Below are 59818 nucleotides of genomic sequence, written 5' to 3' on the forward strand. Positions count from 1 at the left end.
GGTTAAAGCAGTACCCACCCTGATATCGCATCGTCTTGACTACAGGGACTGAAATCAGAATTTTAAAAAATGTTACAAATTTCATCAAAATTGGATGACAATTAACTGAATTCACGGAAGATTCGAATTTGTAATAATTTGTGAAGTAGGGTGTGAATTGAAATGACCAATGCCATTAGCTGATTTAATTCCTGTCTATTACGCAGTCTTCAATGAATTCATGGACAGCAATTGGCATAAAAAATAACAAAAAATGACAAAAACGTGATAAGTACATAAAAAAGATAAGCAGAACATTTTTTACATTTTAATAGGAGAACAAACAAAAAAACAGATACAAAAAGACGGAAATTCGGATAACTTGAATATTCATTCTTTGGGGGTCAATTTCATAATTTAAGCGGATTTATTTTAGAACTCCAGGATATCCCTTTAAAGTATTGCCTAAGATTGATTCGAGTGGTAAGGTCTCATTTGGCACTGTGTCTCTGACCTGAAGTTAAATTTAAAATTGAATGTCTAGTACACTTGATGACTATACTTTATTTCTCAAAAGAATGAAAAGCTAAGTGACCAGATAAACCAACCAAAGTTTACACCATATTCTAACTTTGTTAACATTAGAGTTCTCAGTAAAAGAAATCGATTATTCAGTCATAGATTTCTGAACATTTGTGCATGAATTATACATCTATTTGGTTTTGTTTTCATTGAAGGAGGTTTCCTTTTTATCCAGAGAACAAACAACACATACAAAATTCACGATTTCTTTTTTAAAGACCTTCCTAACATTTTTTTGTTTGGGGGTGGTTTGGTTTTATTTACCGTATAAAAATCACAATAAAATACATTGCACAAGATATGATATCAAATATAAATATATAAACATGCACATAAAATATACGGATGGATCACTCTATTCAGAGCCATTGATATAATGGCTCTGTTCTTCCTAGATGTTTACTGTCAACCGAATGAATGTCTTTAATTTTATTTTGATTCATTGCTATTCATCTAGGACACATGAACACCACTGGGATTACCGAGAGGTTTCACACAGCAAGCTCTCCTCGATGACTGCCATGACAGCAGACGTCATCAATACCTTAAGCCTATGTTCATGACATCGATCTCACCATTATTTGTAGAATCAGCTTAGAGAGAAATAAAAAGTATGATCAAGCAGTCATTCATAACGAGATCTTGTTTGCTGTCTGGAGAAAGATCAAGTAAACTATTTCATTTGGCGTAGATTAAATGCTTTAGAAATATCATTTCATGAAAAGGCTTATACGATGTTGGAAGCATATATTTGTGGATAATAAACAGGGGCTGCGGAACGGTTTTCAAAGTGGGGGGAGGGGCTGACCATGCAAAAAATCACAATCATGTGGTCATTTTTACGTTTTTGTACACGGTTTTTAAAAAGTGGGGGCTGAAGCCAACCCCCCCCCCCCGCTTCCGCGGCCCCCTGATAAAAAGGCATTCACGTGCTGGACATGTGCCCATCCTGCTGACTATATGCCCATAACGCAGTACAGAAAGGAATAGAAACATTTCAAAGAGAAGTAACAGTTCGATGTCACCGACCCATTTTGCCCAATATGCATATTCGGTTTTATTTTCAGAATGGTAATCCAGAGAGCATAATGAGTGGGATCAATTCGTCATAGGGCATTCAGAAATCCTGATTTAGACGTTTGTGAGCACTGGTGTATTCCTTTCAGCGGGTACTAAACGACCCCCTCCCACACGCACACAAACGCACAAAAGTTTTACGACCAACAAAAAAATAAAACATGGACAAAGAAGAAGAGACGAAAGGTATTATGATATTGTTTTTTTAATATCATATGAAAACGTTTGGCAACATTCTGCACTACGCCCCATGTAGTGCAATCTTAATATATTTTGCTCATAACGTCACTGAATATTGACCAGTATGGCTATCTCTAGCAAGGGTCAATCACTCAGGATATCATTGAAGTCAATTAGGAAATGAACGATTTGTGTCGTCATAATTTCCTATTAATATGCAACTCAAAGAAATATTTGCTGGACATTGATAGACGAAATAGAAGAGTTGTGTTAATCGCTCGCCCTCTTTTACAATTTTAATCAAAATAATCTCAACTTTACATATATTTCTTTGATTAAATGTTGGATGTATAAATTAGGCTTCCAGATTATCTCCAGCAAGTCTATAGTGCCTTATACTGCCTACATTAGATCCCTCGGAGAGGATATCCTAAGCCGTTGGTCTTTTGGTAGCTTAATAACCTGTTTCCCAGCACTAACTACTACCAGTTCACTAAGTTGACGGAGGCGGATCTAGGAGTTTTTTTCACTCCGTGAAACTGAACTCTTCAAATCGTCTGTCAAAACTCAGCAGAGGCGTCGTAATTAGCTTCATTGGATGAGCCTGCGCCTATATGTTTTGAACAGAAATATGGCGCATTATATAAATGCTGTGGATCATTATCATAGTCAGTTTTAAATATTTGACAAAAAATGTGGCTCATCACCCCCAAAAGAAGGAATCTTGTTGCTCGTGTTATTGTTCTTCTTCTATTTCGGCTGCAATGTAATATGTCGTAACCCCTAGCCCTCACCCAGCAGTTATTACTCTCACATTCAAAATTCAATATGGCTGCGATCAATTGATCATGACGCTGGTTACCTCCAATATGTATGCTAGTTCAATCCATAACATCTAATACATTGATCTGAAAACAACATTTTCTTGCCAGAGGACTACCTGACATATCCGTGTGTATTTTTTTTTACTTAGAAAAGAATGTTTTAAAGACGGTTGTGGGCTATTATAGTTAATATTGGCCAACCTTTTTTTAATTATAATCTTGGTCGTATTGTACGTAGAAATTGACACATGTATATTGTTTTTTTTTCAATATGCACGGGCCAAACGACATATTTTGTAACCGTTCGAAATGGAAATAAAGGAGATGAGATTAAATCGAATGAAAACCATCCATTATTTGGAACACCTACCAGGACCTGCTGTAATAGGAACAAACCCGGCTGTATTTAGAGTGGCCGCACGGCCATTAATCCGTGCGATGCAGCCTCCTGTTGGGTCTCTAATGCTGTAAACCAAGAGGCATTGTTTTTACTTGCACGGTGCACAATCACTTTTTATAATAAACGTGAAATTTCAAATTTAATACTTCACCATGGCACCTCGCACTGATGCACATAGTGGTTTCATTCCGGGATAGCTTTGAAGCTGCTGAAAGGGATTACTCTTCAAGGTTCAAGGATAAAATGGTTCTACTTGAAAACAAAAGATCTTAAATAAAATCTCTTTCTCTCTTGACATGACACATTCTTTTCAAATCAAAAGTGGACGTTCCATGAAGAGGTTCGCAATTTATGCACAATTTTACACATGACTGAAACATGTTCTTTGGCCCTAAGTCAGCTACATGTATATCATTTATCACAAAGAACAGGACACCATTCGTGCTTATATTAAATTACGAATAGCTTCATAAAACAGCCCACGAGTCAACTTTTTGCAACTTAAAGTCAGTTTACTGTCATCTTGAAGTCTGAACTCTGATCGATTTATTATTTATCTGTCACAAGTCTACGATTGAGATTTGCAATCGATTTCAGATAAGTAGGCTATAATTGTATAACCCCTAATCATCCCACCAGAAACCCGCTAAAATATATTGGTAAAAGTTCTCGATGAATGACGATAAACTGCTTGACATGAGAATTGAACCAATGGCCTCTTGCTCGGAACCTTCAACAACCTACCACAGCCCGCGAATCGCGGATGGTGCTCGAAAAAGACAAAAGAACGAAATTGAATTTTCCATCATTCCCAATTTTTCGCCTGCAGATGAAAGGTAATATGATGATGTCCGTATGCCCTAATTTGATTCAGTTATCAAGCCATCTCCTCTGTATACTGTCCGTTAAGTGGCGCTTGACCTTCGATGGTGTTCTGGGGGCGCTGTACTTTTTTATAGGGATTATCCACGCATGCCGTGGGATCAAGGGTTGGTGAGATCAATGCCGAGGTTTATTGATTTAATTGATCGATGCCATTGTAACACAATTAGGATTTGATAAAAAAAGAAAAACTCGTGCATATAGTCGAACCATTCAAATTCAATCATTTGTTGTTAACAGGGAAAAAATTATAAACGTTTTGAGTAATATCAGTCGTCAGTGGTCCTATTTCATGAAAATAATTAGGCCTGCGTACATTTATTCGAACGGATTGAACACATTGACCAATATTGCAATGTTTAACAAGGTAGGATGACAAGACGTCCTACCCATATTATCCGGACAGTTCCGCATTATTTCCCCATGCTTCGTGTAAATGCTCCCCATCCCATTTGACTCAATAAAAAAGGTTATTTATGAAAATACTTTATAAAAATAACAATGTCGAATGGAACACATCGAAATACTAAAGCCATTTTCACTGCAATTCTTCTGATTCTTAATTGATGACTTTAAAGGCCCACGTACGATTCTGGAATTATACGGCGTGTGTGTGATTTCAAAATCGCCACCACTTTCACTTAAGCTAAGTGCCCCCCCCCCCTTATTCGAATTTGGCATTTATTGTTTTTTTTAATATAATCGTAACAAATGCGCTTTAATCTTTAGTTTGATCGATTGATAAAATAATTATGAAATAATGATACAAAACAATAACAGACGAGGGCTGGCGCAAGAGAAAAGCATCACCTCATACACTTGACACCAAAGTTTAGGGATTTTCTTGTTGACCTACCTGTTTGAAATCCTCTATGTGCACTGTAAAGGAGAAGGGTGTCTGGATATTAATGGAATTGTTCCCATCCAACTGATATTACTTATCCGCCACAGGACCACCACCAGTGCCTTGATATAATGGCGGGAGTTTCCGGGAGACGAAGATGCCACCAAAATGCTGTCAGGTCGGCAAGTCGTCTGGTGCCGCTTTGGATGTGTGTCGATGCACCGACAGGGAAAATATTTGATATATGTTTGTCGAATCAATATCACGCACTTAGTTCAAATCGGTGTCGAGTCTTGAGTTTCCCCCCAGCCTCTCGCACTTTGTTTCTTATTATTAACTGTCCAGTGTTCGGCGTGGAAGAGGGATGCGAACGGAACGCGTTGTCAAAAGGACAAAATGAAAAGGGGGATTTAGGGTTAAGCCCTCTCTTTCTCCATTCGCGTAATATTACGTGAACAGGCGTTTGACTCCGATGATTTCGAAAATTGAAAATTTCGTTTTCATGGTAGGTTAACGATCGCCAACACTGATCGCCAGACATACAGGTAGTTTTATTTCATTCCAGGCTGACTTGGAACTGTGAGGCAAAAGCTAAGCGGTCTGCAAAGTTGGGGTGGCGGAAACGCGTGATATCCAGTGCGGTATAGTGGCTTGGCGATCTATGTTAGATTGAGAACTACTAATGGAAGGAATTACATTCGGCAAACTCGCTTAGACATGACAGAGAATGAGGTGACGAAAGGGAGTTGGGGGTGTAGATGGAAATAATTCCTATGCGCGCGTTGACGTCCAAATGATTAGGAGTGGGAGGGGTGCTGCGTTCGGGTAACGGATTTGCAAGCAAATGGGTAGATTTAGATTGGGAATTAAAATGAAATGCAATATTTGAAGTATTGATGTTTGAGCCCATTTTATCATTCGATTCGGAAATATATTTTCAATCGGAATGTGAGAAGACAAAACCGGAGCAAACACGTAGATAATAGGAAACAGAGAACAAGAAACGTATTAACTAAAGGGAAGAAGTCCGAAGAAGGAGGAAGAGAAAAAGAAGAAGAAGAAGAAAAGAAGAAGAATGAGGAGAAGAAGAAGGGGAAGGAGAATGAGAAGAAGAAAAGAAGAATGAGCAGAAAGAGAAGAAGAAAAAGAAGAAGAAGGAGAAGAAGAAGGAAAAAATAAGGAGGAGGAGGAGAAGGAGTGAGTTGAGAATGAAGCACAACAACAAGAACAGGGAGAAGAACAAGGAGAATACTAGTGAGAGGTAGGAGAAGGGCAGGAGAAGGAAATAAGAAAGTTCAACCTGCGCCAGATAAAATTTGGCACATGACCATATCCATGATGGTGAACATGATGAATGTTAAATGTCAAATCGTGATTAGGTGTCAAGAAAGAGATGCAACATTATTTTCATTCGCACCATGAGAAGATTGTCCAATGTCTGGCTGAAATTATGTAATTCATAATTCATTTTTATGTTTCGACACGACATTTCCACACAAGAATGTTACAATCATGCACGCACAGCCGTGGCGTAGGAACGTGTCTTACAGCAATTTAAACGCAACATGAAGCCTGGATTTCACACAAAATCTGATATTTAATCTGTCATAAGGGGGCGGTGTTATATGGATCTCTTTCACACGAAATCTTGTTTGGCGATCATTTCGATAAATAATATACATTCACAACAGAACGACACGATGCAGTCCCACACAATAAATCCATATATGTAGTGTGGAAAGTCTGCAAAAAAAATTAAAGGTAAAGATCTCACGAAGGAATTTATTTTGTACGGGTTTCTTAACCTACAGTATATCTTTTGAGCACCAAAGTTTTTAAGCATCCGTTGCCAAAATCTGTCGGACACACCCATATTTCTATCAACAGATTCGAGAAGTCGAATCTAATCGAATACACTTAAAGCATACACTTATGGAACTTGCCTTGTAACAAGCTTTGCTTTTTTTGCATGTATCCCCCATATCCAAATCTGTTCATTATTATTATATGCTTTATCGTTCAGTAATGTATGAGTTATATTATATACTTTGTGATATCATGGATATGGAAATAAATGAAATGAAATGAAGCGTGTAAGAACACTACCGAGGTCAGTCTGCCTGTTTTTCCTGACATGATTTTTTTTTAAGTTGGTTCCGTGAACAGGACGATTCTGAGATGTACAACATTGAAGAATACCCCCAAACCCTTGAAATATAATTATAGCGACTCCTCAATGTTCGAGATAACCCAGTGTCTCTGTGTGTCCAAAGTGTATTCGCTATGTGAAAGATGTGAGCCATACGATTAAAATTCTCAAAAATTAGCAGTGTAGATATAGACTCCACAATGTTGACATTAATTTCTTGAGGCAGGCAACAATGAATATAGAGTAGTTTAGATGACGTCACAATGGAAGGCATAACAACGGGAAACTAAATGTATTCATTATGACCATAAAACAATGATTTATCATGGATTGCTGCACAGGTTTTTATACTGTTTGTCCTCCAACATGTCTTCTTCTGAGAACGCTCATTGCTTTCATGAAGAACAGCCATTGGGGTGTTTCATAAACATATTCGTAAGTTAAGAGCGACTTAAAGAACGACTGGTGAACCTTCCCTGTGGTAAATGGTTTATTCATTGGCGATGGTTTAGCGCGTAAGAAAGGATCACCAGTCGTTCTTAAAGTCGCCTTAACTTACGAACAGTTTTATGAAACTGCCCCCAGGGCCACGCCTTCCAAATAGTTGCGATTGATCTAATAAATTTCAACTGTATGGGAATCCATCCATACCATTATTGGTTGTTGTTTTTACAGGTGGGTGTTTCATATTAAAAGCTGTTCGTAAGATACGAATGACTTTACGTACAACTGTGATCCTTTCTGATTGTGTTAGGTGATATCCCCATGTAATTGAGTTATGACCTAAGAACATGTTCCAGTCGTGCATAAAGTCGTTCTTAACTTTACGAACAGTTTTATGAAACACCCACCAGGAAATTTGCACAATCTCCTTAGTAAAGCAAAAAGAATCAGGCTGAATCTTCAATAGAATGGTGAATGTATGAATATACATTATCTAGAAAATATTTTGAACAATTTTGCATTTTAGATGTTGACGTTGCTGGCCGTTCATAGTTGTGATTGATCATATCAATCTTAACTCTTTGTTAGACGAGGCCCAGATAACTATCTTCTGATATTTACGCACATAATCAGGGCACTCATGATTGCTAATGAATCGAAAGTAGGGGATAAACCAATGATAATGATCACCTTCTCTCGTTTTTAAAGGTCAGATGAATATTCTACATCCGTTTAATGGCTTATTTGGGTGACCATCCTCTTTGCTTAAAAAAAATAGTACACAAGTCATTATTCAAATCATCGTGTATTTTTTCAAGTTTTGCTAACACATTTCCTCATCCATCCTTTTCAGATTTGAAATGACGCAAACATTTAGATTATGAAGATTTAAGAGATCAAATTTGTTTTAATGCATGCATTATTGGTGGCGATCTCGAGGGCGGGGGGGGGGCAGGGAGCATGTACCCTAAACTCTTTCTCCTATCGTTTATTGAAGATTTCTCATTTCTTTGAATTTGCTATACTTGTAGTTGAAGGCATAATTATGCTTGATCATTTGTTATGCCAGTTATTTTTTAACCATTCAACATTTTGCTACGATCATTACGACAGCCAAGACTGATCTGATAAAGTATGATACGACCTAACAAAATAACTTTGATCACTTCACGATTAATTGCACAGTAATAGTCGTGGCGCAATTAATGTATTACCATGATTACGATAGACTCAAACTTTTACATCTTAACACAGTTCGTGTCCACATGATCAATGAACAAGCGAAGGGGCTCGTTGACAAACAACACGGGCTTTGGGACTTGAACCCATGATTTTTGGTTTGACAGGCAGACGCTTAAAGACAGGGCCAGTTCGGTCCCTTCTTTTTTATCCTAAGAAAATAAATGAATCGAGGTAAAATAAATTTCTACGCGTACTGAATACAAGATTTCACAAATTTACTTTTTCAGCATTATTTTGAGAACTAATCAATTTTGTTTATTATGTATTACAGTATCGCAGTCATTTAAACCAGAAATCTAACATGTCTTCTACCACTTTGAATTCATCTCTTTTATGTTTCACTCATAATCGTTTTCTAGATGATCATTTCATTTCGTCCTGTTGACTGGCATTAAGAAAAGTTCGGAGTCGTTAAACCATTCTACGAGACATGTAGGCCCAAATTACTCGAAATAACAGCACTAAGACATTCCAAGAAGAAATACCCATTACAAACCTTAATGACAATTTATATATCCCATTACATTCCAATATTACATCCTTGAACTCTGGCATGAAGATACCTCGAGATATAAGACGGAACTTGAAGGGCGAAGGTAGATGCTACAGGCTTGAATATTAATGTTCTGCTCAGTACCAGCGAAAAAATGAAAATGCCGAGGTGGAGTGATGACGTCACAATGCACAGGGTACATTTTCGGACCGCTGACAGTCGGCGTATCACCATCTGAAGGGGTGTAACCAAGTGGAAGGTTAATGTTTTGACTGTCAATTCCGTTTGAATCATCACGAAACCAAGCAGAATGAGGTGGATAGAACAACATGGATATTAAAGTTAAACAAACAGAGGAGGAAAAAATGCAGGGTTTACTAGCGTGGATGAAAAATGGATGGACAAATGCAGAAGATAATTGAGCTAAGTCAAGGAAATGTGGTAATTTGGGTGGAAATTGAATATGGGGTAATAACCTCAAGACAAAAAGGTTAGAGAAAAGAAAATGTACTTTTTTAAAAAAAAGTTATGTCTAAGAATTTGCCAAATCCTGGATTCCTTATTCGGCATGTATTATTTTTTGTATATTTGTTCATTTGTTTATTCATTTATTTAATTTATTTATTATTATTTTGGGGGGTGGGGCTGGGAAGCAAATGGTGTCCAAATGTCTTTTAATAGTGATTTAAGTAGGCCTATATGAGAGACTAAATGCCTTTAAATCTAACAATACAATATTGCGGGCGAGAGTAGTGAGCGAGCCTTTAACAATCTGCTTACTGTCGTAAAACAATCGCGTAAATGCATGTAAGAGGAAACTAATTTTAAAGGGGAGGGGGGTGAACTGTGCATGGTCTCTCATTGACTGTGTGTTATAAATACAGTCTTAAAATACACGTTTTCAGATATCTACTAATATACTACAGAGAATAAATTGACCTATGATTGTATTTATATAGAGAAACTAAAATGTTTTGAGAGGAAAGGTAATTGCTTTGCTACTTGGTAACATAATAATAGCGGTATAAATGTGTTGAGTAGTCAATTTGCATGTTATCATTCAAGTGGGTCTATATTACTACACTACACTATAGTATTATTGGTCAGGAAATTGGCCAGGTATGAGTAGTTGTGGATTTGAGATGGCGCTATTGGCTCGTATCTGCTTTAACAATTATACTGATGATTTAAAGGATATATTCCTTGAAACGTGCAAACCATTCCCCCTCTCCAAACAGTGGTGATGGGTACATCAACCATATATCCCCCCCCCCCCAGTTGATTCTTCTCCTTTATTCCTTCAGAAAGGTGTAAAAAGATACAAATTAAATCCAATATCAATTTATCGAAACGAAATTAAAGGAAATAAGAATTGTTTAATTTTAACCACATCGTCAACGTTAATTAAAAGGCAAGATAAAGAAAATTTCAAAAACAAGTCATCTCCAATGAAAATTAGGCGATACCACAAAATGTAACCGCTCACTCACATAAAATGTTACTATTTCCTTGCAATTTGCAAAACCCGAAATACGTCATCGACATAATAATGGCGCGCTGGCCGTTTCTGGGTTGAACTGCAAAATACCACATCGACTTGAAAGTACACTCCTAATTCAATCCGAATTGCATGATAATGTGAAAGGCGAAATTCCATCATGATATCCATTATTGATTTGAATTAGAGTTTGTTTATAATTAACTCATTTTGAACTCGTCCGGCTGCGTGGCCGTAGAGAAATGGATTCTAAAAATGCGTTATGGATTTCCCTGCTTGAAGTCACCCTCGCGAGATTCATGCAGGGGGCGTTGACTTGCCGTCAAAAGTTGAATGGCCACCTTCAAAATTGGAAAACTAAGTTCTGAGGGTTGTTTTCTTATTGATTTACATGATGATGTGGTAGGCTTGGATACTGTCCTTGTCTGCAAGCTAGATATTTTCCCTCCTATTTCGTCTGGCATTATTTTGATGCCTCACGCAATGCAAGATCAAGATGCAGTATAAAATTAAGATCGATGTATATGTTCACACAGTACCCCTTAGCAGAACTTGTTCTACCCCCAAACTATATGACGATAAACATAAAATTATCACTCCTCCCCTCCAAAATTTTTTTTTTAAAGTCTCAAACCCCGGGCTCAAATTATTCAAATTTGAATTAATGTCTATCAGAGAAATAACGAAAATCTAGCTTAGACAACGATACGGATTTAATGAATTTAAAAATCACATTTTATTGAACTTCACCCGAATTCTAGTAATTCTGGTCAATATACAATATAACCTATTTTGGTGGACAACATAAGTGTCTGTTCGATATGGCATGTATTTGAATTTAATTTGAGAGTGTAGGAAAGGGTTCAGTTTGTTTCAAAGACGTTAACTAGACGCATACCACTTTTCAGTTTGGGCGATTTAACCGCACCAAGTGTGAACGGAGCTCACAATCGTGAATACACGACTTACGGTGGATGATATTCATGTGCATGTCTTGCATGTCTTGGGGACAACTGAATATTACCATGTTGTGGTTCATGTTAGCAACCCAACAAAATACTTCAGACTATATGATCTTAATAAAGATTGGTAAAAGGTATGAGGGTAATAAGTAAAATAGATTTAGGGGTCAGCCATAGCGTTCTGGTCTGTTTTAATAAAAAAAATGAAAATTTTGAGATGGATTTTAAAATATTCAGAAATTAATATCATACTTCACCCTTTCCCTATCATTTTCTTTTTCTTTCTTTTTTTTGGGGGGCGTGAACATTTTGGGGTCCATGAATATTGCAAATAACAACATGTTGGTAAATCTGACTCGATCCCCCAAAATTGTTAAATTTCACCAAAATCGTTAGTTGGTATTCACTTAAAATTTGATGTCTCTGTGATGTGCCGGACGCATATTCACTGAGAAGTTGGTTATTTTGACCAATCCTTTTTTTAATGATGATTTTTAAACTAAAGTGATACCTTTAGAATGGAATGAGGGTCACATATAAGAATTGGTTGTCAGCGCGAATTCATTCAAAATTTCTTGTACGAGCGGGGGAGGAGAGGGGACAATGTGTTGCATTGGCATTCGGGACCTTATTTTGGGGACTAATTTTCGCATTGATCATGTTCGTAGGTTTTTTTTTCAACAGTCTTTATGGAAGTACTAGTACGTATCGTCCCTCATCGACTTCCAGATTTGTAAAAAAAAAATGTGAAGTTTTGATTTAAAAAATCAAATTGAAATGTTGTGGGTCTTGATCTGAATTATTATAGAGTCATTCTTTCAACGGGTTCAGGATCAATTTCACTCAATTTTTTTGTGCCCAGCTTACCAATTCCCTCCTTTTAAATTTTTGGTTTTCGCATGAAGAATTTTCCCACCGATTGTTCAATAGCATTGCGCTAAACCAAATAACCCTGATCCCGATATCATGCCTTGTATTTCATGTAGAAATATTTTGAATAATATTGGTCTTGATTACATATATTTCGTATTTGTTGCATATATATTTCTTCTTGAACATAAATAATATTTTCTGCAATGGCCTGCTACTTGACACAGGAGATGGACCGTTTGCTCGCAAAATGCATGGACCGTCTGTCTAATCTCCACCGGTGTCGTATCTCAGAGAATAGCATAATAATGATAACTTGGCAAAATCGGTAAGGCCTCATTTTTTTTAGACGGGAGTTTTGCACAGAATTAGAGAAGACGCCAAGTTTAAGTGACAAAATCATAAAATGAATTTCACCCCGATATAGCATCATGTGACTGTTATGATCAGGTACGACGATGTTATGTAGGCCAATGTACTCTTAAGGGTCAAAAGAAATACTTAGATTAATAAATTGAAGGTAAAATGGGTACACTATTTTTGGACATTTGCAAATTTGAAATATTTGTGTTAGATAAGGAAAAATCATAGAACGGAAGGGCAAAATCAGGCCAGCTAATTTAAATTCTTCACAAAAAGGCGAATACAATTCGGGCCGTGCAAACTAGGGGTTCGACGGAGGTGCCCCCCCCCCTGCCCACCCCTTGGAAAGGGAATTACCAAAAAATAAGAAATATTTGCATCATTTTTGTAGTCGATAATCATTGTGAAAATTAGAGTAAACCCCTCTGGAAGCATGAGCGAACATGCATCAAGTTTATCACACGGAAATAAGTCTCGATTACACAAAGAAGGAAGAATCAATCAACGAAATCGACCTATCTGCTTTTCACCTTAAAAAATCAAGTCATGAAAAATTGATGATAATTACTCAGACATGTAAGTTTGTCTAAAAAATGACACTTTTGATGAATTGAAACTGCAATTCCTCTTCAAACGATTTAACTTTGTGAAACACACGCTCGCATCTTGACCGGGCACAGCTAGGTCAAATTTGCACCCCTTCAACTCCGGTTAAAGTTAGCTATAAAATCATGAACTTCCGACTTTTACTCTTGATATCTTCTTCACTTTTTATGAGAATATTTTTTAGGGGATTACTTTTTGTTCATATTGTTATTTTTCAACAGGTTGACTTTAACTTTACCTCCTAACTTTTGACATCTTTTAAATTACCTTTCACGCGACCCCCTGTACATGTAAGGGGCGCATGCCACAACCCCCCCCCCCCCCCCCCCCCCCCTCCTCCCGCAAGCCGCTTGCACACTTTCATTATCGAGTTATTTCTTTTCACATTTTCCTAACATAACATTCCATTCTTTGATCATGGATCACATAAAAATGGACAATAACGAACGCCGATTCAAAGCGTAGGGAGCAAAGACCTCGACTGTGACGTCACAGAATTAAAATGTTAGAATTCATAGCTCTGCTTGCCTTTGCTGTCTTTTTTTCCAAACTTACATTAATGTGTTTCTCTCATTTTCTGTTGTTTTTTTTTCAAAACAACTCGACATTTACAGTCACATCAACGAACGGACCCCAAACCGATCGATAGTACGCCATTGCTGATCGATATGGAGCAGGTTTCGTCGGTGTAAATGCGGTACACCCTAAAAAATAAAAAGTTAAATCAACATTTGAAAACATTTGAAGAGTAACACCCTTTCTTAAAGGACAAGTCCACCCAAACAAAAAGTTGATTTGAATAAAAAGAGAAAAATCCAACGAGCATAACACTATATGTCATCAAAATCGGATGTAAAATAAGAAAGTTATGACATTTTAAACTTTCGCTTAATTTCACAAAACAGTTATTTATGCACATCCTGGTCGGTATGCAAATCAGGAGACTGATGACGTCATCCACTCACTATTTCTTTTGTATTTTATTGTATGAAATATGAAATATTTCAATTTTCTCCTCATTGTCAAGTGGAACAACGATTAATTTCTCCTTGAACATGTGAAGCATTGTTTAATACTATATGGTTCAGGCAACTTGGTCCTTAGTGTCAAATCTTTAAAAATGAAATATTGATAATTCAAACAATAAAATACAAAAGAAATGGTGAGTGATTGACATCATCGACTGACTCATTCGCATGACATGAGTTCTTCATATCACTGTTGTTTTTTTTGAAAAATAAGCGAAACTTTAAAATGCCATAACTTTCTTATTTTACATCCGATTTAGATGAAATTTTCAGCGTTATGCTGGTTTGATTTTTACTCTATTTATTCAAATCAACATATTTCTGGGGTGGACTCGACCTTTTATTGTCGTATTTTATCACTTTAAATAGTTCGACCCAACGCTTAAAATGTTGGATTCAGCTTTTATACATGGTTAGATAACATTTGGAAAAGGCTGCACTCTTAAAAATATTGGGTAAAAATGCTCCATGATGGTAATTATGTATCCAACCAACATTGGGCATTTCTTTTGGGCATTACTATTTATCCAGTGTGATGAAAATTTGCCCATTCTAAAGTAATTTCTGCTTATTTTTTAACCTTACTGGATAATATGCTTCCCGCATGGTGTAAAATACTGCCCAAAATTGGTTGGATACATAATTACCCTCGTGCTGGTTAAAATTTTGCCCAATATTTTTTACAGTGTGTCATTCCTCAAACTTTTCAAATGTCGATTTAACATTTCATTTTTTTTAAAGTGCATTAATCATGCAGGCAAAAGCTAATAAGCCTTTTATTCCTATAACCTGATAAAAAAATGTGATCAATCTTTGCACTCAAGATGAAATCAACAGCGAATATCATGTTCGATATTAGACAAAAAGGACATACTGCAAATGTATATTTTAGCCCCGAGACACAGCATTCTATCATGTATAATTCATATATTTTGGCGAAAGACATCCGAAATGCTTGAGGGGGTAATCACAATGTTCTTTTGCAAAGGCATCAGAGTAAAAGTCACTGGAAAAATAGTCACGTGGAATAATATCGCAGAATACAAATAGTCATCGGGCCTATATTCATGAAGATGGCGCTAATTAATAATAATAGTTTTTTTATCAAGCATGTATCCATTGAACAGAGTGCAAGGTGCTAGCCTTCTCGTTATCCTTTTTGTCTCACCTGCATAGCAGAGTGAGACTACAGGCGCCGCTTTTCCGACGGCGGCGGCGGCGACGGCGGCGTCAACATCAAATCTTAACCTGAGGTTAAGTTTTTGAAATGACATAATAACTTAGAAAGTATATGGACCTAGTTCATGAAACTTGGCCATAAAGTTAATCAAGTATTACTAAACATCCTATTAGAGTTTCATGTCACATGACCAAGGTCAAAGGTCATTTAGGGTCAATGAACTTAGACCATGTTGGAGGAATCAACATCAAAATCTTAACCTGAGGTTAAGTTTTTGAAAAGTCATCATAACTTAGAAAATATATGGACCTAGTTCATTAAACTTGGACATAAGGTTAATCAAGTATCACCAAATATCCTGCATGAGTTTCACGTCACATGACCAAGGTCAAAGGTCATTTAGGGTCAATGAACTTTGGCCGAATTGGGGGTATCTGTTGAATTCCCATCATAACTTTCAAAGTTTATGGATCTGATTCATGAAACTTGGACATAAGAGTAATCAAGTATCACTGAACATCCTGTGCGCATTTCAGGTCACATGACCAAGGTCAAAGGTCAATGAACTTTGGCCGAATTGGGTGTATCTGTTGAATTACCATCATAACTTTGAAAGTTTATGGATCTGATTCATGAAACTTGGACATAAGAGTAATCAAGTATCACTGAACATCCTGTGCGAGTTTCAGGTCACATGATGAAGGTCAAAGATCATGTAAGGTCAATGAACTTTGGCCATGTTGGGGTTTTTTGTTGAATAACCATCATATCTCTGTAAGTTTATTGGTCTAGTTCATAAAAAGTGGACATAAGAGTAACCATGTACCACTGAACATCTTGTGCGAGTTAGAGTAGTTTTCAAAGTCAGCACTGCTGCTATATTGAACCGCGTGATGCAGGTGAGACGGCCAGAGGCATTCCTCTTGTTTATAATCTTGCAACCCGGCGCACAAGCATTTTAAAGGATAACAATTTCCTGCCAGTTCTACCATTTACTGTAATATACACTTTCAAAACCGCGGGTCACAATGGTCAACTCGAAAATCAGTTCCTTTGTGCCAAAATTTCGTTTGGTCCGATGTGACAAACAAACAAGGACAAAATATGTCCCAGAGATTGTTACATTTACAACCCCATTGCAGATCATTTTGACCTTGAACTGCGTATGACCCCAAACTGACTAATTTCAGAGTCAAATCTGACCTGGGATATTTTATAGTATACAACTGGTTAAAGTGCAGTGAAATATGGATGAATTTCTTGCTAAAGAAAAAAATGTATTAAAAAAAAATCATGCAACAGTTCATATCCAAACCAAGATCCCAGGTGCTTTCTGATTCCTTCTGATTAAGATAAAGGTCACAATGACTGATGACAAATGAGTATGATTGCACCCAGCAAGTGAACGGAACCCATTGTTACGCTCGAGATGAGAGATGGGCATTAATATTGGAAGAAGTCTTTGAATACGGTAAACTTCATAGTTATCTCAGGAATATTATAACTTAAGGCAAGGCAACAGGGGGAGGGGGCAGGACAGGGGCACCACCTTCTAATTTTCCAAGTGTAGTTGGGAATGATCTAAATGAGAATTTAAAAAAAGGATTTGGTTCGTGTAACTCTGTATAAACACAATCATGCAATAAAAAAATATACACATTTGGTTTATCTTGCCCCCCCCCCCCTCATCAAAACATTCTAAGGTCGTCCCTGTATTAAATATCAGTTTTCATATTCTCTTGAGGCCCTTGCTCATTATTTTGACATTGATGATATCATACTATCTAAAAGACGTCACTCCTTTTCTAACGTTTACCTGCATATTTTGGGGACATGGAATAAATACACCTCGTAAAATATCAGGATCTATAAATCAATATCATTTGTTTCACCTTATGTAAATTAAACCCGAGCGTGCGTAGCAGTTCGTTCATGCGATTTCTCATTACGCCGGCCTATCAATCTTCTCTACTGAAGATTTCCTTCCAAATTTCATCCCCACAGTAATACCCAGCATGCATAGCGTCTCGGGGGGGGGCAGTCATGCCTGGTGACGTAGTTCTTGGATGCCATCAAGGGGCGTAGGGGCTCCACGCTAGCGTATTATGAAAAGATCATAATTTCATTTTATTGCTCTTGAAAAGTTGTCAGATATTTCTTACGGGAATGTTTTTTTGTTCGAGAATGATGGTGATCATAATTTTTATCATTATTGTATTTATCGTTATATGTTTAACTTTCTGTATTTATTTCATATCATAATATGAATGAATAGATAAATGAATGTATAAAACTTTATAATTGTGTTGCCTCATCGCGTCATTTTCATAGAGAGCATTTTCTGGGTAGACGGGTAAAGGATTATTATTACCACTCCCTTACACTTAAAATAGGCCTAACCAAATACAACTATGTTTTCCCCAAAAACAAATTTAAATAAATTTTTATTTTTCTTTGCTTTTTTGCAAGTCTGGTCGAGTCGATTTTTTATGCGGAATACATGAACATTTGTAGAAACTGCGAGTTTGAGGCCGGGCACTCTCGCGTCAATCGCTCGCAAATTTTAAGAAAAGTTGAATTCTCTCTCCCTCCTCATCCTACCCCCCCCCCCCCCTTCTCTCTCCCCACCCACCCCACCCCCCCCCCCCCCCTCCGGTGCCATTAACTGCAATCATGATTATTTTTTTCCTCACAATGACTATAATACAACACAGAAAGAATTAACGATTTTGTTTTACATATTTATAGTGGAAGAAATCAGCCTTATGTTATGCCCCAAATAATTAGGCCTTTATCCTGTGCCAAGCCACAGGTAAAAAGCCTCATAACAAACAAAACTAATCCAGTAATGATTGCATCCACTCCGCTGTTTAATAATTTGCGTTTTGTCATGAGAGTATTGTTATTAAAATGCATGGACTACGAACCAATGACCATGACAAACAAACTTGATTGAGTGAAAAGGTCAATGGAATTGATTCCGTAATCAGTTTTCCATTTCAATTATTGGTATATTAGCGATATGATCTACCCTAATATTATTACTGACCTACCCCCCCCCCCCCCCCCCCCGTCCGTCCGCCACCACCGCCAACGCAAACACAATATCATTTTCATCTCAATAATTGAGATGGTTTTTCAGTAATCATAAAACATAATGATGCTTTGTGGCTTTGTGCATGCATTACAATGACGCTGCATCGGTAATAAATTCGCCACTAATTTCGTTCTCATTTTTCCCACCAGGCATGGCACTGCGTTCGAGCTTACCAAATGAATATGATGGTTAACCGTTAAAAAAAACCGAGGTGGGTGTTTCACAGAGCTGATCGTACATCGTACAACTTTACGCATGACTGGAACCAGAGGAGTTAATCCGGGGGGAGCAGGTGATTAGCCCCCCCCCCCCTCCCCATGAAAATATAGGGGAGCAAATATATCGATTTGCAACCCTAGTAATTTTGATAACTTAACAAACATGACAGATTAAACAAAATTGATGGTAACAGGCATTACAAGTTCTATGAAGCATAACAGTCACATTAAAAAAACAGGGCATTTTATTCTTTACACCCCCCCCCCCCCCCTCTTTCCCCTCTTATCCGGTACATGGATCGACGCCCCTGACTTGAACATGTTCAAAGGGAAAAAGTCAGCTACATGATTCAGGGCCAGTATTCCAAACATTGTTTAATATTTCACTTCCTTATTGTAATTATATTAATTTCAAAGGCGATGTGTTAAATTGTGGAAACTTACGACCAACATGGACCAAAACACGCAAGTCAAAACCGGAAAAGAGCATGATGTTAAGCCATGAAAATGACACAGCTCATTTCTGATAAAGTATGATAAATAGAAATGAGATATAAGTTAAAATAAATTCCACAATACCGGCCCCGGCTATAGACCAGTTCGTAGTTACTTCATGGACAATTTTGGTCAAAATGACCATTCATTTCTTTCATTATGATAGGCAGATATCAAAGCAAGATATTACGTAAGCATGCCTTACATAGCAGGATGAAGAAATTGAATGGATTAGGTCACTATAATAGCACACCAAAGAACACTTTATGAAGGTATTGTTGCATTCCTACCCCGAATTCCTACTTTGAATACATATCAAAGCATAAAAATTATGTTGCACAATGCACTTGGCAAACTGTGAAATACCAGTCGTTCGTGGACGCATTGTTGTTGTTTTTTGTGGATGTAAATGAAAACCACAATTCAAAAGAATATATGAATAATCAAGACATCAATGTTGGTGCTTATCTCATTAGATTTTAAACCACCATGTCACTATATTACAAATAACCTTCCTCTGATCATGCGTAGAATCGTTCTTTGATCATGCGCAGAAAGGAACTACGAACTGGCTTATTGGTATAAATTTCATAAAATAGATTTAACATCGATCTATCGCTCACCACTACAAATGATATTTATAAAGATAGATACTCGAATGTCAAACTCAAAAGCCATAATTGGGGCCACAATATCCTTTACGATAATAGGTTTGGCACAAACAATATCCTTTACGATAATAGGTTTGGCATAAACGCATTCGAATGCGAATACATTTCATGATTGGAATCTTTGTAATTTATAGTCCATGCTGCCTAATGGCTAGATATCTTTCTCTCCTTTTTTTTAGGTAGATATTCTGCATTTAATAGTCTCATGAAAAAGCCCTTTGCTGTAAATCTTATATTTGTGTACTTATTAGATTATTTTTAGCAACTAATTTATGAGGCATAATCATAACTGCAGGCAATATTATTCTTGATTTCATGCTTGGCATATTATGCATTGAAATTGCGAAATGTGATTCTTGCAGAGATAACCAAATGCAGTAGTTCATTAAAATTGGCAGAATTGTTCGGAAGAGGGAGCCCTACCTAACTCACTTGAAGTACAGCATAGAATACAGACCAGCAGAAGAATCCCTTTGGGAAGGCTGTTCAATGTCCCAATATTATTAAGGACTATTTCCAAGAAGTGAGGTAAAGTATTGAGAGTGCGATCGGAGGGTAAATAGTTGTATTATTTTATGCAAATAATCGAATAAAGTTTTACTATCTCTAAGAACTAACAGAATATCATTACAAAGATAGTGCAAAATTAATGTTTGATAAAAATTCTTTTGGCATGCAAACTTCTTTATCCGAATCGCTGATCAAAATGATGTTCAGTCAATAAACCGCATATGGACCACGGTTGGAGGTCAATGAACCTACAAAGTGTATTCATAAATATACAATATGACATCACGATGACGCAATAAAAACGGATCCAATCGGGTATAACACATTGCAAATACCGCCCTTTCACACGGTGAAAAATTGTAATTTGAATGATTCCAGTGAAAAAGAAGGCTGATGACGAATTTTAAGCACGTGTGAAACCAAACTAGAACATGATTAGAATCACGAACGCTAATCACAATTATGAATTCAAATTCTACTCCGGAGGTGAATTCCAGTTAAGTTTCACTTAGATTACGGTAAGAATTTTGCGTGTGAAAAGTTTGACCTCCAAAACATCTTTTGGGGCGGAGCTTACGTGACCTTTCAAGCACTTCCGTAGATATTATTGCCATACACTCAATGCATTGCTTTGATTGACAAGTCACCGAGGACACATAACAACTTCGCTCGGAAATCGAATTCAAATCAGTTTTCGGAAGAGCGTGTGAAAGGTCCGATGATTCTAATGACGAATTGCAATCATTATTACGATGATGATTCAAGATTCACATGTGGAAAAAGGTCTATAGTGTGGGTCATAGGGTGATCAGTTTAGATTATCAATAAGTTCCACTTTTCTGGCATTTTTAAGGATCAATCTCGTTTGACGTGACTGGTAAATAATGAATTTTCTCACTCTTAAAAAAAGTGATTTGTATCCCTCCTAACCGAGAGAAATACCCGTTCATTTTATCAGCTTTTTATACCAATCAAACTCTTTTCAGCCTCAAGAGAATGTGATTTCTCTCTAAAATTTATCATAGGTCGTGCGAATTGCTTAGCAAAGTGGAATGAGCGTGACTGCCTAATAGTTTTATAATAGAGCATTCAGCCACCAACACATAATTGGAAGTCGTTATCATTTCTTCGTAAGTAGTTTTAATTGCTTTTGTCTGCTTTCTCGATAAATATAATTAACACATATCATAAATTTCTATTGCTTTTTAATTATGAAATCTTGGAAATTATGCCACATATATCATTATCAATGACTTCGAATTAATGTCGAGTTCTTTTACTATGTGTAAGGACCTTATTTGACCTTGCATTCATTAACATTAATGTAGGCCTACCTATAACACAAATAGGATTATATTTTACCCCCATCCAACGATTGTAACTTAATTTGAGTTTATGGAGAAATTCCTTGTTGGGATAGAAATTTGAGACGTCGTTTGTAATGGTAAATTGCCAATTCGACTACTGCCAACTCGTCCACTCACCACATGGTCTACCTTCATTTAGTCTAATGCCATTCTGTCCATGAACATTTCATCTAACAACCATTTGGTCCAATCATCACTTCGTCTAATCACCATTTTGTCTCATTTCGTCTCATTTCGTTTCATAACCAGTTAGTCTAATATCCATTAAATAAACTCATTTTGCTCAATTAACACTTACTAAATTATAGACCAAGTGGTATATCGACTAAATCGCTATTGGGCCCACTAGTTATTAGACGCAATGGTGAGTGGACGAATCGGCAATTAGGTCATGTGGATTGTGGACGAACTGATGGTAGATCAAATGATAGCATACGAGTTCGGGCAATTGGAAGAATCACCATTAGATGAATTGGAAATAAACAGTTGGTAATATGCACTATTGTGTGAAAATTATTTTCCCTTCTCAATGCTAGGCACAAAGTTGGTTCGAAATATATTTTTATAAAATTCTAGTGTTCCAATGAATTATTGTATTATTTTTTAATGGTAAAATAAAAACACTATTTCAGAATTAAGACAAAAATTACAATGTGTTTTCTCAATTTTGCACAGTCAGAAAGTTGTCAAAAGTTAAAAATAGCTCATTCGTTATTAATGTGAAGAACATTACAAATATTTATATATCGTATTAATCATTGTGTATATACGTTGGTTGAATTTCAGTTTGTAGCACTCGGTAATGTTAATCTTTTTTAAATCTTTAACAATGAGTGAAATGATTGATACCGAAAATCCCGGCGAGGCAACAAAGCGACCAAGTGGAAAAATACTATAGTGATCAAAGGTGTAGGGTCCACCATACAAGGGGGGGCACTGACAACGGGATCTCTATACATGTATTTACCGATGTATTTTAATGAATTTCAATCTCTAGTCGATGAAATGAAAATATGGTATATATAATGTATTTGGAGGAGTCTATGGGGAGCATTTCATGAAAGGACGTTTAATCCGATAGACAAGTCCCGTTTTATCCGACAGTTACCATAGCAACAGTGCTTTCCAGCCAATCAAAATCAGGGAAAGGGACAAATATGCTCTGGTATTTTATAATGAACATCGTAAAAATAAATAAATCATGTATGTTGTTTTTCTGCATATCATGTAGGCCATTGTTGTACTTTGCAACATCGCTTCCGATTTCTTTATATTTTTTTTCATTCTTACTTTTTCTTCAATCCTATCCGTATGATGGAGGGGGGGGGCAAAGCTAGCGGGCAAACATTTTCATGAAGACAAATATTTTTGATGGAAAATACACTCAATTTTGTCTACCAATTTATTGACATCCCGGCAGTATTGTGTACAAAAGATCTACGATATATGACAAAACAAAACATGTTTAATTTCATGACAGAATAAAGTAGTTGCCTATAGCGTGAACATTTATAATATTTATAAAATAGTGTAAAAATGAACTCACCAGAGATGAATGCCAAAGAAACTCAGTTCATCATAATATAAAGGACTTCCCAGTGTGTATCAGACTTCTTTATTTTCTCACATATATCGTAGGAGATTCAGTTGCACGCCGAAATTCACGAAAAATTCCCCTCGAAAAGGCTTAGCAGGAAATGGTACAAAAACAAGTTCGTTTCATTCCTTGGGTCCAAATGATGCTAAAACACGACCGGCAACTAACTGCAGAAAAAAAGTGTGTAGACATTGGCAGTTGAACTTTGTACTTAGTATCGTGTTGGACAAGACGAGGGAAAGTATATATGGGCTACATAATTTGGAAGGGACTCCTGATACAAATTAGACTAGAACGGCTAGATTGCACTCCAGTGAAAACCGGGAATAAAGTCATGCTCTGTTTCAATCGAAGAATGATTAATCATACAAGCACTGTTTGTTTTATCAGGGAAGCTATTGAAATACCAGCGGTTTCATATTTATATACAATTCTATAGAAATTATGCTATAATGACGACCGCACCGAGACACGTTGAGGTTCTGTTTTCCATAGAAGTCATGAATGTTCTGGGCAATAAAATGAAGATGACCCGTTTATTATCCTATTCATTTGCTTATGTCGTGTCTTACGTTAAATATTCTACTCTGAAAAATAAAATAATTGGAATGAAGGCCTATATGTTTCAACATGTTCAAAGAGAACGTTTGTACTGTTCTATACAGTGTATAAAACAAAAGAATTACTATAAAAATTAGGAAAATTCTAGGGTAAACTTAAAAAGAAAATGAGGTTATCATTGATGGTGATCAAGACTGTGGCTACGGGGGACAGAAAATGGAGTTGGGACCTGAGAGCTCAAGCCCACGTGAAAATAAGAAGAAAATTGGGTTAATGTAAATAACAGAGTAAGATACAGGACCCTGCAAAAATGAGAATAACAAAAATAAACGTCTCATCGTTTTAATCCTGAACTATTATTGTTCGTAATTGGGGAGAATATACGACTCGATTGTAAATTGTTAAAGTAGAAAAATGTCAAAGTACGCAAGATTTATTGATTTCTTAATTAAGAATGACTAAATTTACATACACCCCTCAACTTTGCTCTTTCCCCTCATTTGTATTTCTTATTTATTGTTCGTATGTCTTTATTTTTCCTTCTTCTTCTCCCTAGTCACTACATGAAGTAGGTTTCGAAGGCAGAAGATAAAAGTTATCTCAACTTATTATCAGCATTACGCACTTTTGTAAATAGACCTCCCCCTCCCCCTTTTTTTTTTACTTTGGAATTTCAGTGCTGGTTTGTTTTATCGAGGTTGCGTGGGAGCCAGGGTGTAACTTTATAAGGTTTCGTTCGAACCCACTAGTCTTGAAAAACTCTTCGAATGTGACTTGGGAAAGTATGGAAATGAAAGACATCGCGGGGTGGGGACGGCAGGGGAAATGGAAGAAAGGAGAAAGAAGGTTATTTACAACAAATTGTTCTTAACAGAGAAACAAATTAAATGACCATTACATTGTCGCTCCCCCACATCAAAAATACGAAGAAAAAAAATTGATGCCTCACCTAGAGAAGGAAGAAATTCTAATATTATCTAATTTTCCGAACCACGAATAATGTCGTGCATAATTTTTTTTTTATGAAAAATAAAGAAAGAAACTTGAAAGAAAGGCATATCACTGACGATGGGCAATGGGGTCTCGCATAGGCGCATACATTTGCATCACTTCCATGGGCCTCAAAAAAAAGGCAAAAGTAGAATAATGGAAAACTTGAAAAACTGCATGATTACCAAATAAACCGTTGACGACGATAAATTATGATGACAAGTCATACTGATGGTGTTCATATTCGTGAGAATAAGCGAAAGTTTTCAGTGGTTGCCCCAGTCCCTGTTATTTCGTATAGGGCAAGCACGCAAGGCAAAGGCCCGGGGCAAAGAGATAACTACTACATGCTTTTAAAAGGTGTCGGTATAAGGATAACAATTTTTTAAAAATCGCTTATCAACGTCTCTAATGAATTCAAATTGTGAAGACATACGTCTTTTTGTTTCAAGCAATTCGTATACTTGGACATCATGGAATCATGGATATGCAGAGAAGTGGACCTAAATTCGCCACAAAAAAGTGGTGCCATTTGTTTAGATAGACCCCACGTTTTATTTTGAGGGAAGGGGGGGGCATTTCTGTGACATATATCTTGCATCATATGTGATTTGCTTGGCCCATTCTATGGTATAGAATCTGTATTATGTGCGAGATGAATTAACATGAATTATTATTGACCCCAGTGCCGCGTCTTTTTTTTATTTCCTTTCCCAAAATCTCATTTTTGGAGGGGTGGGGATCCCTTAAACCCTTTTAGACCTTCCCCGTAAGTTGTCGGTGACGGCCTCGCGATTGTATTTCAGGACCGGAGGATGTACTCTATGAAAAATGGTATCATGTTTAGTTGCTCTCGTTTAGTGGAATGTATAATTGGGTCTCTTGCCCATCACTGCCTCATTTTTTATGGCTCTCCCTCTCCGTCTAAGACGTAATAACAATCCATTCTTTTTCACTTTCTCTCCTCTGTCTACTCCCCCTTTCTCCTCCCCCCTCCTCTCCTTTCTTTCTCTACCTCCCTCCCCTCCATCCATCCCTCCTTCCCCCTCTCTCTCTCCCCCCCCCTCTCTCTCTCTTCTAACCTTCTCTATTTCTCACCCTCCCCCCTTGTTCTCAGCAACCACCCTGCCTGTGGGGAATCTAGATCAATGCGGTATACATGGTATACAACACAAATTTAAAAAAGTATCATTAAAATACCAATTTCGTAACACTCATTTCCATACAATTGCAATTTAGTTTTCATTTGGAACTTGGGGATCATTAATTCTGTATTCACCATAGCGCTCAAAAACTTGAATTTTGGGCATATTTTTGTGTAGGCCCTCTATTGGTGGAAAGTCAAATTTTAAGAAAACGGTTTTCATTAATCTCTATCTTTAATCATAACATCATATTGGTCATTGAATGATTTCTCCCCTCCCCCCCCCTCTCTTTCTTTATTTTTCCCCCCTTCCATCTTCTAGCTTCCCCATCGCTGATGATACAGATTTTCCCTCCATGCAGATCAACGCCCCCCCCCCCCCCCCAATCATGATTATTCCCTCTTTCAGTCTGAAAGGACATAATTGCAATCATGAATGATTCTCCTTGACAATATTGCCAATATACATAACGAAATCCGAGACTAATTTAAAGTATCGCATCGACATTCACGATTCGGTGCCAGTCAATAAAATGTTGTTTGTTTGTTTGTTTCTTTGTTTTTCAATCTAAATAGGTGAGGGGAAATGTCTGATGATTGATTTCAAAGAAGGCATACAAATATGAGATTTGAATAAGGAAAATATTAATTTACCTGCAATGCATGAAGACATCGCAAGATGTTGCCGGCAGACATCAGCGCAAATCTAGAAGACAACAGGTAGGCTACAGCATGTACAGATTCCATTTTTATAAAAGATTGTAACTGATTCCTCAGATTCAATCTTGAAAAGGATTCAGAAGAACCATTCCCTCTTCAGGCACAACGTGCACCATTCGGCGCTTATGCTACATACAGTCACGACAGTCACACCCGCCAAACTAACTGCAATCGGCCAACGTCTGTCATTGGAAATTACGTTGTCGATCTGGACTCGTTTTCAACGGTGTGACAGGCAGAGGCCCCCAATTATTTCAAAATGACCATGTTCGGTGACAAAGAAATCACTCAGCCGAGGCGCCGCGAGGAAGTTCATCAAAGAGGATCTATACTCGAAAAACATGCAAAGAATGGAATTCGTGCCTATTATCTTTTGTAGCAATTCATCGAAAGAAGAATTCATCCCTCCATGCGCGTAGAAAATTTACTGAAAGCTGTTCATGTTCACACGTCACCGGTTAAAATGGCGGTTCAAGGTGGTTTTCCCTCTATACACTAGCGTACCTACGGGGGGGCAGTCTGCCCCCCTGACGAGCCACAACCCATGCAAAGGACGTATCCCTGCCCCCCCCCCCCCCGATGAGCTTGAAGACCTTTATTGCCCCCCCCTGACGAGCTTGAAGACCTTTTTTTCTGTTTGTCAATTTTTTTTCTGGTACGAAATCCTTTATTTGTGATTAAAGACCTTTTTTTTGCTTGCTTGTCAAATTTTTGGCGGACGTTTTTGCCCCCCCCCCCCCGTGGAAAATCCTAGGTACGCCACTAGTGGCAGCTGCCTCTATAGTTTGGTGCATTCAGAGCCCTTTCTTAAGAGTTTGGCAAATTCGCTACGGTGGGTTACAAAAGGGGTGGCAACGTTTCGTAACTGTGCTTTCCCAACATATCAATGCACACCTTCTTGTAAACCCTCCCAATTGGATGATAGAGTCCACCACCCCCATCCCCCGTTTCTCTCCTCTTCCCTTCCATTTTCGCTGTTATGAAAATCCATGCGAGCGGGTGCATCCCCTATCTTCGTCCATTGCCTTTTAATATTAATTGCTTTAATCATGTTAATATGCAAATAGCTCATCCACTCCCCCCCCCCCCCACCATATTTGCTGTCTGCACCTAAGCGGGACCACAGGTGACCTGTAGTCTGCAGGCACAGACCCTGATTGAAACTTTCATCAACAAATTGGTCTCCATGCAAAGACTAGCACATACCAAACTTGCATTTTCAATTCAACCCTGAGCGAGAGGGCCTTCAGTACACAAGGCATGCAGGCTGCGCATTCAGACCCTTAACCATGTTGACTATAGTTTGCACAGCAGACTACCTGCTATATTCGGATTAAAGGAATAATGATTGTTGTGACTAGACAGCTGCATGCATAGGCTTTGAAAGAGGAAAATCTAATTAGCATTCATAATTATCATTGATGTCTTATTATTTCCTGCCAGGTGCTTAAATGAATCCGAATAAAAACATCGAGTATCCTGTTTTGTTTTGTTCCTACTTTTGAACTGATGGGTTTTTCATAAATATGAAATATTATAAAGTTACTCTCGTAAGTTATATACGACTTTAGTAACTGATGCCCCCTTTCCATGGGTCCACAGCAAAAACTGTGGTGTTATCCGGTGTACATAGAGGACCATACCAGTTATTTTACACCGAAGTTAAATTGGTGGGGTTAGTTTTACACCTACATGTGTTATTACAACACCTATGGTTGTTACATTTACACTCTTTGGTGTTATGTTCAATCTTTAGGGTGTTATTTTAACACCTCAGGGTGTGGTCCTCTATTAACACCAATTGATGTCAGTTTTAACACGACAGTTTTTACAGTCTCCCCGATTTGCCACATGATGGGAATTTACTATACCCTTATCATTTTTTTGCTTATGTCATTCAGATGTTTATTAAAAACGAGAATTTTAATCCACAAAAAACTAATTTCAACTTCGCGGAATGGAAATCAAGCTCATTGATAATCTTATTGTTGTCAGGATCGTGCGTAACTGACGAAAAGGTTCTTTGAAATACCGTATGCATGGGACCTTTTTTAAATGGTTAAAACAATGAGAAAGATTACATTTCCACATTTGTTGGTTAAATCTAAAACTAAGATATTTATTATGTTATATAAGTTTGAATTCCATTCTAATAGAAAACTTTATGAAGCGCCACAGAGATAATTAAAATGTGTTTTGTTTTTAGATTATACACCACAAATGAAATGGTTTTTATACTCGGTCAAAGTTATTTATGTGCATCACGATTACACTATTTGAAATTTCATTGTATTTAGCCCCCCCCCCCCCCCCCCAGTCGTGTTGAACTTACCTCAAAACAACGGCATCATTTGATGATTGAGGGTACCATTGCTCAAAATCTCAGCAAAAACATGTTGGAAATTAATTACGTAGTACGTTTTTATGTCCCGCTCTCCTAAAAATAACTGCATACTAGAAAATAGTATGATATCAGTAGCCAATAAAAATCAAGGATTTCGTACAAGTTTCTCTTGGTTGGAAAAATCACCAAATTTGTTTATCTAGAAATAATAATTATGGAACTGATCCAAGGGTGGAAAAATTTTTGCCAGGAAAAAAAATAAAATAAAGTTGCAAAACTCACCTAAAATAAATGATACCATGAAACGCAAAAGTGGAACCTCTGTTCTTTTAAATAAAACCAGCCTGCACCATGCATGTGCACGAATCATCAGTATAGCTTTCTTGATTGCAATATCGGGCTAACACCATATACACTCCATGGACATTCATCATGTGACGTCACGAAAATAATACAGTTACATCCATGGATCCACTGATCAGAAGAACAAGAAAGTGTTCAGTAGTATTGTTTGTATATTATTTTGACGTGAAGAAAATTATGCAACAATACGGCAGCCGCTTTCCCGACACCTCTCTCGTCTCTCGTACCTTTTATCGCAGACAGGGTATAACTCTAGAGTTTAGATTTCGATGATGCTACGTCGGGCAAACGGATTCTTTTGAAAATATATGTTAAACATTCACGGTTCAAAGTGGAACAACTACTAAACTTATAGAATTTAGTTGGACAGTATCTGAGCTCGCTTGAGCCTTTTATACTTATTATTTATCCCACAACTGAAATAAAACCTGTTCATAAGTATTTGCATTAAGTCCTGGTAAGATAAAGGCATACTATTATTGCACACTTCATACAGTGTTTGCTGATTGGTTATTAATGTTAACCGATAGTTGCATAATAGTGCATCGATCTCGATTGGCTATAAGAGTAATTTCCCGAATTGCCTATGTCAGTTATGTCTTCTTTAAACCAGCATGCGTCTTGTGCCAAGCTTTGCGTTTATATTTATCTGTTTATAACCCAGACATGTTGCCAAATATACTGACAAGGTCGCACCCATGACTTGACAATGGGTTCAATGGAGTATAGGCTTAACCAGGAACAGACTTTATATATAGTTCGTTCTTGTATCCAGATCAAAAATAGCGTTATTGAATAACTATATGATATATATAGGGGAGATGCTGCAACCATGGATCTAATGGCTCCATGCTGCCACTAAACGATAAACCATCGGAAGGGGAAAGGTTATTGGTTTGTTTGGTTTGGTTTAATTTTATTCACGATTGTAAAAAAAAAATTATATCGCAGGGATAAACCCGTTTCAGATTGACTACCGGGCCGCTCTCTGGTGTGCGTAAAAACGAGAAAGATAAGAAAAGAGAAAGATCATAAAGAAATAATAGCTTTCTAATACGCGTTGTATGCGATATCAAAGCTCGCAAGAGATATCTTAAAAACTATATTAATCTATTATTCGATGTAAACTTCTTGGTCTATTGATTTTATAAATGATCATGATGATATACAATACCAACGTAAAAATACAAAAAATAGGTACATTATCATGATTGAAAGGAGGTTTTTGCAATTACGTTGAATGTCAGAAAGTGATTTTGCGGAGGGGGGGGGTATTTTATTATATACATATTTTTTGGTTGCTGGACTTAATACAATTCCAATTCATCTTATCTATTAATTTACAAGTCATTCTTCCTATTTTATCTAATGATTATCTTCTTTTAATGGAGACTGATTATTCACACTCAATGCCTTTTTATGACGGCATAATTAAGTCACATAATCAAAGAGGAGCAAGTTAACCCCAAATTTTAAGTTCCATTAAAATGATGTAAAATAATTAGTTTTCGTTTCATTGTCTCTTCTTCTTTTTATTATCACAAAAAAATATCATTAAAGGTCGCTGGCCAATACTTCCCTACAGCATAACACTTGATTATTTTTCAAAATATTTTACTGAAAGCACCCAAATGTGGATGTGGCCCCATCGGTGCACCCCCACTCCCATTATTAATCTTACAATGGTTTAGGATGCTGATTCGAATCCCCGGTTCAAATCAAAAGTATAAAAAGTTCGAGGACGAAATCTTATCTTGATGTAATTAAAGGCATGCCTCGAATAAATCGGACAGTTATAATGAGATTGGGGAATTTCTCATTTCTCTTCCAAGTCTTTCCTCCCGCCTTCGCTAGGATGATTGATCATGATTCGAATTAAATATTTCAGCCCATAGGGGCATGGCGATGGCGACTGGGGGAAGCATTCTTCTACCCTATAAAAAATATTGATGCGACTTGGTTTCCGCTAATTGCGTTTTTATGTGAGTTTCATCATTTTCCGCTCCTAAATCCATTGTTGAATAATTATAGCTATAATCCTTTATAGGATAATGTGCAGGCCCTTCGTAATTTGGAATTTTATTTCCTCAGGTGACTGAATAAAGCCCATGAGATAAAATATGATATGAATGTGATTATGAGCATGTCGGGAGATGGAATATTTGTAATGTGCATTTTAGAAAGAGAGAGAAAGGGAAGGAAGAATGAATCTATATATATATATATAAGAAAATCGAGTCGTACAATTGGGAAGACAAATATCACGTTCAATTTAGCCCCCCCCCCCTCAGAAATCCCGGCGCAGCTCATGACTTGTGTCCTAAGAATTTTAGAGTGATGGTTGTTCTAGTAGTTGGTCCTTTAACAATCAAACGTACAGATTAATACATGCAAATAAGAAACAATAAAAAAATACAATTTTGTGATACTTTTTTTCCTCCAAAGTTGGTTTATGCCTCATCGATAAAAGGTAAGGTATCTGTAAATCGGATCTTTTAAGATATCGCGTCAAAATTTCGCGTTATTGTTGTTTTTGCTTCTTTGTTTTTTTTTCGTCTGTTTATTTGATTCTCTCTCTGTCGATCACTCCCATAGTTTATCAGGATAGGGGTTGGGTAACTTGGGTTAAGTGTGGCTGAGTTTGTGTTTTCTTTTGTGTGTGTGTGTGTTTTTTTTTATTATTATAATACTTCCAAAAATTATTTGATTCAATGGTATCATTAAGAGGGGAAATCATGTCGAACTCGAGATTTATCTATAGATTAAGAGAATGTTTGTGTTTTATAATTACATTTAGAGAGAATCTAGAACATGTAGAAGGTTTTATTTTGTATTACTATTCCATTTGTGATTATAAATTGTTAAATAAATATGTACAGATTGATTTTAAATTTACTGACTTTTGGAATAATCCATTTAGATGCTAATGCAGTTGTGTTAATAATTCCATGTTATTCATTATTTTCACATACATAAAATGAGGAAGAAATGAAACTAAAGACCTTAAACAGAGTAGGAGCTGGAGTGTTGTAAAAGTTTCGTGGATACGTGATTTGCTGATTTTTTTAATAAAAGGGGGATTAATTCGTGTTTTTATTTCACCTTGTAATCAATTTTGTTAGTTTTATTATCCTAAGTTATTTTGCTGCGTGAAAGACAAAAATCGTACAATTTACATACATAAATGAATAATCAAATAATGATAATAAGTCATTAATTAGTTAGGGAGTGCCCCCCCCCCGGCCCCCCGCCCCTCAAGGTCCTTTTCGTACGTGTTACTCAGTAGGCCGGGCAAGTGCCCCTCATGCGAAAAAAAACCGACTTCAAATCAAACTTAAATTCAGAGCTCTTCATCTGAAAAAGGGGATGTGCCATGGAAACTGAACTGAGTATGAAGATGATTTTATTTTAATAGCCAATAGGCATTTGGCCCTTTTTTTCTTTTTTGAGGGGGGGTGAAATGCGATTTACTTTATTTAGGTTATGTACATTTTCGAGCATAATCAAGCTATGTAATCCCTTGTATACTTTTGTTATCGAAATGGGGGCTTGCCAAAAATGTTCAATCAAAATATGGACGAAACAGTCAATAAGTCTTATTCTGCATTAGTGAGCAACCATATGACAATATCGAATTAGTAGGGCCGAACTTTAGTGTAGACGAATTGCGTCCAACCGACTTTTTCGTACATTAAAAATCGACGATTTGATAACGCCGAAGACAAAGTTTTGAGAGTTGGATAAATATCCTCTAATCACGTTTTTATTTCAATTTATTCACACAAGCTTTTATCATTCCAAGTACGTTTCTTCATCAAGAGATAGACTTTCACCATGAGGACATAATTCCGGTGAGTAATGTTTTACCGTTCAGTCAATGTAGTGCTAACAAAAATCTTAGATTGTTGACAAATCTATCGGGCCTCCCTGCCAGCTGTGCCCGCATCGCGACGGGGACAGTGCGGGTCGGCACGCGATGGCGCAACGCGAGCGATGGCGCCCTAGGCCTAGACCAAAAGCTTCGGTCTCTGTTTTGTTGGTTGTTCAGCTGAACTTCGTTGGCTTCACTCACCAAATACAGAGACCGAAGTTCTAGCGCGATCTGTACAGGGTCAGGGGACTCAATGGCCATATGTTTATGTACTTAAGATCGGATAAAATGGGGAAGTGAATTTGCGCGACAGCCGAGGTAAGTCACTGTTTTTGTTCCTTTTAACTTCATTTTTCTCCGTTTTTTGGCAATTGATGCCAAGAGGGAATATATATTTGCACTCTGGTCACTATAATTTTCGAAATTTTTATTCATTAAAGACAAAAATTGAAAAGCCCCGACGGGGGGATTTTGCATGGGCCTAAGTAATGGTGGCTGCACGATAGCGAGCCGTCTGTGTACGAGGAGAAATAATAAAAAAATGTTAAAAAACTCCTCGAAACAGACGGCTGCCAGCTGTCTACCCTAGGCCTAGCCCCTGCCTGGAGCTGGACACAGAGACAGACTCAGAGCTCTGTCTCTGAGCTTGGCATTTTTTATTGTTTCTTTGCGCTGAATGAGTGTGCTGTGACACTGAGAATGAATGTATATCTGTATGTCAGTACATGAATTTTGCCTTTTTGGCATTATCTTGATCTTTTATAGATCTATACGGTATCTAAACTCAGACTCAGAGTCAAAAAGACTAGAGTCTAGAATCCCCCAGGCATCAGAGTCCTGCCCATGTCCCCGGTTACTCGGATCCACGGAAAATGAATTATTTTTAGTTTTACACCGTCTCAAAATAAAAGTAACCTGTTTTAACTAAGGTCTAAGCCAGGCTTAGAAAATTTGCGTCAGAGCATGACTGGGACATGTGGGACTGGGAGTTGGTGTGTGTGCGTAGCCAGGAGGCTAGAGCATTGAGCATTGTAGAGAGTGAAAATCATTTAGGCCTACTAACGTATGCTTACTCTCCACGGACCAGGGATTCCATCCTATTCATGTCCATGTACCGCCAAAAAACCTGAAACTTTTGTCCTGATTTCTACTGTCCTAAAACTAAAATATCTAGCCCTAAATCATGTAAATGGGATACAATTTCATTTCTGATATTCTATTTCTATGCTATTGATTTCATTTTAAACAAGAATTCATTTAAAAAACAAGAAAAATATGAAAAGATGAGGGAAACTTGCTCGATATTTAGGCCGCCATCTCGTTTCTCATTGTTCTTCGCTAATTGTTAAGGACGCATGCATCCATAATGTTGGCGCATGAATATTCATGAGTATTCCAAAAGATTGAGATCTCATCATTAGAGAGACAGTGGTTTTCTGTTTAACAAAGTGGTCTTTTCCGTTTCTGAAAATCTTTAATTCCATTTCAACTTGATCTAAAACTTGATCTGAAAATGTACACAGCAAAAACCTGAATTCCATTTTGCAAAGGTGAATTCCATTAATTTTTACATGAAAAGTATAAGAACCAAACAGAATTTCTGTTTTATTTACTGGAAAAACGGAAAATCACTGTCCCTACATAAATGAATATGTGCAAATGACGAAACTTTCGACTTTTTGTATCTTTCAAAAGCCTTCCCACTGATCCTCCAGGAATTCTGAGATTATGGCGGTCATTATCTAAAAAATGGCCTTAAAATGTGACATCAACAACACGACAAGTGACCTAAAATTACCCTTTGGTATTAGTTTCTTTAGAATGAGTTCAGTGTCCATGAAAATATTGACACAAGATCTGCAAATTCGTCACCCTTAACGCCTGTTCCGAAGAAATCTGAAAATCTCGACAAGTATCATGATATCATCTGTTAAATGTGGTACTGACCGACTCTATAGCATTTTGCCACCAATCTGATATAAATATCTCACCTCATGAGCTAGAATTTTTATTTAAATCTCTACAAAAACTTAAGTCTGCAAAGTTAGGTCACACTTATTCAAAACTTTTTTCCAGCACAGCGCACATATGTCGATCAGAATAGAATTTTGAGATCGCGATACCGGCGAAACCCCTTGATCTACTTCACATTTTTTGTCAATGATTTTAATGTTTACGGTCTTGCTGCAATGTGATACCTGTAGGCCTAACTATGTTTTCAATTGGTTTTGTATAAATTGTGAATATTATGAGAACAAATTTGAGACTGATGAATATTTTTTGAATGTCCGTGAAGTATGGACACCCCATCATAATTCCTAAATTAAGCATTGCATGCTGCGCAGATATCCATCAATCAACTGATCAGAGACAAAGTCAAACCAAACTGAAATTAAATGAAGTGTGCTGAATATTATGACACTAAACTGTTCTGAACCAAACACTTAATTACACACAGCAGTAAAGCCTAAGTTAATCTAGCACTGTGACTGCTCCACTGCTGTAGCAGGGGACACCATCAAGTAGGACAACAAAATTTAGAAAACAAAGCTCTTTGACTGAGACAAGTCTTAATTTGTCATAAAAAATACATCCATATTAAAAAGCTAGCAAAATAGATAATGTTTAGGTGCCAAAAATACATCCAGAGGAGGTCTAGACGAAACAGGTCTCATGTAGCTGTATTTCGCATGCATACCCACACGCACAGTATTTCTACTCGTGTTTAAACATCATCATGTTCTATTAAAACAATATTCATATGGAAATCATATCATTAGATTGGCGAGCTGTTCAAATTCATTGTAGATCACGAAAAAAAAATCCATACATCCATGCAGCACTTAATCAGGCAATGGTAAGCCAGACATAGACCCTAGTTGCTTTGTGACAGTCTTGTATCATTATGCAAGACACCATTCCCCATGTCCATTCATAACTATTTTTTCAGTTGTCTTTCTATCATTATTTTACAGATGTTAGTTAGGACAAATTGATTAAAATGGATGAGTTAGAACGGCTTGAACACTTGTCCCTTGTATCCAAAGTGTGTACAGAACTGGACAACCATCTTGGACTAAATGATAAAGACCTAGGTAAGATCGCTTCTCCATGTGCTAGGGGGTTATGGGTACGGGTTTCGGTAAGCTATCCATCACTCAAATGTAAGGCTTCATTGAGTGCTTTTAAGCAACGTTTCATCTTTAAGTTAGACTTCTTAGTTTAACTTCGTCCATTTTATTTTTACATGTGCCTACCAGGTAAAATGCAATGTTAAGATTTTATAAGCGGGCTATTTTTCCCTGTCTCTGATTCATTTGCAATTATGTTGGGTATAGACAATTTTAGGGCTCTGTTTTTACCAAAGAGGGCTACTTAAGAAAGGAATTATTAATGGGGCTTATTTTGCTTTTGTACATGTGTAAGCCATATTCATATTTTGTTAAAGTAGGGCACATGTAGTGTCTTCTCAGAAAAAAAAGTGAGTGAGGCTAATTAACTCTTCATGCGTTCACCTGTAAACCCCCTGTGTGTTGCATTATTTTAGCGTGATCCCCTCTACGCAGTATAATACACTCTGTTATTCAGAGTGCAGTAACTTTTTATCTGATCATTTTGAAAGAAAATGTTGTGTAGCAAACTTGTAGAGTGTTTCCTGGGCTTTCTTATCGTATATAAATTTATTGGATAAATTATGGAAAAATGTATAGTAATTTACATTTTCTAAATGCTTTCTCCTAATACTTCCAACAAAATTTGTGCCATGAGTCACAGACTCCTAACAATAAACCTGGCCATGGTATTGTTTGTGAGAAGGGTTTTTATTGATTTTCTCCTCTCCTTTTTCAATGAACTTCCTGGCTGTGATCAGGATGTATTGATTTTTTGGGAAAACTCAACGATTCTGTAATTTGTAAACTGCGATAATCCGTCGAACGCTAAACTAATGTCACACGCGCCATTGGTCGATCGCTACACATGTACGGTATACACAAACGCCAGGCTATACATTGTAGCTAGTCACGCTCCGGGGCATGCAATTGTTCCAAAAACAAAGGGACAGGGGACGTCTATGGGAAATGTGTGGTTGTGCAAAAATGCGAACGAAACACGCCTACGGATGTGCAATAATGCGAATGTAACGCATGAAGAGTTAAAAAAAGGGCAAATCTTAGATATGGGATTTTAAAAGTATGTGGTTTTTTAAAAATCAGTGTGAAATATTCAGATGGTCACTTATTCAAATTTAATCAATGACCATCAATATAATCTTTATCCATCTAGCTGAATTCATCATCAGCCTTGCCGAGAAGCATGAAACCCTTGAGGCCTTCAAGTCGGTGCTTGCGGAGAATGGGGCGGACTTCCCAGAATCCTTCACCAGCAATCTCCTCCGTCTCATCCAGCACATGAAGCCCAAGAAGGCGCGGAAAGAAGATGAAGCGAAGCCGGAGACCAAAGATGACAAGAAGAGACAGGCCTTTCCTGGACTGTGTATCCCAGATAAACCAGAAGTCAGGGTGGGTTATCTATTCTTGAGAAACATATTGGCTCGCATTCTAAAGTCTGGTTGAACTTTATAGGCCATGGTCTAGCTCTGTCCTAAAATTATGAGAAGCTGAAAATTTCTAAATTATGTTAAAGATAAATTCCAGTATTGGTAACGATCTCAAAATGACTTTTTACAGAATCTAATATAATGACCACCCAAGTGTCTGTTTGTATGAATAAAAAATATGTGCCAAAGGATTCTTGAAGAAATTGTGTAATTGCTGAGAAATAAGCAAAATAAGCGCGGATTCGGTCACTTCCGTCGGGTCTTTATTCCAGCAATAATAATACACTGTCCCACGTGTTCCTATCTGTGTTGGTGATTTTCAGTGTGAACATTTTTCAGCGTAAATTTCAAGATTTCACAAAGTTCAGTTTATGTAACTGTACCAGATCTAGATCCTCGATGATATGCTGACAATTAAGCCTGGATTTACAGACTTTCTCATGAAGTCAGTGTTTACTGCAACTACTGGCATTTCTCTTTAACATTGTGTGTTTCCTGTGTTCAATCTGCTCTTTCATTGTACCATAATGAGGACGAAAACTAAATCAATTATAATTCCCGGACGGATACTAATGGTCTGAGTAAACAGATGAGTGGATGGGGAGTAGATTATAGTTGCAGGGTTAAATTATGAATTTCGATCCCAGAATTTGTGAGGAATAATATACATCTCATAAGTTCACAACTGCAATCAGAGCTAAATCTGTGGAGTGCAGTTTCAGGCTTCGACGTCTAGGGACGAGAGGAAAATAACTGAACATTTTCATGCAATGTGTTAAATGTAAAGTGCATTTGATATCATCTGTCAAAAAACGCTATCCAATCTGGGTGATTCAAAACACATGTTTACTGGATAAGCATACAAATGGTACCAACTTTCTATAAACGTGTTTGTAGGCTATGTTGTTATATCTATGGTTTGATACATTTCTTTTTTTTATATTGTGCAGGAAATGTTGGCAGAAGATGAGCAGATTGCCCTAGATGCCATGGATGAATTAGAAGCTCTCATGCCTAAACATCTAGGAACACAAGTGTGAGTTAGTCATAGAAAAAAACTACAGAGACAAGGCTTGCGTTGGCCTTCTAAGAACACCAGGGCCCTGTCTTACAAAGAGTTACGATTGATCCAATCAATCACAACTATGGAAAGCCAGCAAAATCAACATATAAAATGCATGTTATTTTTCAAAAAAAATTCTAGATATCAATGTATATCCGTAAATTCATTGATTTGTTGACAATTTAGTGTGATCTCCTTTGTTTACAAAGGTTTTGCAAATTTCCTGGAGAAAAAAGTTATGACACTGGTGGATTTCCATATACAAGCAACAAAAACACAAATCATGCTCAAAGATTCTATCTGAGAGTAAAACATTTGGTATACTTTAAAAAAAATTATTTTAGCTTCCTCACTGTATTGACTCTTTTCAAAGCATTTTATTTATGAAATTTAACTGTGTTATGCAGCTGTCAGTTGTTGGATGTACCTTTTGACCCCCGGAATGGTGTGATGATGTCCTGAATTTACACGCTTGATTTATACACCATATTGTAGGCACATACATGCAGTTTGCGGTTTTTCGCTCATACTTGATTCCTTTAACAAAGGATTTGTTTGGTAGTTTGTTCAACATCTAGGAGGTGTGATAGCTCAGTCGGTAGAGCAGGGGATTTGTACTCTGGTGACCCGGATTTGATTCCTACTTGGCATTGATCCTCAGTACGAGGTCCTTTGGAGAGGACCTTAAGCCGTAGGTCCTCTAGTTGCTTGCTTACAAGCATTCATGCTTTCTTAGCAATCGGGTAAAAAATCACCACCAATCTAAGTTCTAATTTTTCTCTTATATTTTCTCAGGAAGAAAGAAGGGAGTGATGAAAGAGATTCAAAGAAGTCCCGTAAGGAGGATAGCAGGACGAGGAGTAGAAGCAGGAGTCCTGATTCAGACAAACCCCGCAAGCACAAACATAAACACAAAGACAGGGATAGGGACAGAGATAGAGACAGGGACAGAGATAGGGACAGAGATAGGAGGAGAAGACGCTCAAGATCTCGTAGCCGCGACCGTGACAGGAGGCGCAGCAGGAGCCGGGATCGTAGCCGCAGGCACAGGAGCAGAAGCAGGAGCAGGGAACGTAGCGACAAGCGCAAATACCGTGATCGTGACGATGGGAAAGACGCAGAAGGAGACTCGCGGAAGGAGAAGTACAATGATAAATTTGTGGACAGACCACCCTCGCTTGAGCCGGAGGTTGGGGAGGTCTATGAGGGGAAGGTGACGAGCGTGATGCAGTACGGTTGTTTTGTTCAGCTTTCCCTGAGAAGACGGTGTGAAGGCTTGGTGCATATATCAGAGGTATGTCCTTTCATATGTTTATAAAGGAGTGCATTGGGCACCCGTCATACAAGTACCCTATAATCATTAATGAGATTATAGTGAAAAATAATTTTAACATTTGTATTACACCAGTATCTATCATGAGTAGATTGCTCATGGTGCTGTAAAGAAAAGAAAGTAAACATAATAATTAAGAGAACGCATATGAATAGCCAGGTTGTGGGTGAGATTTTGAAGGTACTAAGAGAAGAAATATTGTGTTTTTCTTGAAGAAGTTTGTTCTATAGGAATAGGATATTGGTTTATTAATTTTACAAATATTTTAATTGATGCACATGCACTCTTGAGCTAGTTGTCATCTCGTAAATTGATTCAAAATAGCTGCTTTGGGAGACGAACCAAATTGATACATACAAGGATAAGAAAGAATACAAGTGGGGCACTGTATATCTAACAGAAAATCACACTTTTAATAATATTAGATATGATATGTGTTGTATATTTCTTTTAATGATTTTTAAGTTATCGTACTAACATTTAATTTTTGGTTTTGTCTTGTTAAAGCTGAGGAGAGAAGGGAGGGTTGCCGATGTCAGCGATGTCGTGTCAAGAGGTCAGCAGGTAAAGGTCAAAGTTCTCTCTATCGCAGGGACCAAGATCAGACTTTCAATGAAAGACGTCGATCAGGCTACGGGAGAGGACTTGAACCCTGTCAAGGCAAAGGTCAGTATATTAAATCCTGTATATGAAGCCATACCAAATAAAACAAAGCAGCAGTCTTTATGTGCAGGTGGTCTTAATGAAGAGGTTCTTGATAAACATACAGGTTTTCATTAGCAATGCTTTTCAAGGTGACCGCATTTGGGGTCTTTGTAGACAGTTGGTCTTATTGAGGTTTGACTTATTTCCTTAGATGCTGAAGAACATAGGCATCGTACTGAATTTGATCCTTTGAATGGAAAGATATGGTGAATGAGGAAAGCAGTTAGGTTAGTCTGAATGAGGAGGACGCTCGGGACAACCAGAAGCGGAAGGAGGGAATGGCATCATGGTGTGAGAGTCAGCAACCTGTCTTGAGAGGAAAAGTGCTGACTGAAATAGATGATGAAGACGATGGAGATGAGGAGTAGGATGATATGATGATGATGAAGTTGATGAGGATAAGAAGGAGGATGATAAGGAGGAGGAGGATGGTGGTGGTGGTGGTAATGATGATTTTGGTGATGATGATGATGATGGTGATGATGATGGTGATGATGATGATGATGATGATGATGATGATGATGATGATGATGATGATAATGATAATGGTGATGATAATGGTGATGATGATGATGATGGTGATGAGGAATACAGAGCTGCCAAGTAGTATGATTTTTCCGTATTTCATACGGAAATCAATTTAAAATACGGCAGTACGCTTTTTCATGATAAAATACGGGAAAAAACAAATTAGAGAAGAAAAGGTATTCCGTGTGTTGCTGCCCTCTACGTTCAATGAGTTATGCTTTCATCAAGGCTTTCCGATTAGAATTTTCGATATCCTGGCGAATCATAGAATGCGGGTGACAAGTTCCGAGCGCACGCACGTAGTTTACAAGCGCAAAGCAGCGGCTCAAATCGCGATATTTTGCGACTGGTAAATATGTCTGTAAGGATGATGACGTCATCCAAGATGGCAACTTACGTTGACCGACAGAAGGATCGAAGATGACGATGTTTCGATCATAATTTGAAACGAATTAGCCGTAACTGCGGTCTAAGGTACGATATTTCTGAATTTCATACATTTTTCCGTAAATATGGATGCAATTTCTTTTTCATAATGTGACATTTTATGATTTTATGTGCAAAAAAACGATCGGAAAAAACAGGTTTCCGTCGAATGTTAGATCTAACGTTACTGCTAATACGTTGTCTGTACGTACGGGCCTCCAAATTCTTCAGTCTATGTATTGGTGAGTAAGCCAACGCAGTTCAGCGGAACAACCAAAATCTAGACTGAAGCTTTCGGTCTCGTGTGCGACGGTGTGGGGCGCAAAATAATGTAAGAAGTGATCGAACTTTGCCATTATGCATGCATATTTATCTCATGGTAAAAATACGGATTTTTTGGTCAAAATACTGATTTTAGGGGATAAGAATACTAAAAATGCAAAATACAGCTTGGCAGCTCTGGGAATAGGATGATGGTGATGATGATGATTATCATGATTTTGTTGATGAGGATGATGGTGAGGATGATTATAATGAAGATAATGACGACGAGTAAATGAGTATGGATTAAAAATGTTAACCTACAGAATGTTCTTGAATACTTTGTTCAAGATGGTAGTTGTTGGAAGAAACCCTGTCTCATTCTGTCATAGATGGCTTCCATGTATATAATTCTATTAACAGTTTATGCACTTTTAATTAACAAATATTTTTCTCTAATGTCAAACATGAAATAAACATATTTATTGATGATCGTTGTTTTGCAGAGTGCCCCAGAGACGAATGAGGAAGAGGGCATGAATCCATACCGACCTGCTGACCTTCCATTGATCAATGCTCCAGACTCTGATGATGTAGCCATCAGGAAGAGAGTCCAGAGGGTAACTTCTCCCGAGAAGTGGGAACTTAAACAGGTATGTTGCCATATGCATTTATATCATTTTTCAAAGCTGATTGTTAGTAGCTTATGATTTTGATAATGCACAACTGTTCACTATTGTGCTGAATGATATACCCCAGTTATGATACTATTTTTATTTATAATTTGTATGTTGAATTTTACTATGTTTTCCCCTGCCACAGGCTATGGCTTTAAAGGCTAGCCCAACCATTTTGTTTGATGATTGATTCATTATATTTTGTTATATGTAGTTGTAGTTTATGGTTGAATATATTGACATTGAAATTGAAGTTCAATTCTGTTTTTGTTCCTCTTTCCATTCTTGTAATGAATAAAGAGGAGTTTGACACCTCAACTTGAAACGTCCAATTATGCATCGGTTTGACAGTGATCTAACTAGTTTGAAAAGTATCAAGGTTAAGCTGAAACCTCACACGCTCATTATTTGTACATTTTGATATTGTGTTTTGCATTACCATAATTTAAGAACTGTTTGAAGGATCAACATGGAACTTTTTCACTTGTATTTGGTAGTCAATTGATAACAACAATCTACATACATTCAACTTTAAAATATTACCCTCCATTATTTTGTATGTTTCATTTAGATGATGGCAGCAAGTTGCATTGACAAAGCTGATTTCCCAGATTATGATGAAAGCACTGGTATCCTCCCAAAGGATGAAGATAACTCTGATGAGGAGATCGAGATTGAACTGAGGGAAGAGGATCCGCCCTTCCTCAGGGGTCATGGCCGCCAGAGTGTCGATCTCAGCCCAGTTCGGATCGTCAAGGTATGTTATCAAATGGGTTCAAGGACAATATAGTTAGTGTTTATCTTGTTGCGTGTTGATGTTTAAACTGTATACATTATTCCAGTCGTGCATTTTGGATGCGTCATCCTCTAGCCCGTATATTCCAAATGCCATGAATTGCCTTTTTTTTTTTAGGCTGTGGCTAGGTTGTAACAGAATGCAGAGCAGATATTGCTTCTTTGTCTGTAGAGTCTGAGAACATTTTGAGGCATTTTAACACAGTTTCTACTACAAACTCATACTGCAACCCATTTTATGAAAACAAATAATGCGTATGGTAAAATTTGTGAGATTTGTGGTGATGCAAGTATTGTACAAAAGCACATCGAGTAATGAAAATATACTAATATCACGCACTTGTCTGAGTTTAAGAATCTTTACCTTTCATTCCTCTCAAATGGTTGAAATGCAAGTCACATTTACTTATTCCTGCAAAAGTGAATCTGTATTATGTATGTGTGGTAGATATCTCTGGTGCAAAACACATTTCATTCTTTTCTAAGACAATCAGGTGTGTATTCATTTTTTCAAGGATATTTGTCTTTTGAAAAAGAAATCTGTTTTTAAGAATTCATGAATGTCCTAATACGTAATATACTCGGTGCCTTGCTGCTGTTATACCGGTGACATTCTTCAACACAGCCACTCTAAATTATTGTTCGTGTAGAATCCTGATGGGACCTTATCGAAGGCTGCTATGATGCAGAGCGCCCTCGCTAAGGAGAGACGAGAGATGAAGCAAGCAACGGAGAGAGCCGAGGCCGAAAACATCCCTACTGGAATGAACAAGAACTGGATCGACCCCATGCCTGAGAGTGAGTACTTTGTGACCATCCACCTCAAAATCAGCATGATGTCGCTAGCCTAGGTTTTCTTCAATTAGCCCAAAATGCAATTTGCTATTCAATGATTAAAATTGACCAAAAAAAGGGTCTCTGAAAAAAGTAATTGTTCTCCATACTGTCAAATTTTGAAGTTGTAAAGATAAACCTAAAACATTAATTTCTTTGGAAATAAAGTTTTGTTATGGACTGCTGGAATTTTAACCTGGCTTGAATAGTGTGAATTTGTCATTCTTCAGTGAGTTGTAACCTTGAACCTAGTTTGTTACATACTGTCACTGAATGAATACATGTTAGGTGGCCAAGTTTACATGTGTATAACTTCTGTAGGTTTCCATGTCGAACAAGAATAGTGTAGTAGGTTTCATCGTACACCATGTATCTTTCTTGGGCAAGTGTTTGTCCCGAAAAGCAACACCTAATCTTGACATTTCAACAAGTGTGTTCTTGTCGTCTTCAGGAGAATGACCAAAGTTTGCAAAAGGCCTTATGTACTCTGTCAAAGTGCCGTATGCATGTATAGTTCTTAAGAATTTACTGTGCTATAAACAAATTGTTTGGAATCTTAACTTTCCAGGTGAACGTACTCTGGTTGCCAATATCCGTAAGACCGGTATGACCAGTCAGGAGTTACCAGAGTGGAAGAAGTCAGCCTTCGGTGGAAACAAGGCTTCCTATGGAAAGAAAACTAAGCTATCCATTGTAGAACAGAGGCAGAGTTTACCTATTTATAGACTCAAGAAAGAGCTGGTACAGGTGAGTAGTAGAATAGGTTAGTAACCTTGTTGACCCAAATCCTGGATCTGGGACTGATCTAGAGTATCTGTTCTGTCGACCAGTCCCATTTGCCTTAGACTTTACCTTAGTGACAAGTATTGAAAATATTCAAGCAAAATGTTATTTTCCCAAATCGTCATTGTCCAAAATTAGCTAGAATCCTTACTTTTGAAAAGTATACGATCTCCATGATAAGATTGAGGCTCGCAAACAATATGACACTGGGTATAGCAATCCTTTCTTTGTCACATTTAGAGATATGTAATGATGAGAGTGAGAACTACAATAACATAGCACCCCCACACTAATAGAAGACTATCAGATTTGGGGTAAAGGCACTTTATTTTTACTCTCCTATTTTCCATAGGCTGTGGATGACAATCAAAGCCTAATTGTCATGGACAGGCAATACTTCATACTTTTTTTGCAGTTTCTTTTTTTTTCATAGGTTGTTAATAACAATCCTTATTGTCATAGGAGAAACACTATACTAGTACCTCATACTTTGTTCATGCTATTCTTTTTTTCATAGGCTGTGGATGACAATCAAATCCTTATTGTCATAGGAGAAACACTATACTAGTACCTCATACCTTGTTAATGCTATTCGTTTTTTTTTTTTCATAGGCTGTGGATGACAATCAAATCCTTATTGTTATTGGAGAAACAGGGAGTGGAAAGACCACTCAGATCACACAGTACATTGCCGAAGCGGGCTACACTGTCAGGGGTAAGATCGGATGCACCCAGCCCCGCCGTGTGGCTGCCATGTCCGTAGCCAAGAGGGTGGCAGAAGAATTTGGGTGCAGACTTGGCCAAGAAGTAAGTGTCCAGCAAGGATGATGATGGTGGTGGTGGAGAAGATGATGATGATGGTGATGGTGATGATACAATGATGGTGCTGACGATAGTACTTCGTGATGTTTTATGTTGGTGGCCATGATGGTGGTAATGATTATGATGATGGATGATGATGATGATGATGATGATGGTGGTGGTGGTGGTGGTGGTGGTGATGATGATGATGATGATGATGATGATGATAATGATGATGATGGTGGTGGTGGTGGTGATGATGATGATGATGATAGTGATGATGATGGTGGTGGTGATGATGATGATGATAGTGATGATGATGGTGGTGGTGATGATGATGTTGATGATGGTGATGATGATGATGATGATTGTGATTGTGATGATGATAATGATGATGACACACAAATATTATTAAGCGCTTTATGAATTTTTCAAAGCCCTATGAAGAAAAGAAAGATTGAATATGGATGTTACAAAGCTCTGTAGGAGTATATATTGAACAAAAGTAATATGAATATCAAAACACTATTACTACAATGATGATGATGATGATGATACACAAACATTATTAAGCGCTTTATACATATTTTTCAAAGCCCTATTAAGAAAAGAAAGATTGAATATGGATGTTACAAAGCTCTGTAGGAGTATATATTGAACAAAAGTAATATGAATATCAAAACACTATTACTACAATGATGATGATGATGATACACAAACATTATTAAACGCTTTATACATATTTTTCAAAGCCCTATTCAGAAAAGAAAAAATACATTGAATATGAATAGTACAAAGCACTTTAAAAGAATGTATTGTGAAAAATAGAATATGATTCTCAAATGCTTTCTACATATTTTGTAAAGCCCAATTGAGAAAGGGAAACAGAATGTGAATATTACAAAGCACTAAAGGAATATGAAGATGATGATGATGAAATCATAGATGAGAAAGAAAGGTAATGGTGTGGATACCTATTATGATGATGATGAAGATGAAGATGATGATGGTGGTGGTGATGATGATGATGAAGATGATGATGAAGATGATGATGATGATGGTGGTGGCGATGATGATGATGATAGTGATGATGATGGTGGTGGTGATGATAGTGATGATGATGGTGGTGGTGATGATGATGATGATAATGATGATGGTGGTGGTGATGATGATGATGATAGTGATGATAATGATATTGATGGTGATGATGATTGATGATGACGATGGTGTTTTTTTTTATATAATGAATGCTAAATATTGACCAAATTGTCTATCCTACATTACCTCTCAGGTGGGTTACACCATGCGTTTCGAGGACTGCACTTCTCCGGAGACCAAAGTCAAGTACATGACAGATGGTATGCTGCTGAGGGAGTGTCTCATAGACCCGGATCTCACCCAGTACTCGGTCCTCATGTTAGATGAGGCTCACGAGAGGACCATTCATACTGACGTCCTCTTTGGGCTGCTCAAGAAAGCTGTGAAGAAGAGACCTGACCTCAAGCTCATCGTGACCTCGGCCACCCTGGACGCTGTCAAGTTCTCAGCTTACTTTTTCGAAGCTGTGAGTATGCAGAACAGGTGTTTCTGCTACTTGTTATTTTGTTTCTCTTTTGTTACGTGAGACTGGCTTGTTTACAGACAGGGATCTAAGAAAAATACACCTCTTACATAATCGGTAAGCCTTCATCAGGTTTCTATGGCATTTGAGGCAGAAATTTCTTTGGCCAGTGTTCATTACCAATATTTCTATAATATCTTATGATTAGTAATTACATAATTAGCAATCACATGGACTATTGTTTGTACGTTTTTTTTCTTCATTTTGTAAAACTATTTTGGAGGGATTTACTGTTTGGGGACGGGGTAAACTGGAGTCACAGTGTCAGAGTGATCTGTAAGTTTCTTTCTTTTTTTCGTCTTATATGCCTGTCATGAAATTACATTCTCTTTAATTGGTCTCTTTTATTCTATGACAATATTGAAGGAGAATAGGTGATTGAACATTTGTTTTAAAACGTTTTTTTTCCTCCAGCCCATCTTTACCATTCCTGGTCGTACATTCCCTGTAGAGATTCTCTACACCAAGGATCCGGAGACGGACTATCTGGATGCATCCCTCATCACCGTCATGCAGATACATCTTACAGAACCGCCAGGTATGGCAGTGATACTAATAATCGTGATTGTTGTGGTTTTGAAAGACTATTAGAATGCATTTTTACTACTGTCATGCAAATACTTCTTACACAAGCTTTAGGTATGATGTTAGAACTGTGAGTGCTGGTGTTGTTGATGCTGAACACGTCATTTATTTTTTTTATACGCTCGTCTCAACGGGATGTATTATGATATCACGCTCGGTGTCCGTCCGTTAATTTTTCCTTGTAAACGCGATAACTTCAGTTTAACTTAACCTAGGCTCATATAATTCAGTATGCATGATACTAGCATGGATCTCAGGAAGCCTGTTGATTTTGAGGTCAAAAGGTCAAGGTTACAATGACTTATTTTCATTGTACCCTTCTGCAGTCCTTGTAAACATGATTTGTTCCTATAACAAGTTCTTTACAGGACCCAGTATTTTCTAAACACTATGTGTCTTCATGTGTAATAAAAATCCTTGCATTCATCCATCTTGTAACGTGACCTGAAAACTTTCTCTTCTCCCTCGCTAGGTGATATTCTGCTCTTCCTCACTGGTCAGGAAGAGATCGACACAGCCTGTGAGATCCTGTTTGAGAGGATGAAATCACTTGGTCCTGAGGTTCCTGAATTGATCATTCTTCCCGTGTATTCTGCCCTTCCTAGTGAGATGCAGACCAGGATCTTTGATCCAGCTCCTCCAGGGAGCAGGAAGGTAAGGACTTGATATAAAGAAAGATTGGTGAATAGAACCTGGAATGTTGATTGATGAAATGACGGTGTTGGTGGTGGTGATGATGGTGATCATCCTACCTGTGTACTCTGCCCTTCCTAGTGAGATGCAGACCAGGATCTTTGATCCAGCTCCTCCAGGGAGCAGGAAGGTAAGGACTCGATATAAAGAAAGATTGGTGAATAGAACCTGGAATGTTGATTGATGAAATGACGGTGTTGGTGGTGGTGGTGGTGATGATGATGATCATTCTATCGGTGTACTCTGCCCTTCCTAGTGAGATGCAGACCAGGATCTTTGATCCCGCTCCTCCAGGGAGTAGGAAGGTAAGGACTCGATATAAAGAAAGATTGATGAATATATTGATAGATAGGCAAATCTGGAATGTTGAATGATGAAATGACGGTATTGGTAGTGGGGGTGATCATGGTGATCATCCTACCTGTGTACTCTGCCCTTCTTAGTGAGATGCAGACCAGGATGTTTGATCCAGCTCCTGCAGGGTGCAGGAAGGTAAGGACTTGATACAAAGGAAGATTTTTGAATAGATTGATGGATAGGTGAACCTAGGATGTTGATTGATGAAATGACGGTGTTGGTGGTGGTAGTGATGATGGTTATTCTACTTGTGTACTCTGCTCTTCCTAGTGAGATGCAGACCATGATCTTTGATCCCGCTTCTCCAGGAAGTAGGAAGGTGAGGACTGGGTCAAAGATTTCATAGACGGCTGGATCTGCAGAATTGATTGATAAAATCAGTTAAAGATTACGATCATTGTCAATTACTGGTATTTGTGCTGCTGATAGGGTTTGACCAGCTTGAAGATTTTAAACTGGTAATAAGGTTGGTTATAAAGATGAAAACAACAGTGAATGGTCAGGATGGAGATGATTAGGGTAGGGATGAGAAGATAGTGAATGTCATGCAAATGACAAAGGTCATGAGGAGGATGTGATAGAAATCAGTTATAATGCTGATGATGGTCTTCATCATCATGATGATTAGATAGAATAAATATAATGCCCCATCTTGAAGTAGAAAGCTGAGAAATGAAACTTGACTTGGATAAATTGACTGAATGATTGAGAATGAGTGGAATTTTACCTACTTCTTCACAGGTTGTGATTGCTACCAACATTGCTGAAACCTCCTTGACCATCGACGGTATCTACTATGTGGTTGATCCAGGATTTGTGAAGCAGAAGGTGTACAACTCCAAGACTGGCATGGATCAGCTGGTCGTGACCCCCATCTCCCAGGCTCAGGCCAAGCAGAGGGCAGGCAGGGCCGGCAGGACGGGTCCTGGCAAGTGCTACCGCCTCTACACAGAGCGTGCCTACAGAGACGAGATGCTGCCCACGGCGGTGCCAGAGATCCAGCGCACCAACTTGGCTAGTACCCTCCTGTCACTGAAAGCCATGGGCATCAACGACCTTCTGGCGTTTGATTTCATGGATGCCCCGCCCACAGAGACGTTGATCACGGCTATGGAACAGCTTCATTCGCTGAGTGCGCTGGATGATGAGGGACTGCTTACAAAGCTGGGCAGGAGGGTAAGGAAGATGAGGAGGAATGCAAGGATGATTGGTGATAATGGTGGATTGATATGGTGATGATGATGATGGTGGTAGTGGTGGTGGTGGTGGTGGTGGTGTTGATGATGATGATGGTAGTAGTGGTGGTGGTGGTGATGATGATGATGCTGTTGTTGTTGACGATGGTGATACTGATGATGATGGTGATGATGATGATGATGATATGATGCTGTTTTTTCATGACTGTTTTGATGATAATGGAGAAAGTTCAAGTTGATATTTTGAAAAGCTATAATGATGATCATTGTGATAATGGTGATGCTGTGACTGGCGGTACGTAACATCAGACTTGAAATCATACAGACAGGATATTGTGCTTAGGGGGTTGCAATTCTGAATCTCCCACTACCAATTTCTTGCTTTGGTAATACCACAATGGAAATACAATCTCCTATAATGCCGTTCCCACATATCTTCTAGATGGCTGAGTTTCCGCTAGAGCCCATGCTGTCCAAGGTGTTGATCATGTCTGTTCATCTTGGTTGCAGCGAAGAGACCCTGACAGTGGTGTCTATGCTGTCCGTACAGAATGTCTTCTACAGACCTAAGGTAAGGCCTTGAAAATACAGTAGCTGATCATGTGTGGACTTAAGTAGGGTCTGTCCTGATCGTACCTGCAATTTAGCTCGTTTAACTTTTCACTTGAGGTACGATTCTTCTTGACACCTTGCCTCAAGGCTTTAAGCAACATATGATGGCATGTCTAGAAATACACCATCTGATGAACTTTCTTTGGCTTATGACATCCTTTGGACATTTCTCAACAAACTCAGTTGAATGCTATTAGGAAATAGTCAAGAACTTTGCAGGGTTCAGGAAAATTAATTTTTAAAATACTTTATTAAGAAGGAAAAGTAAGAGAAAAAAATGGGGAATTTGTATTTTTATTTTGGAAATTATTGAAGATTTAATAATTGAAGATATTGCCAAGTATATTCACTCAAGAAATTCATTCTTCTTGCACTGTTTCCATTTTCCTCTTTATGATTACTGGTGGAAAATTTTATAAGTTTACTTCTCTGGAATGTCAGTGAAAGTCAGAAAATGTTGAAAAATGTGTAGCGTGTTTGAACCTTGTATTCTATTTTCTCTATTTATTCTCTTTCTTCTTTAGGACAAGCAAGGTCTGGCTGACCAACGTAAGGCCAAGTTCCACCAGCCGGAAGGAGATCACCTGACCCTCCTAGCCGTCTACAACTCCTGGAAGAACAACAAGTTCTCCAACCCCTGGTGCTTTGAGAACTTTGTCCAGGCCCGCACCCTACGCAGAGCCCAGGACGTCCGCAAGCAGCTCCTCGGGATCATGGACAGGTATGGAAGGTGTTTCAAAGAGTATTAGTATGACATAAAGCTATGTTTTGGCATCAACATACATGTACACAAATTATTCAATAATTTAAGAGACAACTTCTTTGGCAGGATTATTTGGCAAAAGTGCCTTTTTTTCCTACCCTTGCCCTTGTTTTGGGCTTGCCCATAATGGTACTTATATTTTTAGGGCCAGATAACCACATCACAGAAGTTCATCACAAATCTAAAGGTGCCTTTTGTTGATAATTGTCTACCCTACATGTAACTTGGTGAATTGGGAAGGGATGCTTCAAGTGATGGTTACATGTACATACTGTGGTTTTTGCTGTAGCAATTCTGTTCCTGTTTCTGTTTATGGTAACTCATGTAAGAACTCGGCAGGACAGCTTTTTTTTCCTGGTAAACGCCAAGCTGGTATATTATCAATTACCTAGGAAACATTTTACGTCTTGGTCAATCAGTCATATTTGCTGTCTTTATACTCTTGGGCCTCTCTATCAAAGTTGAGACAATGGCAGAGTGGGGATTCGAACTCACAACCTGCGATCATGAGTCCAGTGCTCTAACCACTGGACCATACGACATGTGTATGTGGTGTGATTTTTTAAAGAATCTGCAAATGAAACCATTCTTTTATTTTTATTTTTTGCCTCAGGCACAAGCTTGATGTGGTCACCTGTGGTAAGAACACAGCCAGGGTACAGAAAGCCATATGCAGTGGTTTCTTCAGGAATGCAGCTAAGAAGGTAAGTTGAAATTATTGAGCTATTTCGCACCCTTGCTCTTCCTCTCTTTTCTTAATCCTGCTCTATGAGTATATGGTTATATTTCCTACTCTTTGTATTTTAGGTTGTTGTGTATTCAGGGTCTCCATTTGTATGACATTTTCTTCCCAAGCGATCCTCATTCTAATGAGATGTCTTTAATCTGATATGTTTGTCTCTGTTTTCATTTGCTTTTTTAATATTTTTTATGTATGTGAATCTTGGATTATTGTATTTTGTATGATGAATGAAATGAAATTGAAAAAAAGAAGTAATTGAAGGTTCTAAGTCAGATGTATTCAGGTCCGGGGGATGTTCCTTAAAGCTGTTTGAAGGTTGCAAGTGACTTAAGGAATGACTGTTAATCCTTTCTTAGGCGCTAGTTCGACATTAGTGAAAATTTGGTGTATATTATTTTACCCCAAGAAAGGATCACCTTTATGAAACTCCCACTTAGTTTTTGTTATCTGTACAGCAATTTGACCAATCTACATGAAGATCAAACTTTACATTTTACAAGCCTCAGTCAGTACAGATGGCAAGATGAAATGTTGTCTCATAGTAATCTCAATGATTGTATTAATTTGTAGGACCCCCAGGAGGGTTATAGGACTCTGGTTGATAGTCAGGTTGTCTATGTTCATCCTTCAAGTGCTCTCTTCAATAGACAGCCAGATTGGTAAGTCTCTGCTTTCCATTTATGTTGTCGTAACGGTGGTGCTCTTCCACACTGTCAATAGCCACCTGGGACGCGTTACACTAAGGTTAGCGATTAATTGTTAAATGAAATGGCCTATCAAGGCCATTTTAGGAGGCGCGATAGCTCAGTCGGTAGAGCGGAGGATTCGTATTCCGGTGTCCCGGGTTAGATTCCCACTTGGTGTGCTAGTGCCCTTTGGTAAGGCATTAATCCTCAGTACCAGGTCCTTCGGAGAGGACCTAAAGCTGTCGGTCCTCTGGTTGCTTGCTTACAAGCATTCATGCTTTCTTAGCAATCAGGTAAGAAATCCCCCACCATCGTCACCAATACAGATCATAGTTGCGTGCACTAAATGAAATGACCTATCAAGATCATCGTTGTATGCGCATTTTGCTCAGTAACTGACGAGGACCCAATCAGACTTGTCCTTTCAATTCGGCAATTAATCGCTAAGCTTTGTATTATGGGGCCTTTCATTGCATGGTCTAATTAGCATATCATTGCATTCCATGTTGTTTCTAACTAGTTTGTTGATTTACATTTTTTTAACGAATTGATTTCATTGCCTAATGATTGGGGGGGGTCTTTTCATGAACACTATCAGCACTTACTAAATTGTCAAGTCTGACGATTTCTATGACATTCTTGGTTTTGATTGGGTGAGCAGCACTGGTTACTGACAGTTATCATGATAATTTCATTGAAACATAACTTGTCTGTGCAGCTGACAACCTTCGAGAATTGGTTGACATAGAAATTATGCACATGTTATAATAACAAGGCCTTATGAAATGGGACCCAGATGTTGATGACTGTCTATCGCACCTTAGAGAAATTCAAGTAGCAAGAATTGAAGATTTTTTTTTTATTTGTTTGGTTCTATAGGGTGATTTATCATGAGCTTGTGCTGACAACCAAGGAGTACATGAGAGAGGTGACCACAGTAGACCCCAAGTGGTTTGTAGAGCTGGCCGCTTCCTTCTTCCGCTTCTCAGACCCGACCAGACTCAGCAAGGCCAAGAAACAACAACGTCTAGAGCCGCTCTACAACAAGTACGAGGAGCCCAATGCCTGGAGGATCTCCCGGCAAAGATTGCGTAGGAACTGAGCAGGGTAGTGTGCTACCTTTCTTAGGGATGAGGCTTCCGTCACTCATGGGCTGAAATTAAAATATGCAAATGGGACTGAAGACATGTAGAAGCCCTGGGAATGGGAATAGGCAATGTCTTGAACCTCTCTACAACAAATACGAGGAGCACAAGCATGGTGAATCTCCAGGCTGATGTTGCCTAGGAACTGTACAAGGTATTGTTGTCTTTCTTTGATACCAGGCTGTGTTTGGTCACAAGCTAGCATGAAAGTATACAGATGGGACTGAAGACATGTGGAAGCCCTTATGAGACTGGGGACATGCCAAAAGCTTCTCCACCCCGATTAGACTAAGCCAGTCCAACAAACAATGTCTGGAACTTGTCTACAACAATATGAGATGCCAAATGCTCAGAGAATCTCCAGACGATTGAGACTTCTATCAGTCATCAGCTCACATGAAAATATGCAGATGGGACTGAAGAAATGTGGAAGCCCATATCAAAGTATGTAATAAGAACTGAGAGAGTTGAAATCAAGCACCATCAGTCTGGCCTCGGGTAGTGATGTAAAATGACCTTCATATCATCAGCTGTCAGTGAACCTCAACATGACTCATTGCTATCGTAAATGAATTGATCATGGTAGTGTGCTGTGACTCTTGCGAGGCCAATGTCTGTCACTTGCAAACTCCCATTAAAAAGATGCAGGTGGGACTGAAGAAATATGGAAGCCCTTCAAAATAAAACTTCCAAAGCCTTAATAAAAAGAACTTTGAAGAAAATGAGAGATGACATCAAACTGGACTAGGGATCTTTGCTTCTCCAAGTTACCATGAACTGTCTACATATCAGCATTACTGTATGGACTAAACCAGACTTGAAGATTTTTAGCTGGATTCATGAATTGTCTGTGTGCAGTACTTGTAAACTTGACTCTGGCAAATTTCGTCATGAATTCTCACGAAGGTTTCATAGCACCCACAGAGCCATGGAAGCATTACTTTGATAGCAAAGTGTGTTGCTGATTTGAGATAATCTGTGCTATTTTTTTTTCAGGAATTCCTATTGGCCAAGTGTCTCCTGGAACTATTTGATCCCTGTGAATAGCATATGGTAATTACAGGAGTCAGTAGTCACATGATTAAAATTAAAAGATTTTTTCCTTCTATTTCATTTAACAACCAGACAAATACTTCAAGAAATCAACTATATAGCCATTATTTTTTAATACTTTAATTTCAAAACCTACAGTGTATAAAATAATTGGGCCATCGCTGCTTGACTTGTTTTTTTGCAAAATTATGCAGATTGATTGAATTTACAGGAAACAGATTGAAAACCATCAACAATTAAACTTTCTGCATTCATTTTATGTTTAGCCTGAAATATTGCACAGGGCAAGTTTCTTCTTTCTGATTCTTATATTTATGGCCTGTTTTGTCCAAGTGATATGTTTTACCAGTAGTCCAAGTCGATCCCACTTTCTTACTCTATTTACTGAAGAGCAGAACTTCCAGTGGTGATAATGACGTTGGGATTATGTTTTACTATTTATTCATTGTTAAATTTTTATGATAATTTTTTACTTTTTGATTCATGTGCTTTTTTGACTTCTTGAAATATTTACAAACATATTAATGTATGATCAAGAACTTTCAAATAAAGAAGTAATCAAAGTTGGATCGCAATTTACATGTACCTCAAAGCATTGGCAAATTTTTAAGTAATAAGTAATCTTGGGCCCATTTGATAAATGCATACAACAATGATAAATTTGCCATTATTGTAACTCCCGTCTTTGTACATGTATTTATTTCCTCCAACAATTTCACACGACAGGTACGTAGGCTGTGATAAATGTATAAAATCTCATATTATGCAAAGAATATTTTGATTGTCTATTTGTAAAATACCTTGTCAAGATGAAATTAAAGTGAAAGTAAACTCACAAGATTTTGAAGATTTTATAGTTTGTGCTCACAGTAAAACCTTGTTTTAGTCCGATTGATACATGTACATTGGGTGATTTTAAGTCCAGTGTTGACCTTTCGGTGTTGGTGTTAGGTCAATTTTTACACAATTATAACACCAAACATAAAATGAAGATGGTCCCGAAAAGTCACTCACTACATGTAGTTGTTGAGATGTCAGTAATGTGATCTGGATCAGTTTTACAAACTGTGAATAAGTTTTGGAGCGAGGGGAAGCAATTCAAATTTCAACACTAAGGCCAACACCAGACTTGAAATCACCCATTTCAAGTCCAGTGTTGGTGTTGGTGTTGAAGGCACAATTTGGATTCTGTTTCCTAGCTATGGAACCTATTCTGATTTTACACCATCTAATCCAGATCACACCATTGGTAGCTCAACACCTAGTGAATGACTTTTCAGAACCATCTTCATTTTGTATTTGGTGCTATGCTCATGTAAAATTTGAACTCATACCAACACCAGAATGTCAACGCTGACCTTGAAATCATCCAGTATGCATTTTCATGGTTTGCTGTATGTGTGAATCCGACTCTTAAATTAGTTGAATATCTTTCAGATCACATGACAGAAATTTGATGAGATTCAGGTGCAGCTTGATTCGGAGGACATAGTTAATGCATGCTCTGCAGGGTCATGTCTCACAAAGAGTTGCGATTGATCGAACTTAAATTGGGATTGATGATCTCAATTTTTGTAGTTGAGTAAAGAGATAAAAATTTCAGTTCAACCACAATTAAACAAACAAGTTAAATGTCATTTGTATCTATCACAACTCTTTGTAAGATATGACTGTTATAGTCAGGTTATTTAAGAGCAAGTTCACCCTAACAAAAAATTAATTGTAAAAATAGCAGAAAAATGATCAAAAATATTGATGAAGGTTTGAGAAAAATCCACCATACAATTAAGAAGTTATAAGCATTTCGAATTATTTGATTTGTGACATATGGGAGCAGCATTCCTACATAGCGAATGGTAACAAATCAATGAAATGTAATTTTCTCAGAAAATGATTTTTACTGTTTCTTTTGTATGTCAATAGACAAATCATTTCACACCCGATCATGAAAAGGAAAAAAATAGTCATCAGGAACTGTTAAAATAAGTGAAATTTATGTATTTGATATTACATAACATACTGGGCAGCTGCTCATTGATCACGTCACAAATCCAAAACTTAAAATTCCAATAACTTTCTTAATCTTTAATAGATTTTCCTCACACCTTCACCAATGTTTTTTTTTTTTCATGCTGTTTTTACCACACACTTTTCTTCAGGGTGAATTTCTCCTTTAAGACATTACTTTCAAATGAGAGACAATTTTAGGGGCCATTAAAAGACAGGTTTTCTCTATAGACAGGTGGCCACTTTGACAGGTTTGCCTGTAATTTACACATACCATCCTTAATATGGGCATGCAAGAAATTCTTGGTTAGGGTCATATTCCAGGTAGGAAGAAATTCCTTGAATGCTTGAGTGAGCGCCTACAATGCCAGCTCAGCTAAAGCCTGGGTAATAATAGTAGCGCTTTTTATCCTCAGGCAAAAAGCACTTTACAAATCCAGCTATTATTACTATTAACAATGGAGACAGTTGACTCTGCCCCATATTGCCTATCTTCTATGTAATTTTTACGAGTATAATTATGTTACACAACTGTAAACCTGACAGCAATAAGCATGGATCGTGCCATAACATGTACACATAAATAATTGATGTCCTTATACTAGTATTTTTGTAAGGAAAGTTTATTTGACTTTTCATTTGCATGTAAAAATATTTCAAAACATATTACAATACAGACAAAATGATTACTACATGTACTATAGTATTTTCATACATTTAAGCCATTGAAAACAATCCTTGCGCATATACATCTGAAGCAAAAATAAGACGATTTGATCAGGGCCTCATCTTACAAAGAGTTGTAATCGATCTGATCAATCACAACTATGGATGGCCAGTAATGTTAACATCTAAAATGCATGGTTGATCAAATTGTTTTCTAGATACATGCATGTTTATTCTCATATTCATCATTCTCTTGAAGATTCAGTGTGATTCTCTTTTTTTTTACTAATTTCCTGTAGAAAAAAATATGGCATGGATGGATTTCCATACAGTTAAGATTGATTGGGTCAATAGTAACTCTTTGAAAGATGGGGCCCAGGTTGCCTTATTCTCATTTAGTAGGACCATGGTATTCTCTTCTATTTTGCAATATAAAGGAGATTCTCAACATACTGCACTTGCAGCTATCTGATTGGGAACAGTATATTACTAAATGATGAGGCTACCCTGTTTAGAATATACAAAATTAATAAATATAGTTAATATACAGATGTGAAACCAAACTTACAATATAAAATTGCAATGAAAGGAAGAAGCTTATTAGGATTCAAGCCAGAAGTCCATAAAGAAAATCTTGCCAAATATCCTTTTGGCATGAATTTACATATATTACTGTGATATTTTTTAGAATATATATTTAGCTAGTTGACAGTCCACTATCTTTGTAGTTAATCATTATTATAAAGGGTCATTAATTGGTATTACAAAACAAATACATCAGTTCCTGCATAAAACTGAATAAAACTTCACAATAATTTAATTTCTAAGCAAGATTTACTCATGAGTCGGAGAAATTCATACTAAAATGATACACCAGGCTGAAATCAATATAATTGGACAAAATAGAGTAAAAGTTAATGTTGGTTGGAATACCTCCTTTATATATAAAAAAATTACAGCAATGATGATCTGACGCAAAAATTTAACGTAGCTGTCTTTCATTTATATAGTGTTTGTTCATATTTTACTTTTTTGAATCATTTTTTTTCAGCGTGGATTTCCTTTTCAATAAAATTGAATAATGCTGATCACCAACCAATCAAAATCAAGGATTCCAGACAAGATACCATAATGGTAACATTTATGCGACCAGGTCTTGGTCTTTCTGTTATACCACATGATGCTATGTCTGGAAAGCTATGCATCTTCATTTGATAGTCATAGTGCTCACCAACGAACGTAGAGGGCAGCAACACTTTTTAAAACACCTTTTAGCCTTTATTCAGATATCACATTTTTCATGCATACAAGTGTAATAAATAGAATATACAAAATAAAGAGACGTGCATGTATACAGCAATATAACAAATGAAATAT

At 37.5% G+C, this 59818-nt stretch overlaps 1 protein-coding gene across 1 annotated transcript; it reads left to right on the forward strand.

Moving 5' to 3' along the window:
• Window positions 1-33351: 33351 nt before the first annotated feature.
• On the forward strand, window positions 33352-54943 carry LOC121426189 (ATP-dependent RNA helicase DHX8-like). The gene is made up of 20 exons (XM_041622393.1): window positions 33352-33531; window positions 36527-36646; window positions 37836-38071; window positions 39060-39145; window positions 39968-40466; window positions 41013-41171; window positions 42932-43078; window positions 43674-43859; window positions 44548-44695; window positions 45300-45478; window positions 46127-46321; window positions 47607-47879; window positions 48351-48474; window positions 48994-49175; window positions 50313-50747; window positions 51210-51338; window positions 51904-52100; window positions 52756-52846; window positions 53455-53543; window positions 54450-54943. The coding sequence occupies exons 2-20, from the start codon at window positions 36553-36555 to the stop codon at window positions 54670-54672; spliced, it is 3672 nt and encodes a 1223-aa protein (XP_041478327.1). The 5' UTR covers window positions 33352-33531; window positions 36527-36552; the 3' UTR covers window positions 54673-54943.
• Window positions 54944-59818: the final 4875 nt, after the last annotated feature.

This window comes from Lytechinus variegatus, chromosome 13, assembly GCF_018143015.1.
Source record: "Lytechinus variegatus isolate NC3 chromosome 13, Lvar_3.0, whole genome shotgun sequence".
Lineage (NCBI taxonomy): Eukaryota > Metazoa > Echinodermata > Echinoidea > Temnopleuroida > Toxopneustidae > Lytechinus > Lytechinus variegatus.

Coding starts and splice junctions, on each gene's coding strand:
- LOC121426189 (XM_041622393.1), top strand. CDS start 36,553: ATGGATGAGTTAGAACGGCTTGAACACTTGTCCCTTGTATCCAAAGTG. Junction 43,079..43,673: donor AGAAGTGGGAACTTAAACAG/GTATGTTGCCAT, acceptor TGTTTCATTTAG/ATGATGGCAGCAAGTTGCAT. Junction 44,696..45,299: donor GATCGACCCCATGCCTGAGA/GTGAGTACTTTG, acceptor TTAACTTTCCAG/GTGAACGTACTCTGGTTGCC.